The 72089-nt window shown below is 26.7% G+C and overlaps 1 protein-coding gene and 1 pseudogene across 4 annotated transcripts; one reads left to right on the top strand and one right to left on the bottom strand.

Annotated features, from left to right (window-relative positions):
- Positions 1 to 31182: 31182 nt before the first annotated feature.
- LOC147806740 (WD repeat domain-containing protein 83-like) lies at positions 31183 to 53983 on the bottom strand (annotated as a pseudogene). Its single transcript, XR_015435112.1, has 6 exons — positions 53911 to 53983; positions 53605 to 53839; positions 50474 to 50584; positions 48215 to 48352; positions 44293 to 44398; positions 31183 to 31247 (listed from the first exon to the last, which is right to left on the bottom strand). The product of XR_015435112.1 is annotated as a WD repeat domain-containing protein 83-like (transcript).
- Positions 53984 to 54218: 235 nt separating this feature from the next.
- Positions 54219 to 68342, top strand: LOC147806739 (uncharacterized). Of its 3 annotated transcripts, XM_087167138.1 has the most exons (6): positions 54219 to 54490; positions 56715 to 56827; positions 57596 to 57695; positions 59418 to 59541; positions 61345 to 61395; positions 66875 to 68342. In XM_087167138.1, the coding sequence occupies exons 4-6, from the start codon at positions 59473 to 59475 to the stop codon at positions 67076 to 67078; spliced, it is 324 nt and encodes a 107-aa protein (XP_087023264.1). In that variant the 5' UTR covers positions 54219 to 54490; positions 56715 to 56827; positions 57596 to 57695; positions 59418 to 59472; the 3' UTR covers positions 67079 to 68342. The 3 variants fall into 3 exon arrangements, with proteins under 3 accessions (XP_087023264.1, XP_087023265.1, XP_087023263.1); XM_087167139.1 differs by lacking the exon at positions 56715 to 56827; XM_087167137.1 differs by lacking the exon at positions 57596 to 57695.
- The last annotated feature ends 3747 nt before the right edge of the window (positions 68343 to 72089 follow it).

The following is a 72089-nucleotide window of genomic DNA, read 5'->3' as shown; positions in this document are numbered from 1 at the left end:
ATTTTTTCCTTCTGAAACTACCAAGGGTTATCAAAACTCTGTTGCTCGCAACTAATCTCGATTTTAAAAAACATTCTGCTCTTTAAAGAGTCCCAGAATGGTAAAGTATTTGGTTTGATTCCCAGGTCCCAGCGACTTCTTTAGCTTCTCCTCATAATTTATCCGGCATCAATTCCCGATTTTGCGTGTCCTAAGCGGTCACCTCTGTTTAACGAACAGAGCTGTTTGTACCAAAGTTCCCCTAAAATAGATTTCTGCTCCAAATATGCCTAATTTAAACCAATTATTTCCGTTCCTCGCTTCAATTTTTTATTCTGGTTGTGACACCCACACGACGTAACATTTTACTTACATCCATTGGTTTAGCTTTAGCATATTATAGTATCCAACTTGTCAAGTTTTGTAGTAATGAGACGTTTTAATGGTATTGCACAAACAGGCTCCATCGTGTCAGGATGAATGTTATATACAGCTTGTTTCATAATACAAACAACGAAAATTCTCTCTTTTAAGGCTATTCCCACTTAATACTACTCAATTTCTATATTTTATCTCCTTTTTGAGCCACACACCCTTTTAATTATTTTTGAAGCGTTTTGATCTTCTCTACTTTTAATATTTCCCCTATTTTACACTTTGAACCTGACTTTTGGTTCATAAGGGACACAGTTCACAGTACAACACCAAAGTCAAGCATCAATGACTGAGGTCAGTAAGCGGTCACTTGGATCAGCCAGCGTGTAGGGATCGAGGGGGCGCGGTATCGGTCCTCGTAAAAGGATTCTACCGTAAAGTACTCGACTTTGCGCACAGGTCGTCCCGTCGGACCACCCAAGTGGGGGAGAAATCCCCTCTGAACTGGATGAAAATTGCAATGACATATCTCCGGATCATCCTCAGGGATGTTTCCCAGACAGTCGCCAATATCTCATTGTGCAGCTCTAGTGCGACGTAAACAAAATACCTACCTACCGAATCCATGATTTCTACAGCTTTAAAGTTCGTTACTGGCATAAATTTTCCTGTCTTGTACAAGTCCAGTTTTTTAGGGCCGGGATAGTCTGGTTGGTAGAGCAATGGACCCATGTCCAAGAGATTGTGGGTTCGATCCCTGCCGGTCGAAGACTCTCCTTGTAGTGACTGATGCACGTAAAATATGTAGAGTCACAAAATCTTCCCGTAACAAATCAATACATCTGTGGGTACTGAGCCAGGAGTTTTCTTGTCTTCTGCATTGGTTCAAAATTACAAGGCTACGGAGTTGCACATTAGTAGACGTAAACCCAAAAATTGGGTCTAACATTCAATGACGGTTATAAAATAAATTAAAGTCCTGTGTTTTAAATTTGAGTGCATAATGCTTTTCCACTCTACTCAAATGGAGAGATTATACAAAGCATTACGGCATTTCGAAACTCTAACGCATTCGTTATTTCATCTTCAAAGCGCATGTGCAAAACAAAACTTTTTGTCGTATCGTTAAAGGGGGTATAAAGTGGTAAGGTTGGCGTTGCGGGTAACGTTAGCTATGCAAAATCTCTCGAATGCTGCAATATGCAGCATTTACCAGAGAGAAAGGAAAATTGGATTTGTTCTTACGTCTACAATGGTTTTTATATTTGTTGTATTATAACTTATTGTTTCTGCTTTTATTATACTATAAAGCATTATTTATTTTGACTATTGGTTCGCGAACTCGTGAAAGATTGTGAGGTGCATCAGACGGTTTTATATGCAGAATGACTATGGTTAAAATAATGAATAATATATGTGACTTATAACTAGATCCGTAGCCAGAGGTCTTTTCAAACACACCATTCCTGAATCGCCATAATAACTATTTTTAGACATTCTTATATAATTGTTTATCCAATTGAATTTAATTTCGAATTTTTCAAATATCCAAAAGAAAAAACTGTTTAATAACTCAAAAATTGAATAAAAGTTGGCTTTACTTCTTTACCGAGCTTAATAATCTTTTTCCCAGGTCTCAGCGAATGACCAAGTTTTTTAGTGTTCTTTTAAAAGCATTAAAACATTATTGAAGATAGCCACCGAATGGTTACTGTGCATCAAAAATAAAAGGAAACAACTGTATGATACTTGATCAATTAATAATAAAGATAGTTTATGAGAAAATTTAAATTTAATTGTCCAATGTTGGGGAAACAAATCTTTGCGGCTTGAACACTGCTTGTATAAATCCATATACCAAGAGTTTAAGTTTAATATTCAATCAAAATATTCAAACAAACAGAAAAAAAAAAGCTTGCAATATCTATTGTATGAGCTACGATAGCCCAGGGGACAAAGCGTTCGCCCTTCATTGAGGTGAGGGGTTCGAATCCCGGCGATGGCTGATATATGCGAATTCCCCACCCGGCTTGCACTGACCACAGTGCCAACGTAAAATATTTTCAGTTGCATTAATTATGCGTTAAAATATTTTCATTTTTTTAAAATTTAAATTGCCGCATTCGTTTCTAGTAATAAAATATGATTTTATTTTACAAATTTATAGTTATTTTTTTAACTAATATTCAATTTTCCCTTGTGTACTTCTAAATTTTATTTGAATAAAACATAACTTAATTGATGTTTTGAATTCAGATGTTGAATCAATACTAAACAATAATTGCAGAAAGGATAACAGGGTCATTCCATGTCAGTTCATCCAGCCATGGCACCCACCATCTCAGATTTTGATGAAAATTTGCACACTTATAGAATTTTTTATGCTGATTTCAAAAATATCAATTATATTTAAATCAGTTAAGGGTTTAAAAGTTATAAGCATTTTTATTTTTGCCAAAATGGCACATTTGCCGCCATTTTGATTCATACATCAAAGGCTATTAATGATTGTAACTCACCATATATTTGTCATAGTGCAATAATTTTTTTTTATTTTGTTCAGAATAAAATAATCTGTCATTTAAACACATTTGTTTGCAATTAATTATCTTACTTATTTAGTAAATGGGTCTGTTTTGCAGTTTTTTGATCAACGGAGTTGAGTAACTTCAGGAGCTGATTTTTGGCAACTCGCCTTCTTCAATTTCAAAAATATTTTAGGCAAAGATAGTTTGAAAGTGCAAACTAGCATCTAATATAAAAATTTTGATGGGCGGTTCACTCACTTTTTTTAAAAAAGTATTTTTCTTATGAATTATTATGCATTAAAAGTACTGGTAGTTTGAAGATTTATAGTCCTTAATTGTAATTGTAACTTGACTATAATAAAATGATGTAAAAAAATTTGAATGGTAGATTATGATGTAAAACAAAGTGATCATTTATTAAATTATATTTTTTCTTCTTTCTTTGAGCCCCCCCCCCTCCTCAAAAAAGAAAAGAAGAAAGGAAAAAATTTGAGAATGAACAAGACAAACACAATTTCTGCATCAGGAACACAATTTCTGGCCAGGGATTGCTGAAATTTGCAATTTAGCTCTATATGTTTTAGCTTGATCTACACTTATGACATGAGACTTTCTTGGTCTTATTGGAAGGAGAATTAAATAAGTCGCAAAGTTTTATGTATATATATATATATATATATATATATATATATATATATATATATATATATATATATATATATATATATAGCGTCGTTGCCGAGTGGAAGGATTAAAACAGGTCATAGGTCGGGAAGGAGGGTACAAAATTTATTTATTAATTATTAGACAAGAGCAGTCATGAGAGTGAGTGAGAGTGAACACGAAAAGTTGCGCTCCGTGGTTATATGTTAGGGAAAATCTTGCAAATTAAAATCCGTAAAATGTCTTAATTTAGGGAAAGAGGGAAATCTTAGTAGTTTGCTATTGGTTTATAAAATAGATCGAGCGTTTCCCACACAGAGCAAAGGGAAATATGTCCTGCTTTTAATTAAATGCATACTTGAGCCAAAAATAGATTTAAGAACAGGATGTGGCTTTTAAAAGTGTGAGAAAGTATTTCGATTAGAATAATTAATTAGGATGAAGTTTTGTAGCAAAGAAACTAACATAAAAAGATTAATTGAAGCTTTTTATGTTACATCCCCCTTCGCCTAAATTGTCTAATTAGAATCCAAAAATTTTGAAATTATCCATTTGCAAAATCTTCCCTATGGTAGAAGTACAATTAAAATGAAAAAAAAAATCAAATTTGTAATGTTAACAATATATAAAAGTAATATGAATTCTAAAACATTTACATATATATGTTCTCATGGTAAAATTTTAACACAAACAAAAATCTGTAGTAGCATCATCAGCAAATTTAAAATTTTCATTTTCAACAGTTTTTTTGACTTAACAGTTTTTTCAGTTTCAAAAGTCTTTTGTTTAAAAATCACAACACAGCTTTTTCAGCAAGAAGTGTTCCTCATAATACCAATTTATGTTATCTCTTCAGTCATGATGACAAAAATTTATAAACATTTGTTAAAAATGTGTAATTTAAAATGTAAAACACAAAAAACATTTTTAAAGAAAAATTTAATATGAAATTAGATTTGAGTCTTGTTTACCTTGTTTGAAAACAAAATAAAATAAAAATGACACAATGGTTGTTATTCTTAAGACCAAGACTTCAGTATTGTCTTTATTTCACTTTATTATTTACCTTTCATAATTATCACTTTAATAGCAAAATATCCGTGATTTTTTTTTCTTTTTTTTTTTTTTGTGTCCAAAAATTTACCTTCTATGCCCTTTTTTCTTTCTTATATTTTTCCTTCTACTTTCTTTTTATTTATTTATTTGTACTTTTATTTGGTATTTTTATTGCAAATATTAACCCGGATTTCAGGAAATATGTAAAGACAAATTGCTTTTATAATCAGAAAACATGATCAATCTTCTCAGATTTTGCATTACAACCTATTTAATACAATCACTAATTGAAATCATAAACAAAGCTTTCAAATTTAATATGGTATTTCGCTTTTCAACTTAAAGCAATTCTAATAGGGTAAATACACCGAAGATTTATTACTATTATTAGTGAATATAACCTTTTTCTCGTTTTCTTGATGGCACAGGAAAACTACTCAATAATTACCAAGGGGTAAGTAACAAAAATATATTTAAATCTTTAACATGATGAATACGGTACAATGGTTGACTTTTCTACTACTACATTACAATGTGGCGGTTCTTCCTTTTTACAAAATCTTAGTTTGCAGTTACGGTTACAATCTAATGATAAACTCCGCCATCTATCGGTGGTTCAATAACATGTATTTCTACATGGTATTAAGGTAAATCAGTTTTTAATTTTTGACTGATCTAGCTATTTTCCTTATTTTTAATCTGAAGTGCAAGTTTGGTTAATTTGCAAATTACCTTTTTTTTTTTTTTTCATTTCTATCTTTCTTTCTTTCTTCTTGGACATAAATATTTTTTTTTTCTTCAAAATTTTAGTTTGGATATTTTTTTAAAGTAATTTTTGTGCAGAGATCTTATTTGATAATTTAATTTGTCACAATTGTTAGGGAATTCAAATATTTTCATTTCTATTTTAAACGTGTTTTTGAAGTGTATTTGGTTACTAAATTTTTCAATTTGAGTTTGATCATTTTCCTATCTGTATGCTGGAATTAAAGTTCAGAAAAAAAGAAACGATTTGTTTATGGAATTTACTGAGCTAGAACAGAGCTATGAACTAATTACCAACGTTGGACTAAAGCATTAATGCCTGGTTGTACTTCAATTTAAATTCTAACAACAAGTATTTTATTCATTTTTCCAAACTGTATTAGTTTTAACATTTCTTGATTTAATTTTTGCCACATCGTAATTGCATTCTTATATCAATATCAATACCAAAAATCAATATCAATAATTATTGTAGTTGAATTTAGAAGAGAATTTTTTTTTTCTTTCGGGAAGGAGGGTACAAAATTATTTATTTTCAAATGAGATATTAAATATCTTTAATGCACCGTACGTACGTACCAGACCCCTTTCCCGACTGTTCAATCCTGGCGACTTATAACGTCGTTGCCGAGTGGAAGGATTAAAACAGGTCATAGGTCGGGAAAGAGGGTACAAAATTTATTTATTAATTATTAGACAAGAGCAGTCATGAAAGTGAGTGAAAGTGCACATGAAAAGTTGCGCTCCTTGGTTATATGTTAGGGAAAATCTTGCAAATAATCCGAAAATGTCTCTATTTAGAGAATAAAGGGAAATCTTAGAAATTACTATTGGTTAATGAACTTGCTCGAGTGATTCCCACGGCTTAAAAGGGAAAAAAGATCTTTATTTAAATTTATGCATAGTTGGGCCAAAAATAGATTTAGAAACAGGATGTAGCTTTCAAAAGTGTGAGAAAGTATTTCGATTTGAATAATTAATTAGGATGAAGTTTTGTAGCAAAGAAAGTAACATAAAAAGATTAATTGAAGCTTTTTATGTTTTTTCACTACAGCGCGAGAACGCGAGAATCTCGCATATTTTTTTCTTTTCTCGCATTAAAAAATTATTACTGCGAGAAATTCGCGCATTCTATAAATCAATTTCAAAATTCGCCAATTTCTCGCATTTTGGAAGAAGCTTCGAATTACGCTATTTAGAATAAAATCCGTTTCACTTTTCTTCCTGGATCATTCCTTATTTTCAACATATGCTCCGTTATCTAGCTTCCCTATTTACCAGTATTGTTCAGAACCTTTTCGAACAGAACACAACCGAACCACGGAACCCCTTTCAGAACACATTTCTCTGCAACCACGTGTTTACCGTAGGTAAGGTTTTTTCATATAAGACGTTCAAATTTTTTATGCACTAATGTAAGATGGACAAATACCTAGTAAAGGCAAAATCTTCTATGATGATGCAGCAAGAATATTCAATGCTTTAAAAAATAGAAGACGTTAAAAATGTATTATAATAAAAGAAATGATTTTTTTTCCAAGTCTATTTGTGTTTTTTTAGTTTTTAGAAATCTCACTTAACTTTCTGAAATCTCACCCTGCTTTTGAGAAAGGGTGAGAAATTCTCACCCATTTTTTTTCTATGATGTATATATATATATATATATATATATATATATATATATATATATACACTGGTTATCATAAATTAAGGAAAATTCACAAAAATCGCGATAACTCAAGAAATTACACATGGAATTTTATGAAACTTACCCACAATATACAACACATAGTAAGGTATTAAACAACATAAAAAGAAATTATCAGACATTAATAGTAGTATAGAAATTAGCACATGTATAAAATAAACAAATTGGAAGTATCGGTTTGCAATAGAAAAAGTACCTTTAATATGAAATATGATTGCCTCTAGAAGCAATACAGCACAAACAGCGATGTGTGATGCTTTCAATTATGCGGTCTATCAGTTCAATAGGAAGTGAGAGCCATTGCTCTTGTAAAGCAGTTGCAAGCGTGGCAAGGGTCTGAGGGGGCGGATTGATGGCAGATACACGCCTCCCTAGAGCATCCCAAACGTGCTCGATAGGATTCAAGTCCGGGGATCGAGCTGGCCACTCCATGCGAGTAATTGTTTCCTGTTGAAGATAATCATCAACAATGCGAGCTCTGTGTGGTCTTGCATTATCGTCCTGTAACAGGAAGCAATCACCAATTGCCCCGGCATATGGGCGCACATAAGCATCAAGGATGTTGTCTCGATAAACCTGAGCATTCACGGTTCCCCTTGGAAAGACATGGAGGTATGTGCGCCCTCCTAAGGATATGCCTCCCCAAACACAGACACTGCCTCTTCCGTATGCATCTCTTTCACGGATGTTTGATGGATGATAACGGGTCCCAGGTTCTCTCCATATCAAATAACGTCTACTGTCACTTTCTAGACTAAACCTGGACTCATCCGTAAAGAGAACAGGCCTCCATTGATCTGACGTCCAGTGGACATGTTGTCGGGCCCACTGCAAACGGTCTCTCCTATGGCGTGATGTGAGCGGCACGCAAATGGCTGGTCGTCTCGCATACAGACCACCTTCGTGGAGCCTTCTGCGCACAGTTGACGTTGACACCAACCTTCCGGTGGCTGCAGCAAGAGAGGATCTAAGATGTGTCGGAGTAGCGGTTCTATTCCTGCGTGCACTTAATGTCAAATATCGGTCATCGGCACTGGTCGTAACAGTTGGCCGTCCTTGACTGAACCTCCTAGATGCCGAATCTGTGGTTTGAAATTGCCTCCAAAGTCTATGAACCACAGATGGACTCACATTTAGCCATCTGGCCACTTCTGATTGACTCTGCCCTGCCTCTAGTCTCCCGATGGCTCTCCATCGTAGTTCTTCAGGCAAATGATGCCTAGAGGTCATTATTACGAATTGGCTATCTCAGATTTTCAATGTCGCAATCACAGTAAAATTTGTGTGCTTTCTCTCAAACTTGGACTTTTATGCTCCAGGCAGATGACGTAAGCCGAGTGCAGCGCCACTAATTTGCATATTGCAATTTTACTCAGCTACTCTTAGTGGACAACATATGCAAATTTTGCACGGTTTGGCTTACTTTTGAAAGAGTTATCGCTATTTTTGTGATTTTTCCTTAATTTATGAAAACCAGTGTATATATATATATATATATATATATATATATATATATTTTATACTGATACAAGATATGCTCCTCATGTATGAGACATATAGTTGAACTTTTCTTAAAATTTAAATTGCTCCTTAATAAAATAAGTTCTATGTTCTCAAAAGAAAGTTCCAAAATCTTCTGTGAGTTTAAACTGCATTTAAAATCTTTCAAAGTTAATCCAATACTACATAATACTTGGGTTTCTATAATAAAACTCTTCTTTAAATACCAAATTGATACATTTAAATTTTTTGAAAACTTATTTCTATTCTGTTCTAAATTAATGGGAATACCATTTTATTGATTTGAAAGAAAATAAATTGTACATGAGACTCAATTCTGATTGGAACAAACAGAAATGTTCTGGCAAATGATACATTCTGATTAGTCAAATTTCTTTTTTGGGAAGGTAGGGATGCAGTGTGTCAATGGTTTTTAGTATTTTTTTTTCTATTCAGACGTTTTTTTTTTTTTTTTAAAAATTTGGATGTATCTAATTATAATAAAAGTCTTACAGAATAAAAAAAGGCCTGCAGGTGTTAGTTATGAAATAAGAGCATACAAATTATCAGATAGTTGGTGATTTAAAATCATTTCAATATAATTAAAATAAATAGAAAATAAATATTTTGAGCTTTATCAGCATTTTAAATGAAAGTTTTTAGGAGTATCTCATTACCATAACAATCATTGTGACCAGGGATGGGATTTTGGACGTTCTAAACTGGTTTTGGAAAGGACACGTGGGTTTTACTGTCTTAAACTGTCCTAAACTGGATAAAACTGTCTTAAAGTGTTCAAAACCTTGAACTTTGGTAAACGGTAAAAAATCTATAGGTGTAACCATTGTACACATTATAATTACATGTATCAATAAATATTTGATATTTTTTATACAATTTACTTTAACTTATTAAAGTAAAATAATATATAATAGGAAAAGGTTTATAATTTTTGAAGCTCCACAATTCATTGAACAACAAAAATCAATACCTAACCCTTTAAATATAAATATGCTTTTAATGCTGATAAATAATGTTTTTGCATAAGGATAAATAATGCAATATTAAGTAATAATAATTTTTTAAAAAAATACTAAATTTGTTTAAAAATTAACCTTTTATTTTTTACAATATTTTTTTTAAATTTTTTTATAATTCACATATGCATCACAGGATGATAAAAAAGACATCTATTTAAAAAAAAATTGTTTTTAAATATGAAGATATTAGTTTAAATTGGAAGTACAAAATAACTGCAAAATGTATTAACAGTTTTGAAGGGCATAACATCAGTTGCAGTTACTGACATTGGTGATGTATCACCACTATGCTAAAAGAATCGAACATGAATGAAATAAAAGTATTCTTGAATAGTACTTATAGATAAATAAACCTGTTAATGAGTAACCAAGCACTTAGTCCCTAATAGCTTAACCGGTATAGCAAAGGTCAAACTTCAGTTATGTACTATTGAAGGAGAGGACCAATTGAACTTGATTGCTGATTAATCTTCCTTTGTTTATTGTTTAAATTGAAGAGTCAAACAATATTAATAAAACATTATATTTTTAAAAACAAATATTCTCTAGTAGACTTAATTATCAATATGTTATTAGTTCTATGCTTATTTTACCTTCTAAATATTGTTCAGATAGAATTGTGACATAATTTGAGTAAAAGGGTTTTGGACAGTTTTGGACAAAGAGGTTTTGGACAGGACGGTTTAAACCGTGGATTAATCCATTCTGTTCTAAACCTTGCCAACCCTGATTGTGACAAATAAAGGATAAAATTAACTATAAATATTCATAATTTGGTCTTGAATTACATATTAGAATCAAACAAAATGTTTGAATTAAAATAAAGTGTACAATGATTTTCTCTCCTTCCATAAAGATAAAAGTTAGTTCAATTAAAAATAAAATTAAATGGCTGCTTTTTATTATTTGGTATTGCCCTCTACTCTTTTAGAGAAACTTTTATTTATCTTTTTTCAGATTCTGATCACTCTTATTTATCAAAGCTATATGATTCTAGATAAATTTATTTACAAAAAAGGTGAAATTTTGTTCAATCTCCATTTTTTCCCTTTTCTTTTTTGAAGGGGTGGGGGGGGGGCTCAAATAAAGAAGAAAAAAATAATTTAATAAATTATTACTTTATTTTACATATTTTTCTACCATTCTCATTTTATTATACTCTAGTTACAGTTACAATTAAGGACTATGAATCATCAAGCTACCAATACTTTTAATGCATAATAATTCATAAGAAAAATATTTTTTTAAAAAAAGTGAGTGAACCGCCCATCGAAATTTTTATATTAGATGCTAGTTTGCACTTTCAACTATCTTTGCCTAAAATATTTTTGAAATTGAAGGGGGCGAGTTGCCAGAAATCAGCTCCTGAAGTTACTCAACTCCGTTGATCAAAAAACTGCAAAACAAACCCATTTACTAAATAAGTAAGATAATTATTTGCAAACAAATGTGTTTAAATGACAGATTATTTTATTCTGAACAAAATTAAAAAAAAATTTATTGCTCTATGACAAATATAAGGTGAGTTACAATCATTAATAGCCTTTGATGTATGAATCAAAATGGCGGCAAATGTGCCATTTTGGCAAAAATATAAATGCTTATAACTTTTAAACCCCTTAACTGATTTAAATATAATTGATATTTTTGAAATCAGCATAAAAAATTCTATAAGTGTACAAATTTTCATCAAAATCTGAGACGGTGGGTGCCATTTTCGTAAAATGATTTGATGTGGAATGACCCAACAGCCCTTCAGATGTTAGGGAAGAAATATAAAACCTTCCCTTTCAATATAATAAATATCCCCATAAGATAATAATTTAACTATATTAAACTAGTGAAAGTTAAATCTTCTCTGAGAGAATCTCATTATAATAGGGGCAGTTCAAAAAGTACGTACACAAAAATGGAGAAATTTTAACCCCCTCCCCCTTCTTACATAACCGTACATAAGGTCTAACTCCTTCCCCCCCCCCTTAGAGTACATACATTTTATTAGTCTACCCCCCTTTTTCATAAAAATTAAAATAAGTATGTTTAAAATAAAATTAAATATTTATTTAAAATAATTTATTCATTTAAATTATTTAAACAATGATAGTGCTGTGATTGGAGGAGGATGTTTTCACCCGGTATCAGAAAAAGTTTCGGGGAAAGTTAGTTAGCAATTTTTTATTTCGCGAGACAACTTTTTTTGAGAACTGATTTACTCATTCTAAAACGTGGTTGCCGTGTGAAGAAAAAAAATACAAGAACAAACATGTGGAATAAAGGGGGTGAAGAGAGGGTTTTAAATGAAAGGAGATGCGCTAAACTTAATAAAATATATTAACAAAAATAAGCTACAATTTCTGCTGGCGTCCTACTCGAGCCAGACATTCCAACTGATTTCATCTACATGGTGTACAAGTAAGAATAATGTAAATGTAGTGTCCTTGCTATCACGTGATAGAGATGGTTGCTTCGTGGTTTTGTATTCCACATATATATAATGCATGTGTAGGAAAAAGTCAAATTTAAATTTGGTGTATGCTTATAATGCTTACTTTTTATTAAAAGTACTTTGTATAATACCTCCTTCCCCCCCCCCCATCGTACAAAATAGTAAATCCACTCCCCCCACATCTTCGGGATGTATGTACTTTTTGAACGGCCCCATACAATCATTGATACTCAAGGTAGAAATAAAAGAGAATAATAAACTGTAAATACTCATAATTCAATTCTTCTTTTTTAGTATTTTGATAACAATTTTATTCAAGGAAAGTGAATACTTTGTACTCTTTAGTGAAAATATTAATTAATAATTAAAATATATTTATGTGAAATAACTTTAATTGTATAATTATTTCAAATTCGTGACAATTTCTTTTCTTTTTTTTTTAGTTTTAAATAAATAAAGAAACAGTGTTAACCAAAAAACCTTCATTTTTTAACCCGTAGTTTAAAGTTTTCAATTTACAAATAAAAAAATTTTCATAATATAATTTTAAATTTAAATAAAATAATTTTTATAGAAACCATCGTCATTAGTAATTTCACCTTCTTTCTTGATTGTTTTGATTTAAAATTTTTAATTATGATTTCCTTTGTTACCATAATTATATCAATAAATCTTTTTTTTCTTCCAGTTTTTAATTGTACAGTACCATACAATCCAAAATGCTAATTGTTTAGTGCTAACTATTGATTAAGTTACGAAATAGGACACAAGAACGTACTTTCTCTGAATAAACACATTTCCCCCCCCCCCATAGTTTGTTCAGGAGAGCCATTATAAGTTTGGACCCCTTAATGTTAATTTCACTTTTGCGTTTTTAGTCATATTTTTAAAACTAATTATTCAATTTAAAAAAATTTGCACCCACTCATAAAACTCATTTACCCAAAGATAATTTTATGAAAAAAATAATATTTAATCATCATTTATTATTTTTTTAACAATCACGTATTATTTTTAATTATTTAATTAAAATGAGGATGAAAAAATATTGAATTATAATAAGGTATGAAACTTTTTATACTATGTTAATCTACAAATTTTTCACTTTAAACATCTAAAGTTTCAACTATTTTTATTTAGTAGAAGCTGAGAAAATTAATTATTTTTAAAAAGATGATTTGGCGACAAAGAAGAAATATTTAAATGGGGCGATTAATATTAAATCATGGATATAGCATTTAATATTTTTTTATACTTGTGCGCTTTAACCAAAACCATACTAACAAAAATCAATTTTTTTCAACAAATAAAAGTTAATATTTTCAGATTTAATGAAGCCTTCAGATTTTATGAATATATTCAAATATATTTATAAAATCAAAAACATTTGACGAGTATTTTAAAGTTTTACAAAAATGAAAATTAGTAAAATTCAACATAATTTTTCTGCTGAATCTTATCAGTATGTTAAAAATAAATATTTGAACTTTCAAAACTTGAAACTTTTTTGGGGGAAAAACGATAACTTCCACTTTTAAAAGGTTAAGTTCTCAAAATTTTTAAGACAAAACTCAACTATAAAAGTTGAAACTTTCCTAACAGTTGAACTAGTATATTTACTTTAACTAGCCATTTAGATGCATTTCACCAGCTAACTAAAAATCTGATTAGCTAGCAACAAATGTTGAAAAATTAAACTGATTCAAAGATCAATCATTTCATAAATTTATTTTTGGTATAAAAATATTTTATTCTAATATTCACTTGAATTATCGGTCAGATAGTAGCATATCTTAGTTTTTTTTTTATCAAATCAGCATCTAATTCTGAATAGAGTTGGGCAAAACAAATCATCTAAGTAATTCGAATCTGTTCACCTTGGGGATCATTAATAAAAAATCAAAAGAGCAGCTGTTTTGTTCTATCTGCGACATCTAAAACTTAGAAACTTACAATTTTGAAAATTGTGTAGAAAAGCAATTTGCTGGAATAAAAAAACTACTTTGATAGTTAAAAAAATAATTTATTTAATCATTTATAAAATACCCTGTTAAACTTGTAGACAGAGTACAAGAGAATGGGAATTAAGCAGTTGAAATTTGTCTAGCTGTAACGGCCATTTTGTGAATGTTAGCTTTTATTTATTTTTTTCAAAATTCCAAATTGTTGCTAAGTTATAGCTATTATATTTGCTTTTCCTTCTACATAATGATGAAAACAGTGTAGGGGTACATATATAAAACATTAAAACCTACAGTTTATTATTTTGTGCTGAGAACATATTTAAAAATGAAAAATGTTTTTAAAAAAAAGAAGCTCAAATTAAAGATAGAATGTACTCACGTATGGAACTATAAACGAATAGGTTTTGAAATATTATAAAAAATTTATAATAATATTTTATGAATGATGAAAATTATACAAAGATGAATAATTATACAAAAAAAAGATGAATAATTATACAAATTCCAATTTTTTTAAATTTCTACTAATTTTATAATTGTTAATAATTTTAAATCTAAATCGCTTTTTTATATACTAACTAGTCGCATTCGATAATCGAATAGAACGATTTCAATTTTGCAAATTGTGAAAACAATAAAAGGGTTGCCAGATTAAGTTCGAAAGACGCCAAATCTCAAAACACATCGCGCCAAATCACAAGTTATGTTTGTACATTTATACCAGCGAAATCTGAAGAACAAAAAATGCTTTTTACAAAACTTTTGAGATACTAAGTTAAGGACAAACATTTCAAATTTCTTTTAAAAAATGCATTCTTTCAACTGATTTTGTATAGTGTTGTGGTAAAAACTTTTTAGAAGGGGAGCCTTAAGAATTCTAAACTTTCATCCAGACTTTTTTCTTTCTTTTTTTTAAAAAGTGTTTTAGAAACTTACCTTATTATTTGCATTTGGGTGAAACTGTTTACCAAATTACAACCGCTTTAAAGTAAGTTTCTTTTTCAACTTAATCTAAATACTGTTTTAAAGTTAAATAAAAAAAAAATAATCAATTATTACAAAATACAAGCCTCTTATACGTTGTAAAAATGATAAGACATATTTAAAATAATTATCGGAACTAATATATTTATATAATTGTTTTTTTTTTTTTTTTTTTAATTTTGTGTTTTATGGCTCAGATAGTTGTATCGAAGAGGGAAAAAAAAGTCATTATCAATCTTAATTTGAAATTATGGTTTCAGTGTTTCGTGTCAAATATCCAATTTTTGACTAATAGCATTACGTCTGTGGGCTTTTCATTTAGGACACGTTTAAGAAAGCTCGTTTAAGAAAAAAACAAAAAACGCGTTTAAGAAAGCGGACAAAAAAAAAAAAAGCTTTTTCAAGTAAACGACTAATTCCGTATTTATACTTTTTTATTGATTGATTGATTGATTTGTTCATTTACGTCGCACTAGAGCTGCCCAATGGGCTATTGGCGACGGTCTGGGAAACATCCCGGAGGATGAACCGAAGACATGCCATCACAATTTTGATCCTCTGCGGAGGAGATGGCACCCCCGCTTCGGTAGCCCGACGACCTGCGAGCGAAGTCGAGCACTTTACGGTAGCACAGTTTAACGAGGACCAATACAGCACACCCTCGGTCCCTACGCAGACTGATCCAAGTGGTCACCCACCCACTTTCTGACCGCAGCCAGTGATGCTTGACTTCGGTGATCTGCTGGGAGCCGTGTCTTAACGATCAGTCCACTGCGGGACTATACTTGTCAGTGTGCGGATGGGTGACCACTTGGATCAGTCTGCGAAGGGACCGAGGGTGCGCGTTATCGATTCTCATTAAACTGTTCTACCGTAAAGTGCTCGATTTCGCACGCAAGTCGTCGGCCTACCAAAGCAGAGGAGCCATCCCTTCTACATAGGATCAAAATTGGCATGGCATGACTTCGGATCACCCTCAGGCAGGCCCGTAGCCAGGGGGGGGGGCGTCGGGACAAATCCCCCCCCGAAGTTACGACTATCAACTCCGCAGTCTTATAATTTTGAACCCAACTACGAAGACACGGCATCAAGTATTGGGCGAAACTAGCCTTCGTGGAAGACAAAGATGGAACTAAGCAGCATTTTCATTACATGGAGAGGGAAACCACGAAAACATACTACGGTTAGCAAGATGGCAAGGGGATTCTAACCCAATATATTCTCAATTAATAATTTCTATCATAGTCTAATTAACTATATAAATTAAAATATTTGATTATCCTTATTTACTTTCTCCAAACATAACAAAACTACTAGTACTCTAAACATGCCCTTATGAAAAAATCGAGGTATAAATGAGGTATAAACGAGGTATATTTTAAAGGTATAAAGGAAGTTGTTGTTTAAATACGTCGTAAAGGTTGAAAAGGGTGCAAATGAATACCTCAAAATCAACCTCAAATATACCTTAATTATACCTCCAGGGGTATATATGTTTCAGCCTGAAGTATATTTTTTTACACTTGAGGAAGTATTTATTCAACAACCTAAGGTGTGTCATTTTACACTTCAGGTTATTATAAATCAACCTCAGGTGTATTTTGTTCGACTTCAGGTAATTGTTTTTCAACCTCAGGTATCTAATTTTATGCTTGTAGAGGTAGATATTTTTCAACCTATGGTGTGTCGTTTTACACTTCTGGTTGCTATAAATCAACCTCAAATGTATTTTGTTCTACCTCAGGTAATTATTCTTCAACCTCAGGTATATAATTTTATGCTTGTAGAGGTATATATTTTTCAACCTAAGGTGGGCCATTTTACACTTCTGGTTGTTATAAATCAACCTGAAGTGTATTTTCAACAATTGGAAAGGTTATTTTTAATTAGCGCCATGTGTTCCATGTTCTACCTTAAGTTATTATTTCGTAACCTCAAGTATATATTTTTGTATTTTTAGAAGTATTAATTTATCAACCAAAGATGTTTTTTTTAGCACTTACGAAGGTGAGGTGTTATACGGACCACCTAGTTTATTAATTTTTAGACTCACTATATAAAAAATATAATATATATATAAAGATATTATACATATTATATGAAAAATAATGTACATTACATTTTTTACACTAGTAGAGATCATTTATCAACCTGAAATTTTTAATATTAAACCTTCGGCAGTAATTGCTTCTTTTGTTAAGCTGTAAAAGAAAGTTTCAAATGCATAATTCTTCTATAATTTGAATAGATTGATTTAAATCATCTTAAAATACCACTTATCCAAATTCTACAGTTAGTAAAAATTATGTGTGGTAACTCATACTCGTATTTTTAGAAGATAGTTGTCTAAGATCCTTGAATTTTTTAAGCTATAAAACTACAAATTTAAGTAATTAGTCAGCTGAAATTCAAAATACTTTTATTTAAAACTAAAATTTCACTCTTTTTACAGACCAACAAAATTATTTTAAATACTGTTTCCGTCTACATGTTGAAACTTGTAATTATTGGAACCTAAAAGGAAAAAAAATATAAATTAGTAAGAAAGTCATATTTACAATAATAGTGGCAGGTCTTAAAATATTAGAAAATATTTTTTTTATCATTTAAATTAACTGGATGAAATTAATTTTCCTTTTCAGATAAATATCTTCTGCCATTTCTATTTAATCCTCGTAGCTAAAAAGCATGACATGTATCACAGCCACAAAATAAAATACTCTGAAGACAGTATTACCATTAACAACATTTACAGAAATTCAAATATACAGGGTGTTTATAAAGTCTCGGACCCATTTTGATGTTTAATAACTCATAAAATAATAAAGATAGTTTAAAATTAATAACATAAATGGTTAGATAGACTCAAAAACTTTCATGAACCTTGTCAATGAACTTCCACGTGTGCCCCCTTCGTCGCACGGAGAATATCAAGTCGATAGTCAATTTCACGCCAGGTAGCGGCAAGCATGTCGGCATCCACAGAGGCTATTGCGGTTGTAATTCTGGCTTTTAGGCCATCAATGTTCGACACGATCCTCCTGTAAACATTGTCCTTTATAAATCCCCAAAAGAAAAAAGTCCAGCGGCGTTATATCAGGTGATCTGGGTGGCCAAGGAATTGGACCTCCTCGCCCAATCCATCTTCCTGTAAAATGGTCATTCAAAGAACTACGAACGATGATACCCCAATGAGGTGGTGCACCATCTTGTTGCAAAAAGACATGTGGCTGAAGCTCTTCTAGTTGTGGAAATACGAAGTTTTCCAACATGTCTAAGTATACGACTGATGAGATTGTCTTTTCTGTAAAAAAGAAAGCTACCTCTCGTGAAATTGACTATCGACTTGATATTCTCCGTGCCACGAGGGGGGCACACGTGGAAGTTCATTGACAAGGGTCATGAAACTTTTTGAGTCTATCTAACCATTAATGTTATTAATTTTAATCTATCTTTATTATTTTATGAGTTATTAAACATCAAAATGGGTCCGGGACTTTATAAACACCCTGTATAATTCCAATCTTATTATGCAATTTTAACACTTTTTATTTTTCTATACATCTGTAACATTATGGTACTTAAAAGTTTAATAATTAGATTTCCTTCCCTTTCTTTTTTAAAAATCTTTAAACTCAATAAACCTAGTCTATATTTTTCAACTTTTTGTGACTTCATGAAACTAGCAGTTTTTTTTTAAATTTTTGACGCTGATTCTGAAAAGGACTTATGTTATTGTCAATCACATCAGAGTTTCTTAAAAAATAGTTATTTTAATAATTTTTAATCAATGTAATCAAGAATCTACAATCGTTTAATAAATTAAAATTTTAAAGTTATGTACCAATTTTTATTCTTTTTTTACACTCAATCGAATAGAACAAATTACAAGCTGATAAGAAGCATTTATTTTAAAGTTGTGAGTAATTTTATGTGAGGAAAATGTCTAAGAGAGAATGATTTGAAATAATACTTTTAAAATAAGTTGAGTATAATATCTCCTATATAACTTATAATACCGAGAGAATAAAACTAATAGTTAGTTGTTACAAACACTTGTTTAAATATAAATACACATCCCATAGGATGAAACTCTAAATAATGCATATTACTTTCAACAATAAATTTTTTTATTTGCAATTGATTTTATTCAATTCAGGATTAAAATTGCATACTATACTGACTTATTTCGAAAATATTTAAGATTTCCGAAATTCGCACATTTTTGAAGTAGTGAACCATAAATAGCTGCATGAAAAAGCTCATAACCTTGAAACAAATTGTCATATAAACTTAAATCGGATTTAATTTCATTCTGCCCAATATTCTAATAAGTAATAACAATCTGCTTAGTAAATAATTAACGTGGGTAAAATGCGAGAAAATAACATGTAGCGAAAAAAACAGTTTTGTGATCAAACATGAAGAAGTGAGCTAGTACAGTTACTAGTTTTCAATTATCAAATATCTAGCAAACTATTGTTATCAACAATTACATAAATTCTGTAGTTTATTAGGAGAGATTACTTTTTCTTTTAGGTATAAATTCAGAACTATATCCTAGGGGAAGGCTGAGCAGTAGCTTGCTTGTCTCTTCCTCTGCGCCGCCGCGCATGTGCTATCTACAGCCTAGGCCATCTCAGTAATATCAGGGAACTGTAGATAAGCTCTGTAAATATATATATATATATATATATATAAAAACAATAATATAAACTTTGCAACAAATATCCAAACGATAAGCATACAGCTATAGTAGAATTTCAAAGCAAAATTGCTATTTTAAAAATCTTTCAATTTTCAATGATTTATTTATGAGAGAAATTGTGAACATTTTTCTCAATTAATCAGTGTGCATACTGCTACGTTAAAACATATACATTTAAGCAAAATAAAAAGAATAGTTCTATTTGACTGAACTACAAACAATAGAATATACTGTGCATAACCTGCTGTAACGATTCACCAGTAATGTTACCCAAAACAGTGACGAGAAATATTTCGGTTATTCTCTCTTATTGCTAAGCCTACAACGATAGCCTCTAAGAATATCCTCCAACTTAAATTATTTAAGATCAGGAAGCGTCGTTATAACAAAAATAATAAAATTTAAGTTTCAAAATTGAAGCATATTTGATTAAAAGTGATAAAACTAAATTAATAAATGTCAAGCACACTTACCGAATTTCGAATAGACTTTCGATTGTCAACACACACGCCATTTGCCGGCTCGCATGGAACTCTGGGAAGTGAGTTAGTTAATATGAAGTGTACTTTAAGCAACCTTAAAACAAGCTTAGGTATAAATAAAATGACTTCAACACCTCAATAAATACCTCACTCTCTTTAGTTGAAATAAGGTATATTTTTTATACCTCATAAATACCTCAATATCGTTAGAAGAAAAAAGGTATATTTTTTATAACTCGTAATTACCTCACTCTCGTTAGTTGAAATAAGGTTGATTTTTTTATATCTCATAAATACCTCTTTTGTTACAAGTGTAAGAGAAACAACCTCGCATACCTTAAAAATCATCTTATCAGTCTGGATGATTTGAAGTGAATTTAAAACAACCTCAAAATAAGCTTAGGTATAAATAAAATGACTTCATATACCTCAATAAATACCTTTTTATCGTTAGTTGAAATAAGGTAAAAATTTTTATACCTCAAAAATACCTCTTTTGTTACAAGTGTAAGAAAATAAACCTGGTATACCTTAAAAATCTCCTTATCAGTCTGGTTGATTTGAAGTGAATTTTAAACAACCTCAAAACAAGCTGAAGTATATATAAATCAACCTCGTACACCTTAATTACAACCTTTACGAGGTATAATTTTTATTGCTGTTTTCTTTGCAACCTTAAATATACCTCAAATATACCTCAAAACAACCTTAATACCTCAAAAATACCTCAAATCAACCTTAAATATACCTTAAATTTTCATAAGGGTGATGTATATGGATGTAGTTTAGTAGAAACATGCTGTATATTTTATGGTACCTAAAACCCATTACCAAAAATATGAATTTCTTGAAGTGAATGGGAGGTAAAAATAACTAGAGCAGATTATAATTGGAGAACCTAGTATAAGCACATGATAAGCGAGCATGAAAATCAAGTTTAAAATGTATAGAAACACGAAGAAACCATTTTTTTTTTTCAAATAAATTTTAAAGAATACCATCTCATTCTACTTCCATAAGTTACTATACAATTTAATTTGGGTCAAAAAAATCCTAAATATTTCACGTAGGCTCATTGCCAATCTAAGCTGTACAGTCCGCAAAAAAAAAAAAAAAAAAAAAAAAAAAACGAGTCACCCTGAATAACTTTCGTTCTAATGATCGGATTTTCACGAACTAAGTGTCTATCTTAATGGTTGAAGGGGGTGACCTCAAATATGCTAATTATCTAGTGCTAACTATTAATTAAGTTACGAAATCAGACACAAAAACGTACTTTCTCTGAACAAACATATATTTTTTTGTACATATTTGGAATCCTGACAGTTAAAATATAGGGAGTAGCCGCAATCTGGGAAATATGGTCCCCATAGTTTGGTCAGGAGAGCGATCCAGAGTTCGTACCCCTTAATGTTAATTTAACTCTTTACGTTTTTAGTCATATTTTTAAAACTAATAAAGCAATTCAAAGAACATTCAAAAAAATAATTTTTAATAATTGTTAATTATTTTTTATTATTTAATTAAATTGAGGATGAAAAAGTTTTGAATTATAAGGTATGAATTTTTTTAATACCATATTAATCTACATATTTTTCAATTGAAAAATCTAAAGTTTCAACTGTTTTTATTTACTAGAAGCTGAGAAAAATTAAAATTAATTATTTAAAAAAAAATAATTTGGCGACAATGAAGAAATGATTTAATGGGGCGATTAATTTTAAAATGTGATAAACTTGCGAGGAACTTGACTTCCCGCGCGTAGAAAAAAATTTCATTCGTATTTCGCTAATAATCGTTTGCTAATCTTTTTATTTTTTATTTCCTTCAAACGATAAAATACGACCTTTCTTTTTTAGTCCTCTAATAATTAATTTGAAATTTAGAAAGGAAATTTGAATAAAACATTCTGAATAAAAAACACTTTATTGAACGGATGTCTAGTTTTATAAAAGCGTGCTTCTGATAGAATATGATTATACACCAGATTATGCTTATTTAATGTGATTATTTTTTGATTTTGTTTTTCAATAACTGATACAATTTCAATAATATACTATCCTAGATTTGGAATAATATATTTATCAATTTCTTGAACATATATTTTATAAATATTAATAAAAATACGTAGTCAGCATTTTTAATGATCTTAAAACTTTTTTACACCTTATATATCGCCTTAATCTTAAAATAAATTTGTAAATTATATGTCTGCGCTTGTTTCGCAAAATTATTTTTCTAACTTTTTAATTAAATTTTAACGCAAAATCTTATTTTTTATGCAACTATCTATATTATTTTCCAATAATATACCAATCAATCGTTTTAGTACTTTAATTTATGTTTTCCTTTAAAATAAAATTACTTTTTAAATTATTGCAAAGTTCTTATTGAAAGAAAACTTAGAATTATTGTCAGCTATCTGAGAATTAAATCTTGTTACGGAATTAAAAGTATTCTACTGATCACATACAATATCATTCGATGCAGAACAGCTGACTGTTTACTAAGAGTACTATTGTTTACGAAAAATGAAGAAAAATTAGTAATTTTCTTTTTTTTATTGTTTCTTATTTATTCGAGTGAAGAAAAGTAAATGCGTATGTGTGCTCAGCGAAAAAATACAACATATTGTTTTGTTTTTTAAATGAACAAAAAAGTATGGAAAAAATATTGCTATATCAGGAAAACGTTCGATATGCCTTGTTTTGTTGCACAACACAACTACTAAAATGAAAAAGTGTAAAAAGATTAGAAAAACGTGTTATTTTTATAATCATCTCAAAAATTGATCTTTTCCTCCATTTGACTTTTTTCTACTTAATTAACTTATAATAATAGTTTTAACACAGGTTTTGAAGAAATTATGAATACGAATTTCTCCTAATATTTCGTAATAAAAAAACAAGAATATTAATGATTCATTTATAATTGTTTCATTGATCCGGAGTAGTTAATTGTTTTCAAAATAATCGGCCTTACAACTATTTAACTTAGATTCTTTGGACTAGGGGTCACTTCATACATGTTTTTCGACATTGAAATTTTAAATATAAAAATTACAAGAATGCGCAAGCTTGTTTTAACTAACAACAAAAAAAGGACAAAATCGTTGGCAAAAGAAGCTATCTCATGAAAAGATTGTCAGAGTTAAAAAAGTATTGTAAAAACTGTAACAATTGTTACTCTTGTTTAATTAAGGGTATTATAAACCAAATTTTCTTTTAATTTTTTTAAATTATATTTTTTAAAGAACTAACGAAAGGAGTGTGTAAATAACATCAACTCTTTTTACTGCAAACTAAGTTTACTTAATATCATTTGCAAATCTTATGAAGTGCAAATTCTTGACCTGCTCCTTAAAATAAAGTTTTGTTTTTATCGTAGTTGAAGGAGTACAGACATGTAGTTAAAGGAGGTATGTGACATTCGGAAATAAAAGTCGTGTGATAGAGATAGTTTTAAACAGAACGAATTAGTTCTTTTGGTTGAAATGCTGTCAATATCATTACAGCACCTTGGTTAACAAGTGTCACGAAAGAAGGTTCTGAACTTAAATATGCATTTTAATATATTTTCCCATTTACATACCTCCTTGATCTCCGCACCGTTTTAATATTCTGCAAAGCATAAAATGAAATAATGTTGAATAAGAAGAGAGATTTCGAATGAAATATTTTATTTTCCTTAATACAGGGTAGGGTATCTGCTACATTTCAGATTTTCAAATTCATGTGACTTTTCATGTCTAATTCCAAGAACTTTTCATGACTTAACGAAGTTACTATTTTCTCCGACAAAAACAGAATAATAAATTTAAAAAGCATTATAATAACATTTATTTATATGAAAATTTCTTTGTTAATTTATATAATTTTTTCACGCGCAAATCAATTTCGGGCAAATCCGTACAAGCAATTCATGTTTCTTTCGCTTTTCTATTTTTTTTTTCTTACATAAATATTAATTTTCTAAAATTATTAATTATCAACTTCTTTAAATTATCCAGTGTAATATTACCTTGCGCACATCCATTTTCGGGCTCATCTTTGGTTACTAACACATCAAACGCATTTCAGTACTGCAGAGTACGAACTCACTTAATACAAAATCCCTCCATTTACGCTTTTACCTCAATTTTCGCTCTTGGTTTCATATTTTGTAATCTGGCAATCTTGCTTAGAAAATATTTTAAATCATTCTTGAAAAATTTCCCGTTCATGTAAGTTCATTTGAATTCGCTACTCGCTTTATAGATTATGTTTTATTCTGTTTTTTCTTTATATTTAATTTTCTGTTTTTACGTGATATTTTTACTTATTGTGTTCTATTTTATTTGTTGTAACTTTTTTGTAAAAATTTTTTGAGTGCTTCTCACACTATTGTATTGATATATTTTGCTTTGGCTATATTGATACAATATTAGAAAGCACTCTTTTCTGCGGATATAATCGTGTGAGCTGATGAAAAGATTATATCTTTTATTTCCCGGATATTTTTAGAATTTTTTTTCCTTTTTTTCGGAATTTTTTTCCGGTTTCATGTTATTTTATTTTTATCATTATTTTTCTTACTTTTTTTATTGTTCTGTAATTTTTCCCATGTTTTCCCTGCATTTTGAACTTATGTTATGAGTTCTACTTACTTGCAGCTTATGCGCAATAAATAAAACTGTTTTCCTTAATTTTCTTCGTTTTATTTTGTATTTATTTAGTATGATATATATATATATATATCAAATGCCGTATAACATTTACTAAGTTTTACAATTTTATCGAAAAAAAATACCGTGAATTTTATAAAATCTTGTGATTATGCATCAGAATAGCTATCTTTTTCCTTTCCTAAAAAACTCGAAGTGAGGTGCAAAAGCAATTAACCCTACAACTTTTCATAAATTTAATAAGAACTTATAAAAAATTTGGTTTTAATTCAAAATTGTCATACAAATGACGTTAAAACAGCTTTAAAATAATAAATAATATCAGATAGAAAGTTCAACGTCAAGATTCTAAAATCTTGGAGAATCAAAAATAATTTATTAATTGATTTAAATTTCCTTTTCAAAGGAGATTAAAAAAAAAAAAACAATAACAATCTGTTTCCTTTAACCAGAAAGCAACTCGAAAATTTTTTTTGGTGGCTTAGCAACGAGAAGCACTATGTTTTCCCGTCTTGTCATTCATTCAGTTTCTTTATGGTTGTTATCAGTTATTTCCCCTTCTATGGCTAGGTAATTTGCCATATTTTTAAACTTTCGCCATATATATAAATTTTTATTGCGATCCAATTTTCGACCCAATTTTTTCGAAATTTCGTCTACTATTTTAAGTGTTAGGATTCCAAATATGTAAAAAAAAATATATATATATGTTTATTCAGAGAAAGTACGTTTTTGTGTCTGATTTCGTAACTTAACTATTAGTTAGCACTAATTAATTAGCATATTTGAGGTTACCCCCCTGAACCATTAAGATTGACACTTAGTTCGTGAAAATCTGATCATTAGAACGAAAGTTATTCAGGGTGATTCATTTTTGTTTTTTTTTTCGGACTGTACATGATTTTATAACTGTATGAGCTAATCTAGAAATTTCATTGTTTTGAAAATATTACTTAACGTACTTTTTTCATTGAACTAAAAATGTGAACTGTCACGCTGTCAGTCTTAGCATTTTGGTCTAAAATGTTTAGCACTTCAGCTCTCTTACAGTTCAGAATTAAAAAAAAAAAAAAACTATTAGACAAATACTTTATCTCAAAGTACATTTATCTCAGAACATTTATCATCATAAACGGCAATTTGCAGGTATAAAAGGTTCAGAGTTTTCATTTTGTTCTTTATTTGAAGATTGTTCAGAATTCAAATTTAATATAGGCACGGAATTTATTTGCACATTATTTTTCGTTGCTTGAAGACATGTCAGGTTCTGAAACTGATAAAGGCGCGTAAGGCTTTTAGATTTTCTTGTATAGGTTTTATTCGATTTCATGTCTTTAGATTTCCCAGAATCTAACAAAAGCACAGGAATATTATGTGGATTATTTGATATATTATTTTCTGCGGATTCATCCTCCATTGGTTTGTCGGATTCTGCATTCAATAAAGGCAAAGCAAAACTGAGACGCGAATAGGACCAATTGCACTTTTTTAATAGTTTAATGGATTCATTCATATTTAAATGTAGTTCCTGCAAAACCTAATGAATATTGAAAAGTATTAATGATACAAAAATATATGTGATTGAAAAAATTTTTCAAAATTTAGGAGACCAATTATACGCACTCACAAATATAATTTTCTTCCAATGAGAACTGTTTACTTTTTTCATTTATAATCATTATTATTTTGCAATTAGAAATAGTATAGGGCAAAAATAAGTAATTTAAGCAAAGAGTTAATCATTTTATAAAACTAATGACTCTTACACTTACCTGTTATTTAAAAGGTGAAAAAATTTCAGACCCGATATAACTTGAATATCACTAGCAACCAAGAAAAAAATATGTGCTGTTGCAAAAGTGGCAGGCTACTGTTTTAAATGAAAAATTAAAATTTTTAAATCAAAATTTTTCTTCCTTAATTAATCACTGAGTGAAGATGAATGTTTTTGAACAATTAATTTTTGAAATAAAATTCTCTGACATCTAGTCATTGCAATTTTCCATCAAAAAAGGGCCATTTTCTTTTCCTTTTTTTTAAAATTTAATAATTCAAATATAATATTTTAAGAGAAAGAAAATTATTGAATGGAGATACATATATTATTAGCTAGATAATTATTTTTTTTGTGCAAAAGCCAAAGAAGGTTATACCTCGTTTAACAACTGGTCAAAAGTAAAAATCTGTTTAAAAGTTTTGGAAGAATGCAGTGTCTTTAAGATATTCAACAAGGTTTTCATGTGGATTGTCTCCAATTAAAGTCAATAATTCAGGATATTCACTGTTAAAATATCGTTTTCTCTTCATTTTAGAATTGGAACACTGGTTCAAGATGTGCTTTAAGGTTCTCTAGAACTGGTGCGAATAGGTACGTTAAGTAAAAGGTGTGTTAATTAGTGTGGCCAAGACATACATGGTCTACTGCTTATTCTTACTTAATAATTACAATAATTAGTTAACCATTCCATGATATGCTATTCTCGACGGAATTTGAGTTTCCATTTAATAAAAAGAAAAACATTTTCCTTGAATTTAAGTGGTGCCAAAATCAAATGTATCCAGACTTACCGGACTCATTGAAGAACAATATTAAAGTTTAGAGACGGTTGCGTATGATTATTTCCTCGAGAAATGCATCTGGCAATCCAAAAAAGTTCTGTAGTATAGGAAATGGAGAATTAAAGCTAGTTTTCAACCCTTATAACTCTGTTTTAAGTGTATTTTTTGCATAACTGAACTTTAATCTTGCAAGTGAAAAGTCTGTGATTTAAGATAATATCTGTGACTTTCATTAGAAAACTGTACTATTAATACAATAATTCGAAATAAGCCTACTTTGAAATTTCGCCTGGATATAACTAAGGAAAACGATGATGCAAGTAACTTGTAAGCTTTGAAAAAAAGCGGGAACACATCATGTATTTATTACTGCTTCTAATCAATTTGCAAAGTTACAAGAATACTAGAAAATTGAAAGTAAAGAAATCCATACACTAAATCTGGTTGCATTTTTAAAAAAGGTACTATTTTATTCATTTAGACTAATTATTCCCTTCATTTATTAAAGTTTTTGCTTTATATTGTTTAATATTGATATCAAATGATTAAATTTAAAATTACCATTTCTAAGTATAACATTTTGTAACTTCATAAATTTTAAAGTTTGTTTCAAATATCAGATCCATATTTTTTAGAAATATTGCATATGATAAATTATACTTTAAGGAAATGTAGTTCTTTTAAAAAAAGTCTTTGAATTTTTATAATTAAACAATAAACTATACTAAAAATTTCACTCTAAACAAAAATTTTTGAAAAAATAGGCAAATAAAAAAATGTAAAGAGGATATCATTTCTCAATGCCTTAAAAAAATTACCATTTTTGAAAATTTTTCTAAAACTAGTTTGAATTAAACTAATGTATATGATATTTTTAAAATATATTTTTAGTTCTGCAAATATCCCTAAATAAATTTAATTGTAACTTGAACATTGTTTTGTTGGACTTGAATGTGATTTACTTTAAATAAAGAAAATCGAAGGTTATTTGGAGAAACTGTTTCAGTGATTTTGTATTAAGAAAACCTCCAAACACAATTGATCATGAAAAATATAGAAAAAATTAAATAAAATAAATGAAAAAGATGAAGAAAAACCATGCATATTAAAATTAAAAATTTTATTAAAAATTATAATTTATTAGCAACAATAACAGGAGAAATATAGAACATAGTGAATCATTAAATGTTTAACAAATATAAATGCAAGAATGGAAAAAATTATTCAGTAAACTTAGAAGTAGGATTGAAAATAGTTGTAACAAAATTTTTTTAAAATTAATGCTCAGAATGTTGGAGGTTAAAACAAATTATAGCCAACGAGTGGCTCTAAAAGTTTTTATTTTTTTACTTAAATTAAAGGCTCATTTTTAAGTTTGTAAAAGACAAAGTACAAGTTTTGAAATAAAAAATGCTGCAGATATCTGGTGAAAATATATATAACTTTATAGCATAAAAGGGTAAGAGCATTTAAACATAACATACCAAAATGGTTACAACAGCTTAAGAAAGGTTTCTTAAATATTTACAATACTAAAATTAATTATTAAAATATTAAGAATTTTCTACTTGAAAATAATAATAAAAAAAAACAGTTCAATAAATAAATTACACAGAAAACAGAAATAAAGGATTTTAACTCTATTAAGCAAGATATAAAAAAAAATTAACCATTGCTACAGAAGACAGGCAATTTTTAAACTTAAAAATAAAAAGAAAGGAGAGTTAGAAAACAGAGTCATTAAATACAAAAAAAATTGTTGCAAAATAAAGTACACAATATTCGAAACAAAAAGGATTATAAAATGTTCAATAGTTAACTATATACAAGAATTAAATACAATTCTTCCTTAAAGTATTACAAGCAATCCTGTTCAGAAAGTTTGATCTGTATTATTCGATACTAGTTTATAATATTTTCATACTTCTTCAATACAGTTAGCTAAGATAATTAAGTACTTTAAAATACAAAACTAATTTTAATTAAATAGAAGAGAATAGTATATTTTATATGATAAAAACATAACAAGTCAAATGTAATCTTAATAATGTTCAGAATAGTGATATTAACAATTATGTGACCAAAACAAACCTAGTTTTATTGATGCTTAAATAAGAAAATCTAAAAGCTGTAAGTACATAGAAGTCATAGAATGTGATAAAAATACAAAGAGAACAAGGAAAGAAAAACAAATTAAAAGAGTAGAAAAACTGCCAAAAATAATTATATTTATTTTAAAAATTCTTTTAATAATTTAAAAAAAAATTAAAAATCAAGAAAACAATATATATTTAAGTCTTATAAACTCCCTGTCAGCTCACATGATTATATCCGTAAATTAGAGTGCTTATTAATATTGTATTAATATAGCAAAATATATTAAAATAGATCTTGTTTTGGCTATATTAATACAATATAAAAAGCACTCTAATTTATGGACATATTCATATGTGCTGGCGGGTAGTTCATATCACTTAATTTGTTTTCCTGCTATTTAATTTTTTTCAAAAGAATTTTTAAAATATATTTAATTATTCTTGGTAGTTTTTTTTTGTCTCTCTCTCTCTCTCTCTATATATATATATATATATAAAGCATAATAGGTAAATACAAAATGGACAACAACAAAAAAAGAGAGAAAAACAAAGGAAATTAAGAAAATCAATAGGTTTCAATACTGTGCATAAGCTGCAAGCATATAGAACTCATAAAATAAGATCAAAATACAATACAAATCAACCAGATATAATTGTGTGCAGTGATGAAGAGATTATATCTATATATTTTTCCAGATTTCTATAAATTTCTCTTAATAATTTTCTTTTTTCATTATTCTGTAATTTTTTCCATGTTTTCTCCACATTTTGAACTTAAATATGTATGATATATATATTACCAAAATTTGTAAAAAACTTTTTTCTCCAAAACTTTAAGTCTAGTATATGAAAAAGAAAAAATAATTCTATGCTGGACATATGTATATGCCCTTTTATTGCCTTATAACTTGAAATTTAGAAGAATGCCAACATCCAGAAATAGTCTCAAAGTCATTTTTCACCAGGTACAGAGAAAAAGAGTTAAAACAATAAATTCAAATCAAATAAAATTTAATTTAATTATTAAATTAATAAAATATTTATAAAATCTTAATACATTTCTTAAAATAGCTTTAATATTTAAACTGATATGGGTGAATAATAAATGGGTAATGTTGAATGCATAATTCATAAGCAAAACTAGTTATTCCTCTTCAACGTTTTCATTTATTTCTACTTGAATTGAAATCAGAAGAGTTTTTTTTTCTTCTTTTTTTACCGTCAAAATGAAATTTTAACTTTTATTATAAACTTTCATACAAATTTCAAGTAGTCAGCTGGATAAATTACTTAAAAAATGCAATTTTTTCTACATATAAAATTTAGCAGAAAAATTCAATATAATTTAAACAAGTTTTGCAATCGAATGACTCATATAGAAGAAAGAAATCTTATGTTTGGATAAGTTAGTTATTTGTATTAAATTTTTTAAGAAGTTTGATGAAAAAGTGTTTTTGGAAAGCACCAAATTAAAAATGGGGTAGCAAATAATAAAACATTTAAACACAGAAATTGTTGAAAGAAGAGAAGTCTGTAGCAAGATTTTAAAATAAGGTGTTAAATCATTTTTCAATTATTTTCGATATAAAGTGTTGTTACAAATTTCTATCTTTTCTCGATGCCTTCTTTCAATCCCAGCTACTATGTTGGTAACCCAAGCAGGGAATTTTCTTTTTTATGCTTGCTTCAATCGGTAACCACTAATGGCAGGGGTCATTTCTTCTTGCATTTCTGAAAAATTTAAGAAAAATAAAATAAAACAATAAAAAAATATTACATTTGTGTGACAATCAAAAAAGTATTACATTTCATATCAGTTACGTTTCAAATACAGAGAGAAAATAGTAAAAAAGTAGCATATTTCAATCTCAATCTGTTTACATTAAAAAATTGTTAAAATAATTTAAAATGCTTCAATAAAGCCTTAAAAAATTCACAAATTAAGCTATATTTTAGACTTTTCCCAGACCATAACTTTTAATTAGGTATTTGTAATCAATGACAAGCATACACTCTGTTTTTTAATGGTGGACATTCTGATAAAGAAAAGAAAATGCTTTGATTGTATCACATTTGCACAATCCATAACACATTTTACTTATAATACAAACTAATGAGTAAAATGACACTCAAATCAATACTTATAAAAATATGGGGGAAATATTTTTGAGATTTATCTATTATAAAGTTAATCTAACACACTGTGAGATCAACTCAGATTTAATGTTACGTAAAAAAAAAATTAAGATGTATAATATGCATTTAAATATAAAATCATATATGGCATTGAATTCTATTCATTTGAAGAAATTAACCGTATTCCTATTTATTGATTTTTAAAATACCACGAAAGTTTATTTCAGTTACAGACAAAACTAAAGATAGGTTTTGAAAAAAAAAAAAAAATCATTTTGGGCTTCTTCAAAGCACGAAGGGTCTAATTTTTATATTTTTTAAGCTTCCTGTTATAACATTAATCAAAAAGGTACTTTATGTATTTTGATTTGTGAAATATTAATTTCCTGTAATGTACAGCATATAAATTTATAATTGTTTCATTAGAGTACCCATCTAATTTTATTCTTTCATTGTTACTAATTACTAACTTCTGCTTATGGGCAATTCTATGATACATAGGACAACATAATTAAAAGAAAACCTTTAACAGCAACTCTCCATTAACAAATTTCATTTATTTAAGATATGAAATTAAAAACTTTTGCAGTAATAATAATCAAAATTATAATGTCTGTACATTATCTGTCAGTAACTTGTAACGTTAGTCACAGAGCTTTTTCTAAATTTGCCACTTTCTCTCTACATTTTTATAAAATAATCTCATTATTGCTTATGGAAGAAGAATTAAGTGAGGAGAGAAGGAAACATCTCAGATAATTAAAAAAAAGTATTTATCAATGAAAAGAAAGTTTAAAAAAAAAGAAAACCCAGCAAAAACCTATATCAGTCACTATAAAACTAACCTATAATGAAAAAAAATTTTTTTTCTGTTGCTTTTTTAAAAAAATTTCAAGCAATTTTTACGAAATTCTGTGTGTTTTTTTTAAGTATAAATATAAAACTTTAAATAGCATTCCATTTGCTCCCTCAGTAGTGCCGGGATAAGGACAATTATTCCTGTCTCTTTTCTTGCCCCCAGATGCGTTTAACCTTGGAAACAAATAATATCATGCTGATATTAAAGCACAAAATTTTATTTGTAACTAAAAAATGAAAGGCATCAGAATGAAAAATTTCTACTAAGTTATAATATCTATCTAATGGGGATTGTGTTGCTTAAATTCAAAGCAAAAGTTGTTGACCAGTTGAAAATATTTTGAAAGACCATAACCCAGTAAATTATAAGTCACACTTTTTCATCTTATTTTATATATTAATATTAAATAACTATAAAATAATTTTAAAAATCATGTTTAAAAAAATTATATAATGTATCATATTTTTTAAAATTTAATAAAATTTCAAAAATAATAAAAAGTGTAAAATTTCAGGCGTAATACAATGTCTTAAAAAATAACAAAATTTTAAAATCATATGAAATACAATAAAAAACTATTTAACTATACATAATTTGAATACCATATTTTAAGTTCAGGGTTTTAAAAGTTTTTATTATCCCTTCACTCTGGTTCAGAAAGGTCTAATTTTAAAATTAAGATTTTGGGTATACAAGTAAAAACATATAAAACCTGTATTTTTAATTCCATTAAAAAATAACAGTCAATAAATGACCGAAATAGAAAATTTTGTTTATAGTTGAAATTGATATTATGCTCTAAACAGTTTAAATTGACATATATAAAACTGCAAAAGAACTCAAAACCTTTTTCTATATGCAATTTTAATGCTATATTGTAAATGTTTTATTTCATCAAAAAATTACAGCCTTGAAGAATTTTTTTTATGTACTTTAACTTTACACATGGAGTATAACAAGGGGCATAAATATAGCCCCTTGGTTCGAAAATGTTCAGTATAACTGAAATACACAAAAGCAATAAATAAAACCAGGTATGAACAAAAATTCAAAGTGACTGTTTTTATTTTTCACTGCCAACATATTTAAAAAATAAAATTTTTATAGAAAACTTTTGCATAAAGAGTTCAGAAAATTCAAAAATAAGTATAACATATAAAACAGAAATAAATAAATTAATTAAAATAAAACAATAATAATAATGATAAAACTTACAAACTATTATAATTCCATGCAATAGAATCAAGCTGCATTTAAATTAAAAATTAATATTTGGATTTCAACTATTAAATAAACAAACACAGGAATTCACAATAACCAGACTAACAAAATTAAACATTATATTTTCAAAGGAAAAAAAAAAGTCAACTTTATTCATGTTATTTCAAAAAATTTTTAACAGTTAAAACTTTTTTGAAATTTCTATCAATAAAAACTTTAAACTTAAAATAGTTTTCATTAAGACAACAATACCTTAAAATAACACCCACAAACAAACTAAAATACCTAAAAATGTAGATATTTACCATTCAATGACTGAGAGTATCCCGGTTTGAATCTCCTATAAAATTTACACAAGTTAGATATAATATATAGTTATTATACTTAAGGAAAATTTACAAAATGCAAATGTCACATTAAATGAATACATAAACACAATGGGACCCTTATGAACATCAGTCTCAGATATAGAATTAGAAAATTTTAAAATAATGTAAAAAAATTTTTTTTTCCACAAAAATTAAAAGTAATTATTTCACTCTTTACAAGCAAGATTTTTAAAAATTTGATTTCTAATTTAAATGCCAAAGAGTGCCATTTATAAAAAATTATTAAATATTTAAAAATAGTCTAGGTAGAAATTTATTATCCTTAATATTATTTTATTAATTTCACATAAAATGCATCCATAATAAATCTTGAATGACTAAAAAACAATGTAATCAACTGAGGTGCAAGAACTAGGTAAGTCCTGATTTACAAACTTAAGTAAACTAAACTAAATAAAACAATAGGTTTTTTTAATCATACACTGAAAAGGGGTAGTTTAACATTTGTGCCCAGTTCCAGAACTAACCTAATATTCACAGTCAAAAATAAATTAAAAATTTCTTTGAAAAATTTGGACTTAACTTGATGTATTAGTGCCCTAATACATCAAGACAACATATTCAAAAATGTTTTGACTGAAAAACACAGCATAATAGAAAGAGATATAGATTAATGACTGTAAATTAAAATATTGGTTGATATATTCAACACATAATAAAAATGTGCACAGGTTAGATATGAATTATGACTTTTATATACATATTCATACACACACAGAGTGGAACCCTAATTTTAGGTTTTCCATCGAACTAGAACTAAAAAAAGCAGGAAGTGCAATAATGTAAAATCACCATAAAAATTAAAGTAAATATAACTTTTGACTGAGAAGAGAAAAAATAGAAATATATTGAGGAAATAAAACAGATATAGATTGAGGAGCTTCCGTAGTTGGACAGCTGATTTATCTTTTATAGCAATTTAAAAAAATTTTGGAAATTCTCTGCAGTTTTCCAGTTTTTTATGACTTTTTTAATTCCCTGTATTCTTCCGGTTTTTCCAGATGCTGTGGCAACCCTGATGAAGGTAAAAATTTTTAGATACTAATTCATATTATAATTGAAACTGTTGTTAAAACAAGATACAATAAATAACATTTTTAGAATTACTATTCAAAGAAATTGGAAGATTATTTATAAATACATATTTATAATATTCTTTTCTCAGTGAGTAAGCCTTGTTATGAACAGTTTAAAAATATTTTTTTTAAAAAATTGAGTTAAATTAACACAAATATAATAAATTAATGATGTTCATCAATGCAGCAAGACTTTCTCTAAGACTATAATGAAGAATAAAAATCAAAATGCCAATTAAGTTACTGAGAAAAACCTGAAAAAGCTTAGTGGCATCTTTTGACACCAACACAATCTTTTATAGTGGGGGGCAGCTTGCAAATTGAGAAAAAATTATAGAAAGCAATCTTGCCAGCAGTATCTTAATTAAAAAGTGCAGACAAAAATCAATATAACATTGCAAGATTGTTTCCTGGGATCATAAAACTTATGTGTGCCTTCATTGCATGGACTAAGCATAAATCTTCTGTTACTATCAAAATGATACATGAAAATTTCAAGAATAAGATACAAAACCTTGTTTCACTTTTTAAAATGACCTAAAAGTCTCTCCAGAGGTAATTATAAATTTTTGTTCTAAAAATGAATACATTTTTAATGAAATTATACTCAATTGTATTTTAAAATAATGAGAGTAGTTCTTTAAGATTAAGATTCGAAAGACAATATTAGACTGAAAGACAGAAATTAAGATATGAAAGATAGTATCCGTTGAAGGAGTTTCGTTGTTGAAATGGCTGCAGTATTTAATACATTATGTTTAATTTTTTTAGCCGCCCTTTTCCCAACCAAGAGACACAATTATGCCACAGTTGCACAAATTATTCATCAACTAGCTCAGATCTTTTAATGAAGTGCCAAGTATAGCTATCACACTTTTTTGATCTTGAATTTTTGACTTTAGCTCTCAATCAATGACGCACAGAAAATGTTGTTACTCTAGCTACTCTACTTAAATATAAGGATTTAGGATAAAATTATTTTAATTTTGCTTTAGCTGGGTTTCAAATTTCAAGGAATATGGTGAATTTGTAACTAAAATGAAGAACTTTGTAGAACAGCACATGAAGTGACATTTTTTAACAACAAATTGTCCCTTTTGAGAGAATGTCTTTAAAAGAAACAATTAGAAAATATGGTTCTTTACTCTTTGCAGAAATACAAGTTGACAATTAATGCACTGAAGTGTTTTGCTATTGTGTCAGAAATCAATTTAAATGTGGAAGAGAGGGAAAAAAAATAGGTATGTGCAGTTTCCCAATTTTTACAAAAATATAAGTTGAAAATTAGTGTACAGTTTTACTATAGAGTTAGTGCAAAAAAAAAAAAAAAAAAAACATTACTAATTTTTTTTTACTGAAATATAAGGTGACAATTAATTAAGTTTATTAAAATTTTTTGCTAAGCTCAAAAATAGAAAGAAAGAAAAATTTACAAGATGTATACAGACTACAGCATATATAAAATCTTGTTAATTCTTTACTGCAAGTTTACTTATTTGTATTCATGATAAAAATTCTGCTATTATAATAGTTATTTTTCCTTCAATAAACATTCTTATTATGATAAAAGCACTCTTGCAAAAGCCAGTATATTGGCCAAGGGATCTGGCAAGTTAAGGCTTAAGAGTAGTATAATGATGTAAGTGTAACAGCTTTAAAATTGCTTCAGGTATTATGAAAGCTGTATTCCACAAATATTTCATTTGTTTTGATAATATATTTTCATTTCTTTTTTTTATTACATAGTAATAAAAACCAAATAAAAAATGTTAATACATTCCTTTAATTGACTACAGTTAATAAAGGTTAAAATGATTGCTAAAAACAGATAAGTATTCTTGATTTTTCACTTAAAAGAGCTAAGAGGGTTTGGTCTTTAACATATTCAGTATCATAAACTGTTAAAAACTGTTTAAAATTGCTAAAAACTAATGATGATAGTTACAATGTAAGTTTTAGTAATACATTTATAATATTTATTAAACTATAGTTATACACCAATGAATAAACATATGCTAATACATAATAATATAACTAAATATATTATAAATAATTATGTCAATGTAGAAAGTGTAGCATAAGCAAAATTTCAGCTTATCTTCACTTTCTTTTTATTATTTTATAAGAAAATTCTACTCTTCAAAAGAATTTTTGAAATCTTTACGTTGAGTTATTATTATTTTAAATTTCATATTATTGAAATCAAAATGTTCTATTTCATTTTTATAATTTGCAGCATTTTGTTTTATCAACTGCACAATATTAATAAAAGTGGAATAAATCCAAATTATAACATTGGATCAGTTTCAAAACAGAATTGACAAAATCAGAAAAAAAAAGCTGATAAAAGCATAAATTTTTTATATTTTGTAATTAGTAATTTAACTTTTAAACTTAAGAGTTTCAAATCACTCTATTTTATTCTATGTAAAGGAATGATGACATAAATAATTGTTAGAATGTTTAAGGTACTTTTCAATAATTAAAATGTCTTATTAAAAGTAACTTAACAATTACAGAGCTTTCAGCAAGCAGATCTTTTGTTAGCATATAGTGTTCATATATAAAGTACATTTACATATGAAAAGGATATTTTTTTTCCTGAGAAATTTATTTCTCAACGTACGTTTAATCTGCACAAGAAAAGTGGTAACTGAATATTTAAATACATCAAATTACTTCAATGAGCTAATTTTAGGTGAAAATAACAACTTATATTAATAAGGATATACAGTTAATTAAGTTTAAAACAGTTTTTTGATGTGTCGGTTCTATCAATGGTAAAATTGCCAAAACTTGATAAGAAGTGAAACGTAAATAAATCTACTCACTGTCTGAAGTAATTTTAGAGTTAAAAGTTAACAAAGTTAAAATAAATAATGATAATTACTCAGAACGCACTTCACATCGTCTTTATCTGTAAGTCGCGAAGTATTGTCTAAACTGCTAGCAAAAACACAAGACTATCTTTAGTTAACACAGTTGACTGAACCTAAAATATATGACAACACACTTTTAGATCATGTTAAAATTATTTAATGGAAATAATCACCTTAACACAAAAGATCATAACATTTAATGGCCTGAGTAAAACATATGTAGTTCTTAAAATGTCTTTTTTACATACATTGTATGTATATTTATTAGGTATTAATAAAAATAATAAAACAATTTTCAGTCATAAAATCAATAAAAATGTTAATACAAGGGAGAAAAAAAACAAAAAATACACACTTAATGACTATTTGCTTTATATCTAACTAGAAAATTATACAACATTTAAAGTAATAGATTTTCTATGCCTTTCTGGAATAAAATGAATATAGTAATTAGTTCATTCTAACTCATGTGCATTCACACTTTGAAAAAACTGCAAAAATATTCATCGATAAAAAAAAAAGAAGTTCTGAAACTATTTATCATTAACTAGCTAAATACCCATTTTTTTGTACAGAGTGAAATAAAGTAAGCCATCAATTTATCAGTACTGAAACAGCCTACTGATTGAGTAAATATCAATTGACTAGTCATTATATCAATTATTTTTTAAATAATGTTCTTATGAAGCTTTTTCAATGAAGCATTATGCAGCAATTTGAAGAAATTTTTTTTTCATACGACCTATGATTTTTATTAAACCAGGCATTGAGGCATACATATGTTATTATAGTAGGTTTTAGGAATTATGGTTTCTGGTCGACCATGGCGATCAATAAATTTTGAGTGATTATACTTTTAGCTTTTCAATTATGATCAATCTCATTTTTAGTAAAAAATTATGTAAAAAAATGTTTTTCAATTGCATTAAAACATAATTTATTTATTTAATATTTATTTTTTTTTGCCATTCTTATATGTGTTTTTAACAATCACTAGGAGAAAAATCCTATTTATCCTTCTCTTTACACTAATGCGTATTCCTCGAACTTGTAATTCTGAATTTTGTTACATCGTGTTAAAAAAATACAGGGTATCTGCTAGATTTTAGATTTTCAAATTCATAACTTTTCATGACTAATTCCACAAATTTTTCAAGACTTACCGAGGTTACTATTTTCTCCAACAAAAACACAACAATAAATTTAAAAAAGCATTATACCATTAATTGAAATGATAGGTATAACCAAAATTGCTATACTCTGCATCTTCATATTAATAGATTTTAAATTTAAAAAACAGGGTAAAGAAAGAGTTGAAGCAATAAAATAGCTAAAAAAAAATACACAAGCAAATAATAATTTTTTTCTTTTTTTCTGCAGAATTATATTTTAAAGATACTTTTCTTGTTCATCAGAAAGGAAAGAAACTCCTAGTTTTTTTGTGTACTCATTTCCTATAAAAAAATTTGTCAATGACTGGCTTGCTTCAGCTAGAATTTGATATTGATAAAATAAAAAAAATAAACAATAACAAAAATTCTGAAATCACAGAAGTTTAAAAGATAATGCCCTCTAGAAGTGATGCTTTTTCTTTCATTTTTTGAAAGAACACCATAATTTTTAAAGAACATGATAAAAAAATTTTATATTTTAATAAAATATGACTGTGAGTGGGGATTTTATAACAAATTCAGATGTTCAGAACACAATGATATTTGGGGAGGGGGGTTAAATTCCATTTTAAAAATTAGATTTTTCAGCAATCCATGTTTTTTTTAAAAACAAAAATAGTTAAAATCATGACAAATTTTGTTTAATACAGAAATTTATGGTTTTCCATGATTTCTTATGATTCTCCAGGTGCACAGATACCCTGAAAATAGGAATTTGAGAAGTCGCGTTGAAATCTATAAAAATAACTGCACAATTGCGATCAAAAAACCATATGGGTTTATAATTTCCCCATTTTTATTTATGTAATTGTTCAATTTCAATTTAAAATAATTTATTTTAAATTGAAATTATTAAAATAATTTAAATATATTTTTTAATTTAATATTAAAAACTCACAGAATGATAAAGACAAATGAAGAAAAACAGACTCCAAAAATATAAACTAAAATAAGTACGTATCTTTACAATCAATTTACAAAAGATTGTAAAGTATGTTTTAGTACAAACAGTTTGAAGAATAAAGAATAAAATAACTATTTTATTACTACTTAATTTAACATAATAGAGCTTTAAATTTAACAATATTCTTATTGACATATTGCTGCATTATATAAATATGAAAAAAATATACTTTAGATTAGATTAAAAAATAATATTAAAAATGTAATTTGAAAATTACAATAAGGAATATAAGCATACTGGATAAGTACAATACTGATTTATTTACACTGGTGATGGAAAACACCTAATCCCCATTGATACTTTCTACTGTAGCAAAAGTAGTGTGTTTAACAAGTAGATAAAAATAAACTTTGGGAAGCTTAAATTCTTTCAATAATTACATTACTCAAATAATTTTAAAAACTACAAGAACATGGAATGTCTATTTTATTTTAAACATTTTTTAGAGACATTGACTTAATCTTAAATTTGTTCACTTTATTTTACATCAGGTATAGCAAATTTCGTCCACAGTAATGAAAAAAACCACCTTTAAAGAAATAAATTTCTTTCATCCCAATTGGAAGAAACTCTTTCTCAATCAGAAATATTAAATATTTAAAGAGTTTTTTTTCTAAACAGTTTATAACTGCAATCTAGTTTAAATAATAATATTAATTTTTGAGGTTTTAATAACCTATCATATTATACATAGGTAAAAAAACGAACAGCAGAAAAAATTCTGAAAGTTTTAATGACTTTCTAATTAAATTAAGGGTAGCTAGTTTATCATTACTATTTCATTTTAAAGAATATATTAAACTCTAATTTTATATTTAAAGAACTATCAAAATAAAATAATTGAATTTTATAATTACTATTAAATCAATAAATCACATACTGAACATAGATACAATTAAAAACCCATATTGAATTCTCAATTGCGAATAGTTTATTTTTATGATTAAATAATGTTAATTATGAATACTCAAACCTAATGATAAACTTCCCGTTACTATAAATTTAATTTGTTTTAGTTATAATACTATAATACATATTCTTGAGCAATTGTATTAGTCGTTTTTATTTTATTCCGTTTTGTCCAGTTTCTTCCTGTCCTGTAAGAAATAAGTTTCTTCTGAAAAAAATGCCACCATTTAACATAGATGATTTTGGGGCAAATCATTTCTATGTAAACATTTAAAAATTGTTGATTAATGTTTATTTGAAACTGTACAAATTCCCATAAGCAATAAATCTCACAATTATAAAGTACGTAAGAAATTTTTTTTTATTTTTTATAATGTTACAATCAAACTGAAAGTATTTATACGAATAATAGAAAATTTTATTATATAACTTTCTTTAAAATTTTTATTTTCAAGAGAACAATTTTAGTTTGAAAGAATATGTTTTTTGCAAAATTATAATTCAATAATTAATTGAAATTTTTAAAAAATTAACTTTATAATTTTGTTTTATCCCAATGGTATTAATGAAAATTTTTTAATACATCCTCTTCTAGGAGCAGGGATAAAATATTATGTTAGCTTTGTTTCTTTACATTAATATTTGTTAGCTCTGCTTCTTATTGTTCATGGCATTAATTTTTTTTTAAGATTTGGATTTATTTTCTTGCTAATATAAAGTTATTACCAGTACACCCTTTGTCGAACAGCCTAATACAGCCGAAGTACTGTTTTTTCAAAGATTTTTATATTAATTGATTCACTCTACTAGCATTCCCTTCATCCTATAAGAACTAATTTTACTTAAAATACCACAATCAACAGACCTGAGATTAATATTAAATTCAACTTAAACAATCTTTACTGAGTTTGCTTTCTCTATTACTTAGTATTAATGTTATATACATACACTAAGATTATGTAGAAAAGGTCATATTAAAATTATAAATAAGTAAATAATTGATTTAAAGAAAGGAAAGACTTTAGTCAATACCCTCCCCCCCCAAAAAAAAAGTTTTATTTAGGCAAAGAGGAAAACAGTTCCTGAAAATTTTTAAAAACAAAACCAGTTTTTTTTTCGGGGGTTAAAAACCCTGATACAAAATGCTTTTGATCTTACTTTTTTTAAAAAAATACTATTTTTATATTATTCATTTTATTATTTATATTACTAAAATTTATCACCTATTGTAAGATTTTATTATTTAATAAGATTTATGTCATCCCTATTTTTCTCCCAAAGAAAATTTTATAGATATTTTAGCAGTTTCTTAAAAAACTGGTTTTTATTTCCTTAGTTTATGTTTCATTTATTTTGAAACAATGTAAGAAATAACTTGTAAAATAACTATTAACTTGCATTACAATAAACTGAATTGCAATTACATGTTTATAATAAAATGAACTGCTTTAATATTGGATGACAATGCTTTTTTAAAGAGTATCTTATATTTCTTTCGCATAGTTGGGAGAGATCTAATTCTTCAAAGGCAGAATATTTAATTGTTTTTCTACTGGGGAAGAAACTTGACCTATTTAGTTTCTAAGGGGCATTTTTGATAATTCATATACAATTAACTTTACAAAATATGGTACAATAGGAAGCTCTTTACTAAACTTATTTTCTCATAAAATGACTTATCTAAAGAAGTCACAGAAATGTTTTTTATTCAATATACATATAGGGTTGCCACAGGCAACTAAAATGCGACTATTTGCAACTATTTTTGATCTGAGTCAACTTTTTCACCTGAAAAAGCTAAAAAAAAGCAACTATTTTCAGGAAAAGGAGACTATTTAGAGACTTTTCTGTGCTCCAAGTGATGTTTTTAATTGCATAAATTGGGTTGACAACCTAGGGCTCAAGGTAACTTCTTTATTCTACTAAGTTTTTTTATTTATGATGCATTAGTAACCTATGATCACTTCATTATATTTTTCTGGAAAGTTTTTTCTTAAATTATTTATTATAACATTGTTTAGCAATTACTTCAATTTTTTAACTGCACATTATGTTTTTCTAGTTGCTGATTCTGTATTTTAATGCAGAAAACCTTTCATATTTACATAGGAAAATACAAAACTATTTGATGATTAAATGTATTTTATTTTCAGTTACGTTTATTATGTTGCAATGAAGCAATTTAGTTAAAGTGAATTGTATTTTTTTAAAATTTATGTAATAAAAAGTGATGTATTAATTTAGTTACTTCTTTGAATGTGATTTTGATACATAATAGTAGGAGTTATTAAAATTTCTTTTAAAAAGAGCATTGCATCTAAACCTAACATCGGTTGTCAGTAAAAAGAAAAAAATTATTGCAAAAAAGGAGAGAAAAATAATAAAAATAATATAAGAAAAATTTTTTTAATTTAATTTTAATAATTTATTATAAATATTTCATATATTTTTAACAATTAATTATACAAATTTCATAGGATTGCTAAAACAAAAAGCATCTTGAATAAATTACTGATAATTACATAATTACAGACACATAACTGATTTTAAGACTCCAAGTTCTATTTTTTTCTTTTGAAAATAAACCTATTCTTTCTTTGGGCATATATATATATATATATATATATATAAAGCTAAATACTTTTTGAAAAAATAAATGTCAAACTGAGCAGTCTTTTGTATATCAATAAAAAATTTTCATTAATACATAGACTAATTGAAGTGAATGAACCAAGTTCTTGTAATCAACCTTTTTTTTATTATAGTATTTCTTTTCAAATAAATTATAACTATATCTATAAGTACTTAACAAAATAAAAAATTCTTTCTATCTCAACAATTTACTTCGATTATTACTTATATGCCAAAATTAGGAATTTAATCAGTACTTAACAAGATTAAGATTCGATTTGTCTGCTATATATCGAAGAAGAATAAATTAATTTAGACCAAGATTCATAAAAAAAATTTTTTAAATTACTCTTGGAAGTAAGTCTTTTTTCATTATTGATATAGATAAACCACATGCTTTTATAAGTTTTAAATTTGTGTTTAAACAAATATAAAACTAAATGTAAATAATTTAAACATTATTTTCACCAACATATAGAAAATTGAAAAATTTTACCACTAAAAATAATTTTTAACATATGTGAAGGAAAAAAAGCTTACCTTAACAAACATATCTGCATCCATAAGACCAAACTCTAAAATCTCACGTGTGAGAACACCCATAATGCAATAACATTAATCTGCACTCTCAACAGCCATGATTCTACTGCAGATTCAATATAAATTAAAATTAATATGATAAAATAAAACATGAAAAAATAAATTTCTTTGTTGGAAAACATTAATAATTAAAACAAAGAATTCAGTATTATGTGTAAGTATCAGTACATGGATAAAGAAAAAAGGCATATTATATTAAAGTTAAACTTCTTAAATTTTATAAGCTGATTATATTTTGGACAGAAAAGGATTAAGAGTAAAAGGATTAAAATCTTTAAAATTAAAGTAGCTGTATTAGAGCAGTGCTCCCGAAAGAAAAGAAAAAATAGTTAAGCTGGTTGCAGTTGGCAGATATTGTTGCTGGTTATTTCCAGAAAAGTAATATGAAAACATTTATTATTTTTAAATTTAAACTGTACACCACTTTTTTACCTTTTTATATTAGAAACAGTCCTATATAGATGTGTTAACTTTAAATCTTGGTGGAACTAACTCGCACTTGGTGTAAATGAAAACAATAACTGGAGAAGGAGATTCAACGAGATTTATAAACAGTCTGATATTATTAAATATGTGAAATAAATAGAATGGATTGGATGGCCCACGTGATTCGAAGGAGTGATGACAATACAATTAGAAAGATATTAATTTTTAGATTCAATGGATCAAGAAAGCGGGGCTGATTTGGAGGAGTCTGATTTTCTTGAAATAATTAAAAGAATTGGAGATCAAAGATAAATCGGAAATCGTTATGGAGAAATCTTCAGAGAAAGGCATTGGCCTACATTGAGCTGTCTGACCAACTATGATGATGATGGAACTAGCCTGCATTAGCGTTACAAGGAGAGAAATCCAAGACAACCTCCCACGACAAGGGAATTTAACACTGATATTTTGCATAAGAATAGTGGTTTAAGTATAGATGTGGGTTGAGTAAATATCCAGTGGTTAGTTTTTTTTTTTTATTTTAAAAAAAGGTAATTATCCAGGTATTTACCATTGCCTCAGGTAAATAACCAAAAAAAAATATCTGGATATTTACCAATTTTTGGTCTTTTTAAAGCATATAACCAGAATTTGTTTTGCTTATAATACTGAAAATAATATATTAATTTTATCTTTATTTTCAAAAACAAACTTTTAACTATACATATCAGTTTTCAAAGAAATATTTAAAAAAGACTGTAAATAAAGAGGAACATTATAAATTGTTACAATAAAAAATTAATGTAAAAATGTTCGCAATGTGTGATGTAATAAAATGGATATCATAAGTTATCCATTTAAGTTCACATTTGCAATTTTTTAAAGAAACACATAATTTTTTTCAATGCAATGGGATAAATTGGATTAAATAGAAGAAATCCTGAATGAACAAAGAGAGTACAATTAAAGTTTTTGGAAACTAAGTTTTTAAAAAGGTTTTAATTTATACTGAGTTTGTAAATTTAAAATATTAGTTATGAAACTAAAACTACAAATTTCATATGTAAATTTGAAGAGAAATTTATCCATAAAACAATTTAATTTAAACTAAATTTGTCTGGTTTAAAAATAAATAAATAAATGCAATTAGTTTAAAATCCTTTGATCTTTTGTTTAGTTTTTTCTGTATCTGTTGCTTAGGATTTTCAGAATCTGTATTGTTTGATTAAAAATAATTTTGTTTTTAAAAATTAGACATATTTGTGACATTTCAAAATTTAATCCTTATCAAAATAAATATTGAAGTATGCATTTTTTTTATATTAATGAGTTATTTTTCAAGCTTAAAATACAAAACAATTTATACAAAGGAACAAAATGTAGTCTTATTTACTGTATTCTATGAGAAATATTCATTATTAATAAAGCTCCTGAATTTCTTTAATTCAATTAACAATATTAAATTTTGATTAAATATTTCTTTAAATTAAAATATCTTGTGATTTGTATTAAAAATACATCGTGCGATTAGTAATATGAAACATTTTATAAGTTTTTAGTGATAAGTTTTGTCAATACAAAAACTAATTTAAGAATAAAAAGTGAACATGTACATCAACTGTTTTTAATACAGTTTAATAAATAAAATTTTAGTCATCTAATGTTTAATCACAAAATAAAATTAAGAAAGATAAACTTTATAAATTCTAAATCCATCAAGTATTACTCTACACTTATACCAATCAGGAGTAAAAGATATTTAATGCCACTAAAATTTATAATAATTAATTATTATTTATTTGTAAACTTATGCTAGGTATATTTTCACTTTTTATGTCCAAATCAGACTGATGCCTATAGCATTTATTTTATGAAAAAGAACTTTTTTTAAATTGAAAAAAATAAATGATGTGTATTTAATCAAAAAATATTAAATAAATACAGTTTTAATAAAGCAGGGTTTGCTTTTTTGCAAACTTTTAGAAGATTTTCTATCTCATTTGTTAATTCGTAAGCAATTATGATGTAAAACTCAACAAATTTTACAGCTACATAAGACATAATTATTATTTAGAAAGATAGCATCACTTCATAACTAATTATGGATCAATCAATAAATTATGCATTATTCATATTCAGGATAAGTATTGTATGATAAATTTATTAAAGTAAATTACTTAACACTTGAATAAATTTTCGCACTTCAAAAACATATTTGTGGCAAAACTTTCCTTTAGATGTTACTTTTAAAATCACAAATTCTGAGAATTAAGATTAGAAATGTGAATTTTATGAGTATCAAACCATAACTGCTCTCAAATAAAGAAAACTAAAAAAAGTACAATTTTACTAATTAACATGTTTAATTGAATGAATTTTTCTTCATAAATAATGAATTAACTATTGAAAATGTAAGTAAATCTTAAATATGCTTTAAATATACATAATTTTGTAAAACTTTAAAGAAACAGATAATCATTGAATTTGCAATAAAATTGACAAATACCCATTTATTTATAAATTTTGGGTATTTACCTTGAGGTAACCCAGGTAATTTACATCTACAAGTTTGAATGAGCTGTGTGCAGAATTTGTAATATCCAGCCACTGCTGAAGTTTACAACTGGGTTACCTCATTGTGAGATGAGCACTCCACCCTCTGAGCCACCGTGACTTTTTATTAACTTTTTTAAATTTGTGTATAAATGACATAATTTTTGGTTTTTTAACAATATTTTAGCTTTATTTGTATACAATACAAAATTAACATAACCTTTATTTGTATTATCAGATTCAGTTTTACAAATTTTTACAGAGGCAATGTAATTTTTCTTATACATTTGTCAAACGAATAAATGAAACTTAACTTGTAACAGTTTCTTATGATGCTTAAAAGCAGAGATGTAGTATAAATATAATAAGAAAGTGTAATAGACTTGTCTTATTAAAATTATTCTAAAATTAAATGTGTTTGAAGTTATAAGTAATATAGTTATGGTACCTTAATTATATAAGTATATATATCTTAGTAATTGTAACTGGTTTATTAAATAGGTCGCCCGATTCCCACAAAGAGCAAAGGGAAAATGTCTTACTATTAATTAATGCATACTTGAAAATACATATGTATATATATATATATATATATATATATATATATATATATATATATATATATATATATATGTATGTATATATATATATATATATATATATATATATATATATATATATATATATATGTATATATATATATGTATATATATATATATATATATATATATATATATATATATATATATATATATATATATATATATATATATATATATATATATATATATTACACAGGAAAAATAAAAAAATCATGAAATATTCATGTGTAAATTATTTAAACATTTACCATTCCAATTTCAAAGTTCAATTGAAAACTTACAACTCAAATTATCTTGACTTAATAGTGCTTTTTGTATGTCATAATGTCTGATACAGCAAAGCAATATAATGATCTTTTGAGTACTTCATTGTCAGATATTGACAAAGATGTCACACAATCTTTTGCATCATGCCAGACCTAAAATTTCAAATTAGATCTCATAAATAAAATTTTATTTGAGATATTCAATAGTATTACTGATAACATTTTAATATCAAGAGAACAAAACAAATTAAAAATAATATATTTTGAGCTCCGATACAGGCAATGATGTCCAAGAATCTTTTGCATCATGTAAAATTTTAAATTTAGAATATTAGAAAAAAATTTAAGTAATTTAAAAATTTTACTCACTTAACTATACCATAAAAAGTAAATATACGTTAAAATATAATGAGTAAATATTTTTACAGAAGAAAGATTTTAAAAAAAGTATTTCATTCTCTGATACAGACTGATGAATCATAGAATATTTTGTAACATGTCAGACCTAAAATTAAAAATTATACTAAATTAAACAAAACCTATTTCAAGATTTAAAATTTTTTAAACAAATTACGCTTTAATAATTTAAAAGTTTTACTCATTTCATTATAATATCAAAAGTAAATATACATCATAATGTAATGAATAATTATTTTTACCAAAGATTTTTTTTTAAAAAAAAAGCATTTCATGCTTTGAGAGTTTTAAATTAACATATTTCTGCTGAGATGTTGACAAAGATGTTATAAAATCTTTTGCATCACATGAAATTTAAAATTATACTCAATAATAACAAAATTTATTTATACAATGAAATTTTTGCTCATTTCATTATAAAATTCAAAGATAGATACAATAAAATGTAATTATTCTTACAACAGGAAGACGAATAAGATATTTCATATTCTAATACAAAGATGTCTTTTGTATCATGCATGCAAGACTTTATAACAGAAATTTAATGTTTAAAAAAAGAAACTCATATCATTTTAATGTGCTTCAAAAGAAACACTTAAAACTTTAAGATAAAATGCAGATTTTTTTTCGAAGGACAAATACATACCAATGAATCTTTTATAATACATTTTATATCGATTATATAAAACACATTTTACTTAGGCTTGGTGAATACCTAGTACAGAGTGTGTAGCACTCTGTACTAGGTAAATAAAAAATAAGCACCTTTTAAGCATTCAATTTTAATCACTTATATAAAAAAAATCATAATCAGGATACGTGCAGATATAAAAATTATTTCTTCCTATTGTTAAAAGTTCAACAAAATGCAAAGAGTTTACATAATTATGATAAAATAACAAGTTACTGCTAAGTTAAGCTTCATTTTGCAATGTATGACGACAATTGACAGAGCAATGAAAAAAATCTTTATTTGAAAGAAGGACAATTAAGCACTTTTTATAAACCCTCAGTGGAAAAAAAAACCCTATAAATTCTTTTAAAAAATATAAATCATTTTATAAAAACTCTACACACTCTGTAGTATTCATAATATGGCCACAAAAGAATTTTTAATAAAAATGATTCTTATTAGGAATAAATTAAAAAAATTTCAAGTAACCTTGAATCTTATTTTGAAATAATTCTTTATGAGTAAAACTATACACAAATAGCCAAAAAAGGAGAGGGTAATACTAGACTAAAGCAAAATACAATGTGGATCAAGCACAAATGAAAATGTATTATCATATTTGTGCTTTATTTATTCACATGTTTGTTTTGCTTTGCTTTAATCATGCCCATATAATTCATTTAAATTAACATACAAAGAAAATATGCTTGAAAATAAAATTTCTGTTAGAAATTTCTGTCAACTTTAAATTTCAAAGTACTTTCCTAGTGGTGGCTTCACACAAGTTCTGGTCTTTCAAGTCCTACCTTCTTCAGTAGTGATTCAGTTCATTTAGATATATTTGTTTATTCTCATTTAAATTTTAATTTGCAACCACTAAAACTTTTTTGAAAAAGGTTTAAAAAATACACACTAAATGTGATAATTTTCAAATACTCTGTACATACATTTACACATATAAATATAGAAAATATTTCTTTTGAGCGAATTTTAAAATTAAACGGTTACAAAGTAACAAATTGCTTGCGATTGTTTGTTTCGAATAAAATTAATTTCATTGATTCAACAAAATTTTAAAAACATAATAAAGGAAAGGAAACTGAAAGCAAGATAAATAGCATTTAAATTCATTATTTTATTAATTTGTCCATTTAGAAAGCAACAATAAAAATAAGATAAATCACCTGAACAGGCCCGCGAGACTTGCTAAGGCAATCCCAAGCACAAGCAGTATTATAAACTGAAGCAGATAGTAAAACTAGATTCTTCGTTGAATTTTATAGCATCGTCATAACCTAAACTGATGAATTATAGTAAGCGATAAAAAGTATAAATAACTGTCAATTAGATCAAATTCACATACATACTAAGAGAACTTTCAAAATGCTAATATTAGCCTAACTAATAAACAGTAAGGTTTGTTTTTCCAGGCATAATAACCTTTCTCTCTCTCTTTTTTAAGGAATGTTTCCTGAAATTACAAACTATAAGAATTACAAAAGTGTTTTTCTGCCTAAGATTTTACCTTAAAAATGACAAATTGAAAATATACTTTTTTTACACTGTTTTCTAAGGATTTAATTAACTTTACTTTAATAATTTAAAATAAAATATAAGCTACATTATTACATTTAAGATCATTTAAAGAACACATTTTGCTAAAAATTTATAAAACAAAAACATTACCTAATTGTATTTAATTCATTTATAGAAAATGGGGGAAATAATTTAACAGTTTAAGTAGAAATCATACAGTAAAATGTAACTTCCAGATTATTATTTTTTTGACGAACAAAAATACATTTATGTATAATAATAAAATGAAGATTTTGTGTGTGTACATCTAACTCCAGAATTGTTTGTACTAGCGTCCTGGAATTCGAACAGCGATTTTTAGGAAAGGAGGCAAAATTGTCCTTTGCAGCAAAGAACAATTTTTGCCTCCTTTCCTAAAAATTGTTAGGTATTTTCAATTAGCAGATGAAAAGTTGATGGCTTATTTCATGTTATTTGAAAAGCGCTGACTTTTCATCTGCTTCCTTTTAAACATTTTATAAGAAATACTTACAACACATTTCAGGATATGAAATAAATATAATATCCTAAAAATTTACTGGAACTACAACTTGATTCTTATATGTTACATAAAATATTTATTTTTTACTTTTTTGCAAAAAAACGTCAAAAATTTTTTTTTGTCATAAAATTCTTGTTTTTAAATAATTTTATCTCTAGTTATATCCTTCATTTTAGATAGAAAATAAAGCATGCTAACAATGTTTAAATTTCTCTTTATTCCTATACCTATTCACTTCCGAATGAGCTGTGTTCCGGTGAAAAAAATTTTTAGTACTACAACACTGACACTTGTGCATGGTCATAAGACCACTGAAATTTACTGTAATGGCAACAAACAAGTGCCATGTACAAGTGAAACAAATTAAACTATAAACTAGACAAAATTGGAAAATTAAGAGAGAACTGTTAGAATAGATAAATAAAATATGCAATATACTTTTTTGTTGTTGTTACTCACTTATGTTTAATCCCTTTAGACAAGTTACACATGATTTGAAGCTATATTATAGTTTTAATAATAATAATAGTTTTTAATAATTATCTTATAATAATAATAACGTTAATATATTTCTATGGTAACTTTATATATTTAATTGTCATTAATAGTAGGTCAAATTTAGTCTATAATTAGGGGTTTGGACTCACAAATGCTGAATTCAGATTTTATATCAATTAATATTAATATTTGTTGTGAGTGAAGCATTTTTATTTTCATTTTTATAATATATTATAAATATTCAGCATTCATAAGACTCACTTTCTTTTTAAAGTTAAAAAATAATTAAGAAGAATTTATTTTTACATGTGTAATTTGTAGCTTAGCTTCAAATTTTTTAAAGAAATTTATTCAATCATTGTTAAGGTGTTTTGAAATAGCTTTCAGTGGAAACACCTGTTTAATATGTAAAGAACATTGGAAATTAACTAACACTGCTAATTAACTAACATTAAATTAACTAACATTGGAACACTATAAAAAGGTTTAAAATTTAAAAAAAAAATTATTGTTTGAAACTTGTATCTATTGATACTGATAACTTAGAATTTGCACACTATGATTTAAATAGTCAACTATGATCGTAATTACCAACATTGAGAGGGCGAGATGATTCCTACACCCTCCCAGTACACTACACCCGCCTTGGCCTTCCTCCCTTCATCTAATTAACATTAAAAAATAATAATCTTCAAAACTCTTCTAAGAGTTTCGTTAGAGAGAAGACATTTTTAGGCAGATTTAATCCCACAGTGGTTTTAAAACCAGTTTGACAGAATTTAATTTTATAAATCAACTTTATTTTTTAATGATTAAATTTTTAGTTAGAGAAGTTTAGAAATACTATTGCTACTCAAAATTGAGTATAGATTTAAATATTAGTGCTTCCCAAAGTAATGGCTACAGCTTTAAAACTTGCAGGCAATGAAACGTGGGAAACTATAAAATAAAAAAAAGCACAAAAGAGGAGAAACTTAATGCTTCCTCAGGCAAACCTCTACATATTATTAATTTTTTTTAAAAAAAATTAGGAGGTTTGACTAGGGATTCTCCCATCGACCATTTTTGCCCAAATCAGACAGCATAGCCGAAAGGCAGCTTCAGCACCAATAACTGCAAATTTTATGATAATTACTGTGTAATTCTAGACTACGCAAGTTAATTTCCTTTAGCGTGATGAAATGCAATGTTTTTTTTTCCCACTCTGCTGCACAATGATTGGAATTTGAGATTTGTGTAGCACCCAAGAGAGGGCAGTGGCATATTTTCAAGAGTAAGGAATCATTTATCCTAAAAAATTGTGCATGAATGGACATGATGTGGTGTTAATGGGAATGTACATAGAAAACTAATAAGCATGGTTAAAATCAAGAATAATTCAATGCGTAATTATAAAAAAACATAAATTTTTACTTTGTTTTGATTGTTTTTATTACATATTTTTACACATAATTTTTTATTTATTATTATTTAATAAATTTAATGGAATGTTTATTTTGGAAATTGCTTTTTTCATTAAGGGATTTGTGCATTTTCTGCAGTGATGACAGGTAGATGGGATGATCCCGAATTACCCTCAAAAAGTAGCTGTCTCGAACAGGCATTGATAAGGAAATATTACCTAATGTAATGCGAAAAAAATGCCATTCATTAAAACAATTAAGATCTCCAATAATTACATATGAAATCAACATTAAGAAAATTTTTCTCTCCCCCCCCCCCGAAAAAAAAAGAACATACCTGCATGACATTGAAACTTTCTTATTATTTGAGCTGTTCTAACGTCCCAATAAAAAATGCTTTTTGTCCATTCCACCGGATGCTATATGTGAACTATTTGCTGAAGATTAAGCATCTAAGACTTTATATCCATGCCCCATATAAGTCTTCAAGATCGACGATTGCCAAGGAATCTAATATCCCCATAATTTCATTGATTTATCAGATCCACCGGTCATACAATAGTTTCCATCAACTAAAAGTAAATAAAAGGGTTTAGCAACAAAAACAAAGAGCTTTACAATATAATTAGTTTACAAAACATACAATTAAAGCGGATTGTGCGAACAGCGCCTATTTTTCAACAAAATTGATATCTTAAAATATTAGGATGTCCCATTGCTAGAGAAATATATAAATGAATAAAAAGTTTTTTGGTTTGAAAAAGTTTCTAGCTCAGCTCTACCAACTTTCAAACTTCCTGCAGAGAATTTATGATGGATTGATGGGTCTGCACCCCTACTGGTTGAGGTAAAAAAAAAAATAACATTAATGTATAGCTTACATAGTATTACAGTTAAAATCTCTGCAATGTGTTAAAAAGCTATAAGCTCATAATTTTGCAGCATAAAGCTGAAAAACTGTTAAATGTAAGCAAGTTCGAATTTTACTAAACTATGGCTGCAATTATAATTGTTTATGTAATTGAGCTCACAAGCATGCAAAAAATAAGTGAAACAAACACCAGTAAAGACAGCTTTAATGGCAAAAGCGAAATCTTAAAACTACTTTGATGCAAAGACTCCACTTTATTATGGACTTCACAAAAGTCGAAACACGAAGATTTGTTTCAGTGCGGAAAAGATCATTTTGAACATGGGTCGAAGAATTCTTGCCGACAAATGTTGTAAGACTAAGCATTGTACAACTCGTCTGCTTCCTTTTCTCTGAAATTATAACTATTCATTTCTCTTTGTATGTCAATGTTATAAGTTGATTTATAACAGAGCAAATCTTGAACTCCTGTCTATTCTTGATCAGGAGTATATTTTAGAATTTTTGAGCTTTATTCTTGTGAAAAATGAAATCTTGTAGTTAATTTTATGTTTAGTAATATTTGATCCAAATGGAGTAATGTAAAATATCTAAGAATTATATTGAAATATCAAATTTATTTAAATATCAATAGTACTTGAAACTATGGTTTCAGCTTTCAGGGGTCTAACTAGGTTTTTCTGTGAGGTACCTATTTTGTGAAAATTTTGACATAATTTGTGAAAATAAGGAATTATTTTTAAGAATCAACACAAAAATATGGTTTATAGTTTCTTACGGAATGAAAAATAAAATTTTAAGAAAAAGTATTTTATAAGACTATCGTTTCTCCTAAAATTGAATTTGTGAAGATACCGCTAAGCGGTCGTAAATTTGGCATGGACAGACCCCTGGCTTTATTTTACTCTATTTGTTTGTTTCTTACAGATCAACCTTTTACCAATCTTTTGTTCGATTATTTATTTTTCAAAGTAGTAAAATTTACTTGATTTTTCTTCTTCTTTTACTGAGATATACTGTTTTAAATTTTAATAAAATGTTTTTCTTTCGTTTAAAAAGATTTTCCACCAATTACTCATATTATTCCTCAGTGTTGTGGTTTCTCATTATCCCTTTATTTGCATAAAAAAATCAATGTAATTTAATTTGGTTATTGTATTGTGGTAAAAAATAATTAAATTTGATGTTTGGTAAACTATTTTTTTTTTTAAGAAGAGCTTGCAATTCATAAAAAAAAAGTTTCTGAAGTACAAGTGGGGATTCAGAATGTAACTAATAAACAGAATAAATTTGCTCTCTTGTTGAGTAGATTTTCGTGCTGTAATCTGTGGCAGAATAATCGTCAAGTCTTGGGAACTTCCAGCAGTGGCCTGCGACAAACTTATAAAAACATCACGAAAAGGGATCAACTTGTAAAGTATGACTCGTAGCAATCCCTGGACAAACATCTACATGTTTTTTGTTTTGTTTTTTAATTTGTTAGTTTCAAATCTATTTCTCACCTTGTCAATTGTAGTTAGCACAACAGATCATGATACAGAAATATCCACCTCTTGTTTTTATTGAAAAGACTTTTCCTTTCATTCAAATGCAGTAAAGCAAATTTTAAGTGGTGATATTTTTAATTAAGTATATGTTGGGAAGAAAAGGGTAAGATCTGATAGCGGGGTTAGACCCGGTAGCTTGATTGTATTGAAATTCTGTTTTCTAATGAACAAACTCTGAGTTACACTTTATTAAGCAAGAAGAAGAACCTACCATTTTTTTGTGTTGTTGTTGATTAATTCAAGTCATCTTGGTAAATAAGTTTGTTTTATTTTGGACTTACATTATTAGAAACTATTGAAAAATTTTATTTATTCAAATATTTTCTGGTTTTTCATTCTCCAAATTTATTTTTAATTTTTGAGGGTACTAAGTCATGCACAGTAAATTATAAATAAACATCTCTCAGAGGCATAAGTAAGCAATTGCTTTTTCATCTGTTGACAAGGAAAAAAAAATAAAAATTCAAACTTTTGCCAGTTAAAATAGTTTTCTCAAAAAAATAAAGGAAGATTCTGCCTGGCTAAGGATTTCATAATTAATGTTATGAAAATACTAGAATTTTCTTCTTAGCTTAATCAAAGGCTTTCTTTTTATAATATTTATTTAATTTTTTGCATCAGAAATAAATCAAATTAACTAGTAGGTGAAGGTCCTATCAATTGGTTGTTGCTTAAGAAAAAAGTTACATGTTTTTTTAAATTTTTTTTCACTTTATTTTTGTTTTCTATGTTGAATAGTTCTGATAATAGTAGTATGATAATAATAAAGAGCAATTATGATGCTACAGAAACAGAAATTCAAAAATAAAAACTGATTTTATTTTATGTAAAAAAGTTTTATTAAATGTTACTAAAAAATTATACATATTAAAAAGATTATTTCTTTTAGTTTAAGTTGTGATTTTCTTAAAAGGGAAATCCAAATGATTTAAATATGATTTTAGTAGCAATTTAGATCAAGCTGATTCAAATTGGTTTATTATTGTAACACATTGTTCAAAAATTGATGTACATTTTTGTTTAATATAGGAGTGTTTCCTTACTTTGAGTGGTGCACAAGGTGTCGGAGAGACTGCAGCGGTCAAAGCTTATGTAAATGCTAAACACAAGTCAAGCCAAGAAAATGCTAAACACAAATAATGGTAAAATCTTTTTTTCTTTCCTGAGTTTTGTATTTAAAAATATTTAATGCGCATAAAATTGTTAAAATATTAGGTATGCAATTTGTTCTGTGTTTCTCATGTTTAACTTGACTTCTTTATTTTTAAAAATCCACTATCAAAATAGATTTTAAAATAAAAAATAAATGATAAAAAAATCATTATTTGAAAGGCTTAATTTGATTTAAATTAGTTAATTTATTTTAAATTTACCAATTAAAGATCCAGTACAATTTATAAATATTTTTCAATAACAAAACTAAAACTTCTGAATATTATGGTTAATGTTATTATACAATTATTAAAAACAAATCCCTTAGTAAATAAAATTATAATTTTCTTTCAAGCTGAGTAATATGCAGCTTAATGAAAATGTGAGCTTAATATAACATATTTTTATAATATTTTTAAATTTCAATGGTGTCCATTGAAACATTTGTTAATAGTTGGCAAGATTTTCTAGTTCTGAATAATTAAGAATTTTAAGTTCAATAAAAAAGGTGTTGAAATGAATTATGGATTTCAGATATGACTTATTAAAATGGCGTGTTATAAATACAAAATAATAAATTTGTTTTTCAATATTTTTTAACCATGTTAAACCTAATTTTAAAATTTATTTCAATTTAATTTCAAAGATTTATTTTCATGTTAAGTGAAAGAAATGTTGAATCAATCTTTGTATAGAATAATTTTCGGTTTTGAAAAAGTAGAAAAACTTAAGTTACTGACTTCATTTATTTATTCTAGCTTGAATTTAATGCAGGGAATTATCTTCTGCATAGCAGTAGCCTTTTTAAAAACTTGTGATCTCAGTAAAACTTTTAATTCATTCTTTCAAACAAAAAAGGTAAGAAGAAAGAAAAATGAAATTAATATATTGCTGTATATTTTATTTATTTTATTTTAATTCCGTAAATCTATGTCATAAGAGTATTGCAAATAAACATGTGCATTTATTCACATTACAAAGACAAGAATTAAATTTTATAAACACATATAAAAATAATTTTTCACTGCAGCAAAGTCACTCAAAGAATAAAAATGTTGAGAAAACATGTCAACATTACTGTCTCTTTAATTGTTTAATAAATAATTAAAACAATTTCTTTTCATTTTGCAAAAGTTTTTTTTATTAATTCTTTAACTTAAGTGAAACCGACTAGTTTGATGCTATACGCTGAAATTATGTGGCTAAATTAAATTACATTAAGGGAAAATTTAAGTATAAGCACATAGAACGTGGAGATGATGATAAGGGGCAGATATATTTCAATTGACTAAATTCTTGAAAGTGTTGATTCGTTTTCAGCGATATCGAATGCTTAAACTAAGACTTTTCTTCCTATTTTAATTAATGAATTTTTTTCTCTAGAAATGTATAATGAATTAATTATTATTTTAAATGAATTAATTATTATTATTATTTTAAAATTCTTCTTTGCAAGCACTGACAAATAGTATGCATAAATAATAACAATAACCATAATTTTATAAGTACTATATAAAAGAAAAAGGAATTATAAATTTGAAAATAATTTCTAACTATAGCGAAATTTCTATTTACTCAAAGAATAATATTGAGAATAAATATAAGTCTTAATGTATATTTAATATATAGAAAAAAAAAGAAGAAAAAACACACTGCATTAGTAAATATTTACTTAAAGAAAATACTTCAACTCTAGTTCAGAAAAGAAAAGCTAAAATGTATTACATTACCTTTTAATTTTTGAACATTAGTGCATAGATTGTAACGATGGTCGATAGAAATATTTTAATGAACTAGATTTATGAAAACACAGATTTTTTTCATGCAATACCGAATTATAAAATCATCCACACTATATCTAAATGTATACTACTTCTATCCGATCTGCAACTGATTTTAATTAAGTAATTAAGCTGCAATGGAGCATTATTTTAACTAAAAAAATGAAATTAAATAATATTTTCTATGAATTTTAACACCACTGATTTTAGCCAAGAAGATATGTTGATTCTCTGTAAGGAGCTGCCTAACCATTTCTTCCGATATTTTAGTAATAACAAACAGTTTAGAGTTTTAAAATCCTTCTTCCATTTCGCACACACTGTCAACACCATAAATTTAATTCTTAAAATTCTTACTAATAATATACAAAGAATGTTTGAACGATATAAGTGATATCAAAATTAAAAGAGCATTGAAATAGCCTTAGCAGATGGAGAAGGCACGTTTCTATTCAGCAGATGTGACGTCATAACCAATCAAGGATTGTTTTTGATTGCATCATTTATGGAGGCCTTTTTGAGAAATTAATAATATTTAATAATTAAACAAATAAGCATTTGAAGAAAAAACAATTATATTTTCGGATTCAGGAGAGAATTTCCAATTAGTTAGATCTGAAAATAATATACTGTAATTGTCCATTATGTATTTATTCAAACTAGGATTCTTACGTAAAAATTTGATATATTTGCCTGTATATGACTTGGTTGACATCTTTTATACCTTTAAAAAATTAAATAATATTTCTTTTCTACATTGTGTATAAATGTTAAATATATTTTAAAATCTCTCTTCTAGGCTTGTTCTGCTTTGGAGATCAGATAACCTCTAGGGAAACTCAAGTTCAGTCCTTATGTCTATTTCTCTTACAATCTTCAAAATATTTTTATATTCAAATGGTAAAAGAATGATACTTATTGAGGTGAGACTTTTTTTATTTAAATTATTTAATTATCAAACAATGACATTTAAAAGAGTGGGAACTGGGAATTTTTTTTAAAATTAAATTTCTGTATTAGTTTTTTTAAAAATGCTTTTTAATATCTCAGCCTTTTGTTGGTACTTTTTCTTATTATAAGGAAATAAATTTTTCTATGGATTGCGGTCTTTTCTTTCAAGATGCTTCATAGTGATCTGGTGTACTTTTTAAAAAATTTATTTAGAGAATGATGAAGATAATTTAATTCATTTTCTGTTTTATGTAAAGTGATAAAATATTGTTAAACGCAAATAAGAGTTAAATTTTTTAGTAAGTTAATTGCCCATTCAAAATATTTCCTTGAATACAGACTATTATTATTATTTTCAATTACCTCTTTTTTTTTTTTTACTTATAATAAAAATAGTAACTAAATGGTAAATGTTTTAAAATAAATCATTTTTTTTTCTTTCACACTTTTTGTCACTTTTTTTCTTCTTTTTAAAGCACAATTCTACAAAATGTATTACATTGAAGCAAGGAACACAAATAATTGTTCGTGGACGCAAGAACAAGCATTTTTTTTTCCACCTTCAAGTTTGACTTAAAACTGTTTTAAACTTTACTTATCAATGAGATTATAATAATAATTTAAAAATTGAAGGTGACCTCCCTTTTTCCTGAAGTTGCAATACAGCATTAAAAGATTATCATTAGTGTCCACTGGAATGGTACGGAAGTTTCTAAAAGTTTAACGAAAGATTATAAGAAAAAGTATGACTGAAAAATTTAAAGAATTCACCTATGACTGGTTGACCAAAAGTGGCTTATAGCGTTTTCAATTTAGCCCATGAACTGTCTTAAATAAAATATACTAAGAAAATAAACATACCGTAAAAAATATTTTCCAGCTGTACTCATCATTTACTTATATATTTTATAATTTTTCTCACATTATTGGATTGCAACAATTTTGTTTTCAAAGTCTTGTTTATTATGATAGAAATGATTTCAAAAGTTGAAAAACATATAAAAATAATTATAAATGAGATCCTCACATTCATCTCATACTGATTATTAACAATTTTCAATTTTTGATTAACAGTTTGAAGCAAATGAAAATTTTAATTTCCTGTTTTTTTTTTCTTCTTTTTTTTCTACTTTTGCACTCCTATGAATTTGTTATAATTGTATCTTTATCTGCAATTCAAAAAAGGTTTTTCATCGATAGTACATGAAAATTTATTTTTTTAAAGTAAATTTTTCTTATAAATGTTATCGATGACCGCTTGTAACAAGCAGTTATATAAAACAGTTTATTGTGTAAGCATTTTTATATTGTTCTTACTCAAAAAAGTATCAAGTTTAATACTTTTCTTCTAATAAAAATACTTTGATCTCTTAATTAATTAATTTGTATTGAAAAACAAGTTCAATAATAAGTTTTAAGTAAGTTCAATTGTAAGAATATATTTTTTTAGGAATCTCATAACTTTGAATTTTGACATGCAAATTTTTTCCAGCATTCCTTCCTTTTTTTATTTTTATTTATTTTTAAATATAAAAATATTTCTGAACAGTTTTTTTTATAAGTTGATTTATTTAAAGTTGATTTTTTTCTAGTTGATTTATTTACAGCTTATGTAAAAAATGTTTACTTGGAAACTATTGAGTTCCTAATTAAATCATGTTCATAGTTTAATAATATGTTTCAGTTAAATATTATTGTGCATTGTTAATTTTATTTATATATTTTTCTCTTTCAATTGTGCCCCAAGTACTTTTTAATTTTTTTTCCTCCATCAGGAGTTTCCAAATGTGAGTAAGGGATCCAACCATTATTCATTGCATTCTAAGGTATGCATTTTTTTCATGCGTTTGTTTTTACTTTATATTGAAAATTCATGAAAAAATATTTTTCTTTGGAATTTGATTTAGTTCTTCGAACAACTTTGTCTCCCCAACTCAGAATAATTTTGGCAATTTCTTTTCACTGCCAACTATATTTAGCCCATTTTTACTGCTGCCACCTTTGTTACATAACAAAAACTTTAACAAATATTGGAACCCTACTAAACTCAAAATTAACTTATTATTAGGATACTAGGTTGATATGATTTAAATCACTTGATTTAAGTCATGTTTTAAATTAACTATATATATATTTTTTAATGAAAATCCCTGTTTTAAACTAAATGATTTTTTAAATAAGTTGTTAAGTCAAAAATATTTTGTAATTATATTCTTTAAGGTGTGATTTTTTAGTCTGATTTTATTGATAATAAAGGTTTTATCCAAAAAATATAAATTATTATGTTTCTAAATAGACAAGTAAATAAATTAAACTAGAGACTAATTTTTCTTTTGCTGTATGTAAAACAATCAGCTAGGAATTTAACATATTTTAATAATACACATTTAATTTAATGTTTATTTAAATACTTTAAGTGTTCTTAAAACAAATTAAATATGTCATTAGCATTGAACAATATTAATAAAAGACAGCACATAAAAATTTTCAATAATTTTTTTTTCTTTAATGTGTTCTGATTTAAACTGTTTTACTCTTCACTGGGTATCTAACTGTTCAATTGCCTCCCTGTAATTAAAATTTTAGATGGAAAAAAAATTTTTTTTTTAGAGATTTTAGTTAGAAATATTAACAATTTTATCTATATTATTGAAATTATACTTTTAAGTCATGATATATTGTTAATGTATTTTATTAGATAATTTGGCTAGTATATATAAAAAAATTTGATTTATATAAAATTTCAATTTAAATGAAAATTCGTCTTTAAAAAAAGTTTTGCCAGCTCCTTTAGGATTGTCTTTTATTAGCATCAAGTAATATACATTTACTTAATAAAAAATACGGAAGATATCTAAGATTTTTTTTCAACCTGGCAAACATTTTGTTACCACTCGGCCACAAGTTTTATAAAACTAAAGCATTGTATACAATTTAAAGAATGACAGCTCTGTATTTTTTTTTTTTTTTAATAATGGCAGGCACTGAACTTTTGTTCTTCGCCTTAGAAGATGCCGGAAGTGTTGCTCATTTATCGTTACCCAGTGGGCACCTGTGAACCAAAGTCACAGAGGCGAGCAACATTACCCATGCCACACTGCCACAAATACCCATTCATAGGGTAGGCCATGTTCATACATTCACACATCAGAAGACAGCACAGATAGAGAGAAACATCCATGCCCAGAGCGGGATTCGAACCCGCAGCCATTGGCTTCACAGTCAGGCACGTTAACCACTCGGCCAGCTGGCCGGCGACAACTTTGTATCAAATATTTTACCCAGGGTCCAGTTTTGTTCCTCTTATGCCCATAATTTCATGAAAATGAAAGAAATAAAAATCCCCTGAATATAAGTAAGTAAAAACTCAACTAAAAATATGGTATCAAGGCTATATTTTACCATAGCATTTCCATATTAATTTCATTAATAAGCAATCATTCTTTTACAAAATAGTAACTCTTCATAACTACTTTACTGACTCAGGCTGACAAACAGCACTCAACTACATTATTTAATACTAAAAAAAAACTTATATTCAAATTCTCTTTCTTAAATGTAATAATGCTGACAATAATACTTTCTCCAATCAAAAAACATTACTCAAAACTCCATCTAAAAACTAAACTTTAATGATTTAATCTCTTCAGAACATGTTACAAGCAATACAAAACATCGATAAAACCTTAATTTCATAAATAATATTCTTATTACCACCTTCATTATTTTTTCCCTGTTGCTCAATCACAAATCTGTCAAATTCATCACCACAATGCCAAATATCCACTTCTAATGCAGCCTTGCCTCTCTGAATATCTTCCTCTTCTCACCTTATCCTTCATTTCTTTTTTTCCATCTTTGCAAAATGCTTAAAATATCAGATCAGTCATCGTCAGATTTGGTAAGAATTAAAAATTTGTCAAAGAGAGCTGCAGAGCTAAAAAAAAAAAAGCTGTTTTGAGTTTATTTAATTTTTCATGATGTTTTTTTTTTTTTTTAACTCTATTCCAGATATTATTTTTAATCTTCTGGTTATCTATTAACGAAAAATTTAATTGTTTCCTTAACATTTCTTTGAATATATTTTTATAAGTGGATACATGAAAGGTTGTATGAATGGATCCGCCTTATAAACAGGTGTGACGTATGGGTGTGGCAGAAGTCTTGGCCGTAGATGGCCCACTGAAAACCAAGAACAATTGCATCACCGAGTGCCTTAATGGAACAACACACAACAACATGGAATTTTTAAAAAAATTTACTATGAGAACTAATAAGAAGTGAATAATTCATTTGTTTTACCAGCATTAAATTTTTTTAATGCATATATGAGCCTTTAATTGCTCAAACTGTCAGTATTGTATCATGAAAATGATTTGTCATATCCCACTGTTACATCTGATTTCCAATTGGTGCTAGTGTTACCATTTTCCCATGTGATGTCATCTTTTATGTCATACAATGCATTTGTTATGTGAGATTTGCTTAAGACAATGTATTATAGTCTAATTGTAAGCTTTTTCCCACTTAACAAGTACCCATTCTGATTTTTTGACTCACAAATTTTTGTGCCTTCTGCTTAGAGTAGAATATATAGGTACTTAACTATAAAATCAACACTCAAAATGGTGACCTGTCCTTCTTGGTCTGAATGAAATTGCACTTCTGAACAAGAAGTCGCTGCATCATAAATATATAGAATTACAGCAAATATTTACTCATAAATGCAGAACTTATTTTGACAAAAATATTATTCTTCTATCTACTGCATGCTAAATTTTTAATTTAACTTCTAAGCATATGATATTATGCTGATTATAATATATTTCCGCTACATAACGTATGTTCAGAAAGCTCTTAAATCTGAGCAAAAATAAAGTCAGGAAGAATGCATGATTTATTTCAAAATAAGTTATTTATTACTACACTTTTTAAAAAGATTAAGTACAATTTTTAAACAAGAAAAATATGATTCATGAAAGAAATGTACTAATGTTATTAATGTATCGCATGCTGAAGACTTTGCATAAGACATAGCTGCCAACTGTTCAGAATTTTTCGGATTTGTTCCTAATTTTTAAATCCAATCTGAAAATCTGATATTTTTATAAAAAATCTGAATTTTCACAAAATTTTTGATTTTAAGCCAATCCTTTTTTCTGATCGGCACAAGCACGCATCCTGTGATTATTGTGCTAAAGTAATTTTTAGTAGCTTTTTATTGGAAAATACTATTCCAATAGCTGTTGCTGATTATTTCACAAAATTATTATTTTTTGAAAATTTTTCTTTGTAGTATTTAAACCAGAGTTGGCAAGGTTTAGGACAGAATGGATTAATCCACGGTTTAAACCGTCCTGTCGAAAACTGTCTTAAACTGTCCAAAACCCTTTTACTCAAATTATGTCACAATTTTATCTGAACAATATTTAAAAGGTAAAATAAACATGAAGCTAATAGCATATTGATAATTAAATCTACTAGAGAATATTTGTTTTTAAAAGTGTAATGTTTTATTAATATTGTTTGACTCTTCAATTTAAACATTAAACAAAGGAAGATTAATCAGTAATCAAGTTCAATTGGTCCTCTCATTCAATAGTACATAACTGAAGTTTGACCTTGCTATGCAGGTTAAGCTAATAGGGACTAAGTGCTTGGTTAGTCATAAACAGGTTTATTTTTCTATAGTACTAGTCAAGAATACTTTTATTTCATTCATGTTCGATTCTTTTAGCATAGTGGTGATACATCACCAGTGTCAGTAACTGAAACTGATGTTATGCCCTTCAAAACTGTTAATACATTAAAATAGATGTCTTTTTTATCTTCCTGTGATGCAGAAATTATAACATTCTCTTAAAAAAATATTGTGAAAAGTAAAAGGTTAATTTTTAAACAAATTTAGCATTTTGTTTAAAAAATTATTATGATTTTTTAATATTGCTTTATCTATCCTTATGCAAAAACATTATTTATCAGTATTAAAAGCATATTTATATTTAAAGGATAAGGTATTCAATTTTTTTGTTCAATGAATTATGGAGCTTCAAAAATTATAAACCTTTTCCTATTATATTATATTATTTTCCTTTAATAAGTTAAAGTAAATTGTATAAAAAATATCAAATATTTATTGATACATGTAATTATTATGTGTACGATGGTTACACCTATAGAATTTTTATCTTTTTCCAAAGTTCAAGGTTTTGGACACTTTAAGACAGTTTTATCCAGTTTAGAACAGTTTAAGACAGTAAAACCCACGTGTCCTGTCCAAAACCAGTTTAGGACATCCAAAACCGCAAAAATATTTGTTTATGATGTAGATTATTATTTACCTGTGTTTTATAATTTGGAGATAAATAATTATATATTAAAAGGTAATGTATGTTTTTAATCTATTATACCGGTATTCCTAATTATAAAATATTAATATCATAAGTTTCCCACAAAAGATAGTGTTTATAATTTTGTTTTACTAATTTACATATTTAAATATATGTCTATTAATGTTATGATTTAATAGTTAAATTTTTGTCTTACTCCTGTAATTAGTGCATATAATTTTGTCGCATATAGTGTTCCTAATTTTTGATTCCTAAGATTGGCAACTATGCATAAGAATGCGTTACACATTTTTAATTCTTAATAATGAAGAGTAACTGATATTCCACCATCCTTTTTACCATAGATTACGTCTAGGTTAAGAAATGATGGTTCTTTCATACTTTCATGTGGAAATCAAGATGCTCTATGTTCATTGAGCACTAACCTCAAAAGAATAGGTGGACTTCCATGAAACTTTTGCTATCCATTGAATTTTTGTTTTGAAAAAGAGCAAAAATGCTTAACTCCTGTTTTTGATGTGATTTTCTTACATAAAATTAAACAAAAATTTCAAGTTATATTGGAATGAGCAATTCAATATTTATCAAAAGCAAGGTTAACTTTCATATTGGAAATATACCAAAATGTTGCATATATATGAAAACATCTGATATTTTTATTGTATTTGAAAATATTATTCTTACTACTACTGAGCGCTTTCATGTTTTCCTTATTTTTAAACCAAATGTTTGAAAGAGCGAAAATTTTTAACACCTGTATTTGATGTAATTTTCTTATAAAAAATTAATCAAATATTATATTGGAATCAACAGTTAAATTCAGATTTTCTAACACATGTTAAAGTAACATTGTGTCTATGAAATCGATGTATTGGTCGCAGTAATGACTGTATTTAATAATTATTGCCTTAATTCAATTACTGGTGTTTTCTAATATTGTGTTGTATTGTTTTAGGAAGTGTTTGATAAGACATCTATTTCTGCAGAATCTTTAATTTTTTTTGAAAGAGAATTTCTTCCCTTTATTGATGACATTGAAGCTAACTTTGAATGTGCACTTTGGTTAAGTGATGCTGATTACGTGAGTGCTCTACGGATTGTATGTATAACTCTCTTTTTTAAAACTGCTAATAATATAATTAAAAATTTTGAGAAATAAAGATCAAAGCTCTTTTTCTTACGTATCTTTCGGTTCACAAATTTTTGAGAGAGGGAACAATAACCCCCAAAATAATTCTCTTCTTAAAGCCAAACACTCTGTTTTTATAGTTACATTTGCTAAAATTTCAATCGAGTGCCCATTGACTTTTCCAAACTTTATTCTACCAAATGTTACTCAATTAGAAAGTAATGCAAGAATTTCAATACCCAAAAATTCTATGATCGAGGAGTTTTTTCAATGTTGTATTTCCATTAAAGAAACCATTTCACAGAAACTTACTTGTCAAATTCTTGTTTTTTAATCAATTTGTTTCCTGTTAAAAAAAAAATTTGCGACTGAAAGTCATGTGACATTTAATTTATTTGCAGTACTCCACTCCCTAATTTTAGAATCACTTGTTTCAGTTAAAAAAAATTTCTGTGCTATTTAATTTAGTTAAGGAAAATCTCTGAGCAGCATAATAAGGAGTTTTTGAAGTCATGTATTCGTATGTCTGAAGATATGCGTTACATTTTTCTTCCTTTTTAAAAAATTTCAAATTGGTCATTTAATTTAATTGTTATTGACGAAATGATTCAAAATGTTTTTGTATTTTTAACTTTATAAAATTCTCCAAAAATTTGTTGGTTATGACTTAATAATAATAGATTTTATATCGCACTCTTTTTCTGAAAGCTTTTGTACTCCCATTCAAAGAAATCTGTAAATTATTTTTTCTCAGCAAACCAACCAATCATAAATTTTTTTACAATCGCTAACAGCAATGATTGTAAACCAATTGTTACATTAATACTATTTTTCTCTTTTTTATTTTACCTTTTATAACATATTTTAAATTAAAAAAAAGTTTTTTCAATAAACTAACTATATATTAAATAATTTTACTGTTTTGTCGGTAAATATTTGATTTCTGATTCAAAATTCGAATTGTATAGTTATCACAATATTGGAAGTTTGTAAATGTTGCTTGCATTCCAGAGATGATATTTCCAAAACTATTCCTATTACCCTAAAAAGCAGACAAAGACTAAGGAATGTATAGGAAACATATTACATGATGTATGAACATAAAATATAAATTTCTTTTTATTCATACGTGTTTAGTAGGAAGAAGGAAAATGAAATCTGGTGTTTTAGTTTTGCACTGTACAAGATTCTAGTTGTTAAAACAAGAACAATTAACCATGCTAACCTTTAAACCCATGTGTTTAGTTAGGAATTCTTTAAATATTATAATTTCAAATAAGAAAAAAAAAACAAATAGGTATATAATGTAAAGAATTTAATCTATTTTTTTCCCTATAGAGTATACAACAAAAAATTAGCCAATTTTGCACTTGTGACATTTATTTTTGTATACTGAATCTCCTAAAATAATAATGCTAATTCAAAACAACATTATTTAAAAATTTGACTTGAGATATTGGTTTAAAGAAAATATGATATTAATGAATATTTCAGAAAGGATATTTAATAATAAAAATATATTCAGATGGAATATGGATTATTTTAAAAACAAAGCAAAAGTTTATTTTAAGGAAATCAATCATCAAAAAGTAACGAAAACTTTATCCCGCAAAAGTCATTGTACACTTTCGAAAAAATCTCCGCTTATTAGAAAATGTTCTAATTTTCGTTAAGTTAACATTTAATAGAGTTTCCTTTCACATCTACAATAGCTTTCATAAGTTTGTAAATAAATGTAACTAGTTTTTTTTTTTTTTTTTTTGCTTGGCAAAATTTGAGCAGAATATTTTTTATTAAATTTTACAGAAACTTTTACAACATTCAATTGTGAATTTATGAATTTTTTCACAAATTTTGTAATTTTAATCTTTGATATGAAGTCCTTCTTTTAAGCATTTTATCATATATTACAGTGCAATAGCACACAATAGACTAATTTAACAATATTCATTACTGATTCATCATGATGGCAAATAATCAACTTTCAAATTTGGTTTATTGTTTTACTATGGCCACGAGCCGTTTTTAAATGATAAAATAAAATGTTATTGAATTAGCAAACCAAAGTTAAAATATAATTTTGCTATCATAAGTTTGGTACAAAATCACAAATAAATAAATGATAAATAATTAAGTAAGAAAATTAAAGCAATTGACGATAATTTTAATTCTAAAATCCGAAAACATTTAAGTGTACGATGACTTTCGTGGGGTAAAATTTTTGTTACAATTTGATTATTGATATCTTAACAATGAACTTTTGCTTTGATTTACTAAGTATTGAATCAATATATTACATGCAGTTTTGCTGAGAATAGATTATACATCTTATTATCAAATACCCATTTTGAAATATTCATTTTAATTAATGAATTTTTATTTCCTATTTCAATAAAAGTTGTAAAAAGTGAACGAACACTTTTGGGAGCCACTGTAACTGTAAAAACTTATTGATATATAATCACCTGGAACGTTTTTCCTTTGCTTAATGAAAATATATTAAACAATACTTATCCAAGGTTTTATTGGTTATTCTGTTTTTGCCATTTGATAGATACACTTTGAGCAAAAACTACTTAAAATAACACATTAAAAACATTTTTATTCATTAAAAGCAATATAATCTACAAGCTAAACCTATTATTTTCTCCACATGTCTTAATTTTTTAAAAATTAATGTTGTACCAAAACATTAAAAAATAAAATAAAAAAACAAAATCTTGCCAAATTGTCAAAATGAATTATATTTACAAGATAATTTGTTAAAAAAGTAACATTTTGAATAAAATATTTTATAATATCGATACTTTTCTAGTACACATCCTACACTTAATAAGAAAGAAAGAAAAATACAGACCTGGAAATTTTAAGATTTTTACCTGGAAATATCAGGGAAATTTGAAATCTGATTTGAGTGGCCACCATGTATATATATATATAAAGAATAACTCAATTTAAATTATTATTTTTTATTTATTATTATTATATTCTTACTTATATTTGTTAATTTTTGGCTTTTTTTTAAAAATTAATTTATAATTTTTTTGTTACCTCCTGACTAACCTTAAATAGCTTTTTGTTTCAATAATCTGATTTCTCTGATCTAGGTGCTAATCTTAAAGATTCAAAAATGTTGATTAAGTAGCACTAACTATTGGTCAAGTTACTAAAAGAGTATTGTCTCTTAACTAGTAGACCTTACTTTTAATGATTTAGAGTTCTTGACGATCAAAATATGAACAAAAATTATAGAATTTGCTTCTTTAAATAAAAATTTATTGTATACAATTAATGTTCCTTATTCATTTTTAATAAGGTTTGAAGAAAAATAAAATTGTAAGCTATACAGATTTTCACAGCATTTTATAAACTATGTATTTAAATTGTTCAAAATTTGAGCGAAAATGTTTGATTAATTTGAGTCATGACTCTTGAGAAAAAAACATATTTTTAGAAATCTATTATTTAAAAACTATTTAATCAATTTCGTTCAAATTTCGTATTGTGTCATTTAAAATTTGATAGTTTAAAATAATGAAATTTTTTTTACCATAAAATTTTTAAAAAATTGACACGCAATTAATAAAATAACAAAAAGTTATTAAAAATTATTTTTTTTACATAGAATTTGTTGAATAAAATAAATTTTAATTTATGTTCAGAAAGTTTTATATTTTTTTCTTAAAAGAATTCTGCTCACCTGGCAGAAATGTCAGGACCATAATTTCTGAATTGTGGCTACTCCAATGTTTTGATATACAAAATCCTAAATTTAAAAAAAATGAAAAAAAGAAACAGAATACTTTATATTGAACAGAGTTTTATTTTTTTCCTTCCTATTTCAGGAATGAATTATGTTTAATGTATTTGTTAGAAACTCTAATAAGAAATAAATCTTTTTACAGGTAAGTCTTTCATATTTATCTATTTTCCTATTTTAAATCTCCAAATAGCGAAAGTAATTTTTTTGAATGGTTAATGAATAACGACTGGCAGTTAAGCATAAAAGCATAAAAATTTTCCAATATTTTTTTACAAAATGTTACCTGATAAGATGATATTACAGGATTATTTTATAATAAAAAATAACACTTTCAGTTTTAAACTGTTAATTTGTGATAAAAATAAAATATCAAATCATAATAATACTAGAGAATGATAGAGGATGGTAAAGAAATATTACTAGTAAATATCTATAAATGGTTAAACAATAAATAACTTATCTGTATCTGCTAATTAAGGAACCTTATCAATTTTCTGTCCATAAGAATGTGTTGATACCTTTGAAAAATCGTTTTAGACCCTTTTGTTTATATGTTTCACCTAGAACTGATAATAAAATTGGTTTGAAAATTATAAATCTTCTCAAAGATAATTATATTTTTATTCCATAAAAATTTTCATAGAAGTATTTTTTGAATGAGAAAAAAAAGTGGAGTGATTTAAGGTGCTTAGATATTAGTATGGCCTGTTTTTACTTCAAATAGGACTTATAACATGACACTGTTAAGAAAACTATTCTCATGCATAATGGTAATTCAACTTTTTAGTATTAATTCTTTTAATATATGTATAACACATATAAATGAAATATTTTATTAATAAATAAGAATTTTTTGGACTTAACTGAATGTGTGATGCAGGCCTAGTAGCAAAATAAAAAGGCTTGTAATAATTTTTTTAATGTTTTTACCAACTTTCTTTATTTACTCTTTTTTATGTATATATATATAAATGACTAAATTGCAAATTTTAATTTCTGGACTTTATATTTTACAATTCAATTTCAATGAAATCATTAAAAATGGAATACGAATTAGTTTCATAGATGATGTTAACCTTTAAAAATTTTAAAATATTTTTTTAAAAAGCAGATCTGGGTTTGCAAAAATTTCCTGGTACTTCCTTGGTACTTCCCTGTTAATTAATCCAATTATATCAGTGCTTACATTATAATAAAATTGTTTTGTTTTTTTTAAATTTATTGATTTTTTTAAGAAAGGTAAATAATTGGCAATGTCACTGGTGGTACCAATGTCAC

This window comes from Parasteatoda tepidariorum, chromosome 7 (assembly GCF_982258835.1).
Source record: "Parasteatoda tepidariorum strain Cologne lab strain chromosome 7, Ptep-v5.0, whole genome shotgun sequence".
NCBI lineage: Eukaryota > Metazoa > Arthropoda > Arachnida > Araneae > Theridiidae > Parasteatoda > Parasteatoda tepidariorum.
This window is presented reverse-complemented; position numbering and strand designations above follow the sequence as displayed.

Bases quoted from the DNA above. Each gene is read 5' to 3' on its own strand.
- LOC147806739 (XM_087167139.1), top strand. From the start codon at position 59,473: ATGTCTATTTCTCTTACAATCTTCAAAATATTTTTATATTCAAATGGT. The intron at 59,542-61,344 runs GTGAGACTTTTT...TTCCTCCATCAG, and splicing joins AAAGAATGATACTTATTGAG to GAGTTTCCAAATGTGAGTAA. The intron at 61,396-66,874 runs GTATGCATTTTT...GTATTGTTTTAG, and splicing joins ATTATTCATTGCATTCTAAG to GAAGTGTTTGATAAGACATC.